The sequence below is a fragment of the Tachyglossus aculeatus genome, chromosome 2 (assembly GCF_015852505.1).
Source record: "Tachyglossus aculeatus isolate mTacAcu1 chromosome 2, mTacAcu1.pri, whole genome shotgun sequence".
NCBI classification, from domain to species: Eukaryota; Metazoa; Chordata; class Mammalia; order Monotremata; family Tachyglossidae; genus Tachyglossus; species Tachyglossus aculeatus.
Genome location: NC_052067.1, coordinates 150818221 through 150890309, shown reverse-complemented (window position 1 = coordinate 150890309; position 72089 = coordinate 150818221).

Below are 72089 nucleotides of genomic sequence, written 5' to 3'. Positions count from 1 at the left end.
TCATGGTGCTCCAGTATGGTATCGACACAATGGTGTGGTCACTTCACCTGTATATAAAAATAATAAATAATAATGGCATTTATTAAGCACTTACTATGTGCAAAGCACTGTTATAAGCACTGGGAAGGTTACAAGGTGATCAGGTTGTCCCATGGGGGATCACAGCCTTAATCCCCATTTTACAGTTGAGGTAACTGAGGCACAGAGAAGTTAAGTGAGTTGCCTAAAGTCACATAGCTGACAATTGGCAGAGCTGGGATTTGAACCCATGACCTCTGACTCCAAAGCCCGTGCTCTTTCCACTAAGCCAGCTGCTTCACGCTGCTTTATGGATATGGATCCTGCACATAAGATCCTTTTGTACTTTACCCATTTATTTATTGGACCACTGGGACAACATAATAATGCAAGTAGTATTGCTTGAACCACTGTTGCTATAATCAATTCCTTCACACAGGTTCTGTACTGAAGTTCACCTGTCATTCTTAATGGGAGACTCCATTCTGAAGCTGATAGTCTTCTTTGTGGATGATCTAGGCTAATTGCTCTTCCTTGTCCCACTTCCAACACAACTTCTGGTTATTTCAGCAAAGGCTAGTAGGATAGGAAGAGGGGATGGAACACAAACCAGTCAATTCTGTTCTTTAATTAAAAGTTTGGTTGGAAAAGAAGTCAAAACCATGAGTTCAAATGGAAGTTTGTGACTATCTGTGCAGTTTTATTCTTCATGCCATCCTCACTCTTGATTAATTAATCAATCAAAGGTATTTATTTATTCATTCATTCAGTCAGTCATATTTATTGAGCACTTACTGTGTGCAGAACACTGTACTAAGTGCTTGGGGAAGTGCAATACAGCAATAAAGAGAGGCAATCCCTACCCACAATGAGCTACCCACAGTGGGGAAAACGGACATCAATACAAGTAAACAGACATCAATAGAAATGAGTAAAATTGCAGATGTATACATAAGTGCTATGGGGCAGGAAGAGGGGGTAAGAGCAGAGGGAACAAGTCAGGTTGATGCAGAAGGGAGTGAGAGATGAGGAAAAGTGGGGCTTAGTCTGGGAAGGCCTCTTGGACGAGATGTATCTTCAGTAAGGCTTTGAAGGCAGGAAGGGAAATTGTCTGGTGGAATCGAGGAGGGAGGGCATTCCAGGCCAGAGGTAGGATGTGGGCCAGGGGTCGGTGGTGAAACCAGCGAGATCGAGGCACAGTGAAAATGTCAATGCCAGAGGAGCGAAGTGTGCCGGCTGGATTTATTGAACACTTGCTATGTGCAGAGCACTGTACTAAGTGCTTGAGAACATGATGCAGTTGATAGAGCAAGGGCCTGGAAGTCAAAAGTCATGGATTTTAATTCCGACTTTGCCACTTGTCTCCTGTGTGACCTTAGGCAAGTCACTTCACTTGCCAGTGCCTTGGTTTCCTCATCTGTAAAATGAGGATTGAGACTGTGAGCCCCACGTGGGACAGGGGCTGTGTCCAACCCAATTTGCTTGTATCCACCCCAGTCCTTAGTACAGTGCCTGGCACATAGTAATAGCTTAACAAATACCATTATTATTATTATTATTATTGTTATTACAACACAAAAGCATTGGTAGACACATTCCTTGCCCACAAAGAGCTTGTAGTCTAGAGGGAGTGATTATAATCTATCATTACCATATACAGTCCCAAATTGATGATATCTTTAAGGATACTGTGACCTTAAGCAGGAAGCCTATAGACCCTAGGAAATATACTAGTGTTTTCCTCTTTTTTGGATGGCAAGTCCTTTAAAGAGGAGCTCCTGAAAGATTCCTCTGATTGGAAAAAGTATCCTAGATAAACACGTAGGAGGCCAAGAATTATAGGACATTCTGTGCCCTTGCAGGATCTCCTTGCAGATGATGAATAGGATAGCATCTGAAATCCAAATTAAAAGTGAACACAAAGTAGGATCTGTCATGTGTAATTAATGAGTCTTGGACAGTTAAAGTGCCAGTGAGGAAAGGAGGTGGAAAGTCAAGAATGAGGCTCAGTTATGCAGTGAGGTTTGGAGAAATGAAGAGTGCAAGCTGGGAAGTAACAGTTGAAGTGAGCCAATATTTAATATGGGCAGAGTAGATGCAGAGCCTTTAAGCAAGTTATGAAGAGTTTTTGCTTGATGTGGAGGTAAACTGGAAACCACTGGAAGCTCTTGAGGAGTGGAAAATTGTGCTGAGCAACATTTCAGGGTGATCTGTGTAGCCATGTGTAGCATAGACTGAAGGGGAGGCAGGATGGAGGCGAAAAGACGGTAAGGAGGCAGATACAGTAGTCTTAAGATTTAACATGAGTTTGGACCCGAGAGGATTTAGCTATGAGGAAGTCAACTAATGACCTTGAAAAGCGTGGTCTCCAGAATGTAGCTGTCAAAAACCTGTTTGGCATCAGTCCAGAAGAGAATTGGCAGAGAGAAAGTGAAGACAGTCTACGTATTTCAGTCAAGGAGTTTGTACAGAAATTGGCATTTGTACAAGAATATGGTCACGGGTTCTAACCCCAGCTCCTCCTCTTGTCTGCTGTATGACCTTGGACAAATCACTTCATTTCTCTGTGCCTCATTATCCTCATCTGTAAAATGACGGTTGAGACTGTGAGCCCCATGTGGGACAGTAAGCTCATCCCTCTAGACTGTAAGCTTGTTGTGGGCAGGGAATGTCACTGTTTATTGATGTATTGTACTTTCCTAAGCACTTAGTACAGTAGTGGTCTACACACAGAAAGTGCTCAATAAATATGATTGAATGAATGAATGAATGAATCACAGGGACTGCATCCAACCTGATTTGCTTGTATCCACTCCAGTACTTACTACAGTACCTGGTGCATAATAAGCACTTAACGAATAACACAGTTATTGTTATTATTATTATTATTATTATTCTGTAAGCTCATTAAAGGCAGCGAACATGTTGATAATTTAGTTGTTTTGTACTCTCCCAAGTGCCTAGTACAGTGCTCAGTACATAGTAAGTGCTCAATAAGTACCATTGATTGATTAATTGATTGAATTGGAGGAGGCAGGTGTGGCAGTAGTTGGAGGGGACTATAGAATCAGGAGAAGGAATTTTAGTAGAGATGAAAATTGAAGACATTTGAATGCAGTGGGGGAGGAACCACCTGAGTGTGATAGATTGAACATAGTGACTGGGGAGAAGAGAGGGAGAGTAAGTGATTTTAAAAGAGGATAAAAATAACTGTTGCATCATGGAATATCAGCACGTTTTGTGAAAATGATAATAAGAGCTGTCAATAAGAAGAATGATATGGGTTGGATTTGAGTTACCAAGATAAGGAGTTGATATCACAGACCTGAGTGAATTTAGATATGAGGATGAAGGAAAGCTATCAGAAATAGGTGTCAGATATTCCTTTTCTGCAAAGATTCTTCCTCTTCTAAACACAGACTTGAGCCGTAGGCTTCAAAATCAGACATTCGCTTATCTCAAGCCTTCCAAATATGCCCAGAAGCATTACTGACCATATAATAACCTTTTGCCTATCTCTAAAACAGAAGCATTATGTCATAATCACCAGTGTATATGTCCCCACCATGTTGGAAGCACAGGGATATAGATAGGAAGCTGAACAATGCCTCTCTAAATGATAGAGGGTGGAATGAAATGACAGAGGAGATTGTTTTTCTTTGTTGTTATTTACGCAATGCAGCACAAGAAAACCTACCACTCTAAAATATTAACGAATGAAACATTAGCACTGTAGAGAAAGGGCCTGCATATGGCATCATTGAGCACTGTTCGATCAGCCAGGGTACAGGTATGACAGCAGCAAAAGTGAAGAAAAGAATTGAAGAAAATCTCAGGTGGGAAGTGAATGTGGTTTCTCTTTCTAAAGCCTTGGACTACTCTAACAATAGTAAAAACAACAACAACAACAACAGCTGTGGTATTTGTTAAGCACTTAATATGAGCCAGGCACTGTACTGAGCTCTGGGGTGGATACAAGCAAACCAGGTTGGACACAGTCCCTGGCCCACAGGGGGCTCACAGTCTCAATCCTCATTTAACAGATGAGGTAACTGAGACCCAGAGAAGTGAAATGACTTGTCCAAGGTCACACACCAGACAGGTGGCAGAGCTGGGATTAGAACCCATGACCTTCTGACTCCCGGGCCCATGCTCCATCGACAGTGCCATGCTGCTTCTCTGTAATAATGGTACTTGTTATGCAATTACTTTGTTCCAAGTACTGTAGAAAGCACTTGGTTAAGATACAAGGTAATCAAGTTGGACTCAATCCTTGTCCCACATGCGGTTCATGTCTCACATGGGATTCACAGTCTATGTAAGAGGGAATAAGATTTACTCCCCGTTTTACAGAAGAGGAAATTCATTCATTCAGTCATATTTATTGAGTGCTTACTATGTGCAGAGCACTGTACTAAGCGCTTGGGAAGTACAAGTCGGCAACAGATTGAGATGGTCCCTACCCAACAACGGGCTCACAGTCTAGAAGGGGGAGACGGACAACAAAACAAAACAAAGGAGGCATCTAAGAGTTAAGTGACTTGCCCAAGGTCACACAGCAGACAAGTGGCAAGAGTCAGGATTAGAACCCAGGTCTTCTGACTCTCAGGTCCTTGCTCCTTCTACTAGGCTATTGTTTTAGAAAGCACATCATTCTTCTTACTGTAGCTGCATCGCTACTGCACCTTTCTTTCTGTGACAAGATCTGATTAGAAGCATTACATGTCTGACAGAACTAGTATTTCTCCATCTCCAGTGAGATGGACTTCATTGTAACATTTTTATACTGCTCTGGAAACTGGTCATAAATGAGAAGGCTTCTGTGTTTGACTAGCTAACTGATCAGGGGAGACAGCAGATATATAACATACTTCTGGTTCCTGGGGCCATAGTAAAATGTGATATATTCAGAGTGTAATTGTTGATACAGCCTTTAAATATTCCTCCTCTCTTACCAACCAGAGTCCCTACACCGTTTGTCCAAGGGATTAGTAAAATGGAATCAATGGTATTTATTGAGCAGTTTATTGAGTGGTATTTATTGAGCAATTTGTATAATTCATTCATTCATTCAGTCGTATTTATTGAGCGCTGAACCAGTCCAAGGAATACCACTGATTACCTATGTGCTTCTAAAATCTGGCTCGTTAGGGGGGCATTCCAGACTAGTGCCATCCTAGAATCTCCCAATTATCCGGGCTCCTGTTGAGCACAGGCAACCCACCAAAGTTACTTGCCTGCTGTGTGACCTTGGTAAAGTTACTTAACTTCTCTGTAACCCAGTTGCCTCATCTGTAAACTGAGAATGAAGACTGTGAGGTCCATATGGGAGATGAACTGTGACCATCCTTTTATCTATCCCAACTAATACAGTGTCTGGCACATCGTAAGTGCTTAACAAATACCATAAAAAATCCTATTTCAGGCTATAGCAGCCCAGACCTCTTGGTTAAGAGCTTTTTTCCTCAAAAATCTCCAGTGGCTACCAATCAATCTGCGCATCAGGCAGAAACTCCTCACCATTGGCTTCAAGGCTGTCCATCACCTCGCCCCCTCCTACCTCACCTCCCTTCTCTCCTTCTACAGCCCACCCCGCACCCTCCACTCCTCTGCCGCTAATCTCCTCACCGTGCCTCGTTCTCGCCTGTCCTGCCATCGACCCCTGGCCCACATCATCCCCCGGGGCCTGGAATGCCCTCCCTCTGCCCATCCACCAAGCTAGCTCTCTTCCTCCCTTCAAGGCCCTACTGAGAGCTCACCTCCTCCAGGAGGCCTTCCCAGACTGAGCCCCTTCCTTCCTCTCCCCCTCGTCCCCCTCTACATCCCGCCATCTTACCTCCTTCCCTTCCCCACAGCACCTGTATATATGTATATATGTTTGTACATATTTATTACTCTGTTTATTTATTTATTTTACTTGTACATATCTATTCTATTTATTTTATTTTGTTAGTATGTTTGGTTTTGTTCTCTGTCTCCCCCTTTTAGACTGTGAGCCCACTGTTGGGTAGGGACTGTCTCTATATGTTGCCAACTTGTACTTCCCAAGCACTTAGTACAGTACTCTGCACACAGTAAGTGCTCAATAAATACGATTGATTGATTGATTGGTTAAGGGGACTTAGAGGACCATTGGCTTATAATAGTAATAATGATGATGGTATTTGTTAAGCGCTTATTATGTGCCAAACATGGTTCTAAGCACTGGGATAGACACAAGGTTTATCAGGTTGTCCCACGTGGCCCTCATAGTCTTAATCCCCATTTTACAGATGAGGTAATAATAATAATAATAATAATTATAATGGTAACAGAGACACAGAGAAGTTAAGGGATTTGCCCAAAGTCACACAGCTGACAAGTGACAGAGCTAGAATTAGAACCTACGACCTCTGGCTCCCAAGCCCGTGCTCTTTTCATTCATTCAATTGTATTTATTGAGCACTTACTGTGTGCAGAGCACTGTACTAAGCGATTGGGAAGTACAAGTTGGCAACATATAGAGACAGTCCCTACCCAACAGCGGGTTCACAGTCTAGAAGGGGGACAACAAAACAAAATATATTAAAATAAAATAAATAGAATAAATATGTACAAGTAAAAGAAATAGAGTAATAAATATGTACAAACATATGTACATATATACAGGTGCTGTGGGGAGGGGAAGGAGGTAAGGCTGGGGGGATGGGGGTTCCACTAAGCCCTGGTGCTTATGGGGAGTTAAGGTCTCTCAATGCTATATCTTTGAACAAAGATGGTCACAGGAACAGCCTGGTTAGGAGAGAGGAATATAGCTTCCCTCATCATCAGTCAGACAACTCTTTTAAATACATAAAATAAATAAATAAAGGCATTTGTTAAGTGCTTACTATGTGTCAGACATTGTTCTAAGCACTGGGTAGATACAAGCAAATCAGGGAGGACACAGGGCTCTGTCCCACATGGGGCTCACAATCTCAATCCCCATTTTACGGATGATGTAACTGAGGCCCAGAGAAGTGAAGTGACTTGCCCAGGGTCACACAGCAGATAAATGGCAAAGCCAGGTTTAGAACCCATGACCTTCTGACACCCAGGCCTGTGCTGTAGCCACTACTGTGAAGTATGAATATTTGCGTGTCTGTGTGTTGGGTGTGTGTGTGTGTGTGGTGTAGGGGGGTCAAGAGAGTGCTGTGAATTAATGTGTGTGTGAGAGAGCATGGTAAATTGAGGAGAGAAAGATGAATTCATCAATCAGTCATATTTATTGAATGCTTACTGTGTGCAGAACATTGCACTAAATTCTTAAGGGGTTGGATACCAATAATCTCTCACCCATGGCTAACGGGAACATTTTTTTCCTTATTTTTTGGCATAGAGGGAATATGAATCTTCATTAGTAAATGGTATATTTGCTAATATGCATGAGTCTGTGAATTTGATTTTAGATGTGTACATATCTATAGCTATATACATAAATATAGATACATATACCAACATTCTTCCAATACCCTCCTGTGTTTCAACACATTTTGGAAATACCTGTTTTCCCCTCCATGTAGATGATAAGCTCCACATGGAATGGCTTGGTTCAGATTGGTCAATATTTTATTTATATCAGTGATTAGCTTGGCACATTGTAAGGGTTTAAGAAATACCAAAATACCAAATTTCAGAAATACCAAAATTATCATTATCATTAGAGAAGCAGCATGGCTCAATGGAAAGAGCAAGGGCTTGGCAGTCAGAGGTCATGGGTTCAAATCCCGGCTCCGCCAATTGTCAGCTGTGTGACTTTGGGCAAGTCACTTAACTTCTCTGGGCCTCAGTTACCTCATCTGTAATATGGGGATGAAGACTGTGAGCCCCACATGGGACAACCTTGTATCCTCCCCAGCGCTTAGAACAGTGCTTTGCACATAGTAAGCGCTTAACAAATTCCATCATTACTTAGTACAGTGCTCTTAACAATAAGCCCTCAGTAAATTCCAGGGATTGATTGACTGATAATACTACATTCTATTATTTTAATTACTTGAAAATCTCAGAAATGCATCTCTTTTAGGAGAAAGTGATGCAAATAATGGGCAGAAAGCATCATATTCTCCAAATTATGTGCAAGTAGCATGCTTCAATTCACCCACGTAGGAATGATCTGTTTTATCCATGAGACCCTAAAGGAATGCACTTTTTCCTTAAAAAAACATTTGAAATTAAGTCTATGGAAATAACAAACTGATTAAATAAGTTTATCTGTTCTGTTTTTCCAGCCAGGCTTAAAGCTAACACAGGTTTTTTTTTTTTGTGGGGGGGGGGTGGGGGCAGGGGGGAAGGAAATATATTCATAGACTTAATACTGCAAATGGTTTATCTCTTTCCAAAGCAATGTATTCATCATGGCTTAAAACAGTTTGAAAGCTGCATTAGCCAGTTTCTGGCCATCAGATTTGTTTGTGTTTGGGTTACAGATCAATTCTTGGCTTCATCCTCACACCAGTAGGGATGAGTTGTTAAATTAGCATGAAATGATATGGCTCATCTTATTTTGTAGATTTCTCTTTACATACTGGTGCTTTTACATACTGCTCCACTCTCTCATGAGCATCAGGACTGGGGTTAAAAATGAATTGGAAATACCTAATACGATTTGGATTCTGGGTTTCTATTGAAGCAACCTGCCAATCCTGCCTAAATGCCACAAACACAAGAAGATCTTGATATTTTGGAAACATCTTTTAAGGTACTTTTTAAAAATAGAATTTTAGGATTAAAAAAAGTCTTAGAAAAGTGACTATTTCTTTTTCATTTCTCCCTTCACTTTTGTGGTTTTTTTTGTGAGTCAGCAGGGGGTAGGAAGGAGGGTTCTAAAACATAAGAATTTTTTTTTTACATGTTACATAGAGATAATAAAGACATAAATTACAGTGAAGTTAACAAACACAGAGTCCCTTTAGCATTTGACACAAGAACCTTTTCCCTTTAATTTGGAATCCTGATAATGCGCTAAATCCCTTCCTTCCAGCGAGTCACCGGCAGATGCTTTATTGTGTCTGTTGTTTCTCCTCTGAGGCTGTGCATTAGGTTAAAATATCACAAATAGCTGCTATTAAAGTGTGAGTCACAGTAGCTATAATTCTTCATGACAGCCAGAGGAAATGTGACATGTTTAGGAAGCCCTGTCATTGATGCTAACACTCAGATCTTCAAGCAAATGTTTAATGACACCCTCAGCTTGCTGTGCAAACTTTGCTATCTACCAAACAAAAGGTGACTCCCAGAGAACTATAAACATTCAGAAATGTCTGAAATGTCAGACAACAGCAGAGAAGGGTTCCTTTCTCTCCCCACTCTGGGGTGGTAAGATACAAATCTCATTTGAAACAAATCAAGTGAATCTTTCCTGTGTACTGTTTGTTTTTTACATGTGCAATTGCTCTCCCTTATTCCTGTGCACATCCATATCTGTGAGCCTGGGGATCTTTAATATTTTCAAACTGATTTAGCATTTGAACATGACTTCTATAAAGACCCTTTTACAGCATTAGTGTAGAATACTAGGGATTTAAAGCATTCATAGCTCACTCAGTGGTCTCAGGTGATTGCAGTTTGCATTTTCATATTAAGATGGACATTCAAATATTAATTTTACACACAAGTAAACTCACATGCACACAAATACACACAGACAAGCAGACTTAAGTGATTTTAAAAAAGGAAAGATACCCCTTCCTATTAATCAATCAGTGGCATTTACTGAATGCTTACTGTGTCCAGAGCACTGTACTAAGTGCTTTTTTGTGGTATGTGTTAGGTGCTTACTTTATATCAAACACTGTTCTAAACGCTGCAAGTCAATTAGGTTAGACATGGTCCCCATCCCACATGTGGCTCACCATCTAAGTAGGAGGGAGAGCAGGGGAACTGAAGCACAGAAAGTTAAGTGACTTGCCCAAGGTCACACAGCAAGCAATTGCCAGAGCCAGGCTTAGAATCCAGGTTCTCTGACTCCTAGTCCTTTGCTCCTTCTAATAGGCCATGCTCGGAGAGTATCAATCAAAGTTTTTACATTGCTGATTCTTCTGTATTTTAACATTTTGGGTTTTTTATAGTATACATTATTTGGATTGATGCCAGTCAATCGATCAGCGGTATTTCTTAAGGGCTTACTGTGTTTAGAATGCACAGTACTAAGCACTTGGAAGAGTACAATAGATGTCTTTTATGTTCCTTTTTTTCCAGGCACTGAGTGATTGGAAGTAGTTCAGGAAAATCTTGAGATGTCATTGTTCTAAGAGTGGCTGTGCTTTTTCTGTTTTTTTTTTTTTTTTTTTTTTTTTATGGTATTGGTATTTGTTAAATGCTTACTATGTCCCAGATACATAGTACTAAGCATTAGGGTAGATATGTGCCTCTAACCATGAGCCCGTTGTTGGGTAGGGATTTTCTCTATCTTGCTGAATTGTACTTTCGACACAGTAAGCACTCAATAAATATGATTGAATGAACAAATGAATATGCTGGTCAGGTTTGATAGAGCCCCTGTCCCACATGGGGCTCACAGTCTTCATCCCCATTTTAGAGATGACGTAACTGAGGCACACAGAAGTGAACTGACTTGCCCAAGGTCACACAGCAGACAGGTGGCGGAGTCAGGATTAGAACCCAGCTCCTGCTGACTCCCAGTCCCGTGCTCTATCCACTAGCTCATGCTTCTTCTCCTTGGCCAGAGAAAAATCAATTTAAAAAATTTACAAATGTAAACCTCTATATAATTGATTCTCAGAAAGAATTAGTCAAGAAAGTGTTGGTTTCCTGGGAATAATGGTGCTAATCTTCTTTGCAAACATGAACAAGTAATTACAATTAGCAGAAGGGTAAAGGAGCTGTAAAACCTGTTCCGAAAAAGTCACTCTCAAGTAGAGCATGGTAATATACATGGGTTCTAGAAGAAATTAACTTCAGACCAAGAAGAATTTGCAAAATACAATCTCCCTAACACTGGTCCTGCCTTCAGAATAATAACATCTCTCTAATACAGTGATACTCAAAGAGAAGAAGACCTCACCTGGGTGGTTTTTGGGTAGTTTGGAGGGGAATGAAAACAGGAAGTTTTGGAGCTCTGTAGAGTTGGTTAATGATAACAATAAGGACTTGTTTCTTTCTTCTCTTCCTCCCTCTACCCACTTCAATCCTCTGCTCCTTTGTCAGCTTTTCTGCTCTATCCTCCCTCTTGACAACAAACACGTTTACTGAATGCCAGCCAAGTGCTCATGACATAAAGCAAGTGAGATCCTCAACTAACTATTTGATTCTCAAATAGTTATTTTCATTCTGGTTGTGGCCTTGGGACCAGGAGAAAGCACTGTTTGAGGGACAAGAGACAGAGCCAAGACCCCAGGCCACCGCACATTCAGGAATTTATGTGGCATAACTGGTGACTTCCAATCAGAAATGTAAAATAAAGCTGCTAGGTTGTTGGCTGCTATGTCCATCCCAGACCCAAACTCGTTGGAATTTGGATATGTGGGGAGGTGACTTTCTTGAGCAATTCTACAATATCCCCAGTTTCCTAGGGAGGATTCCAGCAGTCTCAGTGGCTAATTTCAGATCTAGGGAAGGGGAAATTATGTTAACAGTCAGTGAATGCCCCCTGGGTTCAAGGGCTTGGGAATTACACAATGAAGTGACACATTCCCTGCCCACTTGAAATTTGCATTTTTCCCTCTAAACCCACTTCTCCTACCTATCCTTTCCATCTAAGTCAACAACATCACCATCTTCCCCACAGCCTTGGGGCTGTGAAAGGGGATGAACAAAGGGAGTAAGTAAAAGTGATGCAGAAGGGAGTGAAAGAAGAGGAAAGGAGGGCTCAGTCAGGTAAGACCTCTCAGGGAAGGTGTGTCTTCAGTGAGGCCTTGAAGCGGGGAGAGAGAAATTGTCTGTCAGATAGATTGTGACCCTGTTGTTGGGTAGGGATTGTCTCTATTTGTTGCTGAATTGTACTTTCCAAGGGCTTAGTACAGTGCTTTGCACACAGTAAGTGCTCAATAAATACTATTAAATGAATATGAGGAAGGACATATTTTTGGTTATGCTCTTCCAAGCACTTAGTGCAGTGCTGAGCACTCAGTAGGTACTCACTAGATGACATTGGTTGATTGATTGGAACTTATCTGTTGAAATTGTTGAGTTCCTAGTCTCTCAAGACAAACTGTGTTCTTGTTCACAGTCAACTCAGGGTATTGAACACAAACCACTTCAGTGTCTCCATTTTACCTGCAGAATTTTCACCGGATCATGCTGTCTCCTCTCCCCAAGCACATGTGTCTGGCAAATGAGTTTTTGGGTTTCAATCACACTTAAAATGTTCAAAAACACTACAGTTCTTAAACAATGATTTTCATTCCTGATTGAACACATAAAAACGGTTCCTCCTTCCTCCATAAGTTAACTGTCAATTTTTTTCTAAAGTCACTTTACCCAATATAACATAATCTCAACTAATGGAGACCAATATAGGTAATTGAGTTCATAGGTCCTGAGACAGATAAGGACAGCTAATTGTTAAATGCTTTTGTGTTAATTAAATTATTTACTCATTAAGAACACAGGTTATTTAAACAGGATTATCAGGGTAGGAAAAAAAATTCCTACAAGCACCCAAATCCATCAGAAGCCTAAAAAGATGTGGCATAACACATTAAGCTCTTCTAGAAATGACTTACAAATAATTCTATTTGATTTTATCTTAATGTGGAACATACTTTTTGGAAACAAAAAACAAAAGCAGGGGGAAAAATAGACCAATATTTATTCCTTTATCACCCATTTCTTGGGGGAATTCACTTAACATTACTTTTCTTTTTAGTATGCTTGTTGTAATCCATTTATTTCCTTTTCACTACTTGTCAAACCTTCATTCTGGAATGGCACTCTTTCCATGATTATATTTTCGAATCCTTTGGGATCACAGGCTAAATTGCTTAGAACGTGTGCTGCTCTAAGATTCCTTTGCAATGTCTAAGGAATAAGGAATTCAGTTTTCTCAAATTCACCTTACTACATAAAGTATTTGGTGAGCTACCGATGTCATTTTGTGAATGCTTTTCGCTGAGGTACTGTAATTTAAAAATCGTTGCTGGACATTTGTACTTGTGATTAATAATGGGGATAGTTAAAAAGATAGAGGGTGTGACAAACATTAACAACAACAAAAAATTAAAGGGTGCACCTTAGAGGAAAAGACTAAGGGAAGACAGATTCAGAGAAAGGGAGATGGAGATTGAGAAAGACTTCTTTGTCCTGCTGTATTTGCTTGGCTGTTGTGGCCATTCCCATGGGGCTGCTGCAATTAGAAGCAAACTCTTTGTGTGTCTCACCAGTTTTGACCATTACCCTATGTCTACCCTCAGTGGTTGGGGCAGCAGTGGCAACCAGTTGCCCGGAGGGGGACTCCCGTTCCCCCACAGCAAGGAATATTTCTCCTATTATCACACTTCTCCTGGTGGGATGGTGTACCACTGAAGTTTGGACATGGGACCCAGGAGATGGGTACTCTTTTATTTATCTGTATGTATCCTATGATAAAACATATATGATATATGGATAAGTATATATACACATATGCAGCTAGAGATTAATAAAGCTCTCCCCATCTCCCCATCTTTCCCTGTTCTCATATCCAAGCCTCTCTAACTGGCTTGGAGATAATAATAATGATAATAATAATAATAATAATAATAATAATAATAATGGCATTTATTAAGTGCTTACTATGTGTAAAGCACTGTTCTAAGCACTGGGGAGAATACAAGGTGATCAGGTTGTCCCACGTGGGGCTCACAGTCTTCATCCCATTTTACAGATGACATAACTCAGGCACAGAGAAGTGAAATGACTCATCTAAAGTCACAGAGCTGACAATTGGTGGAGCAGGGATTTGAACCCATGACCTCTGACTCCCAAGCCCGGGCTCTTTCCACTGTGCCACGCTGCTTCTCTGGTACTGGTGAGAGTGCACTGCCCCACTGTCAGTGGAAGTCCTTCTCCATATGTATGAGAGAGATGAGGGAAGCAACAAAGAGAGAGAGAGTGTGTATGTTAGAGGATAAGAGAGGGAAGAGTGAGGTAGAGAGTAGGTGAGAGAAAGAGCAGTAGTGAAATAGGAGAAAGAGTTGAGCGTATGTGTGACAGAGAAAGAGAAAGGGCATGTGTGTGTGTGTGTGTGTGTGTGTGTTTGTAAGAGAGAGATTCATTTAAACGTTTATCTTTGATCTGAGTTAAGTGACTTGCCCAAGGTCACCCACAGCAGGCAAGCAGCAGAGCTAGGATTAGAACTCAGGGCTTCTGACTCTCAGGCCCATGCTCTTTCCAGTGGGTCAGGCCGTGTCCCGTGTTAAAATTGTCCCTCAACTTTTCTTTCAGTTTAATAGCTGGGCCTCCGGTCCTGGCCTTATTTAGCATTTTAGTTGATCTGCTGCCCTTCCTTGTGTGAGATGAGCAAATCCTAATTGCTCCAGATTGCAGGGAGCTGTGGGTGCATTCTGCCTTTGGTTTCAACCTATTGCAATGCAGCCCGCACCCTTCTCTCCTCCAAGGCTACTCATTGTACCTTGATTGCTTTTATATCTGAACTGAACCCTCACCCATGTCCTGCCTCTGGCCTAAAACACCCCCCCTTTTCACATCCAACAGGCGATCACACTCCCCACCTTCAAAGTCTTATTAAAAGTACATCTCTTTCAAGAGGACTTTCCTGACTAAGCCTTCATTTCCTCTTCTCCCCATTGCTTCTGCATTACCGGTGCTCTTGTATTAGCACTCTTTATTCACCCCTCATTCTGGCCCACAGCACTTATTATATGTATCTAGAATTTACTAATATTAATGTCTGTCTTTCCCTCTTGACTTTAAGCTCAATGTGGGCAGGGGATGTGTCTACCACCTCATGTTGTACTCTCTCAAGTGCTTAGTATAGTGCTCTGCACACAGAAAGAGCTCAATCAATCATATTTATTGAGTGCTTATGGTGTGCAGAGCATTGTACTAAGTGCTTGGGAGGGTATAACACAACAATATAGCAGACACATTTCTCACCCACAATGAGTTTACAGTCTAGAGGGCAATCCATTGATTGTTATAGTCAGTTATTTGTGATGTGATGTGATGTGATGTGGCTTGGGAGTCAGAGGTCATGGGTTCTAATCCCAGCTCCGCCGCTTGTCAGCTGTGTGACTTTGGACAAATCACTTAACTTCTCTGTGCCTCAGTTACCTTATCTGTAAAATGGGGATTAAGACTATGAGCCCCTCTTGGGAAAACCTGATCACCTTGTATCCTCTCCAATGCTTAGAACAGTGCTTTGCACATAGTAAGCACTTAACAAATGTCATCATTATTATTATTTTGTGATGGGGATAGTAAGTGAGATAAATAGAGTAAGCAGGAAGGAAGGCGAGGAGAACAAAGGATGAAGAGGAGTGTTTTAAAGGGTTCTCTCTTTGTGTTACTTTCAAAAAATAGGAGAGGAATTTGCTTACATGCCTGGTCTCTTTAATGGTCCCTGCCCATTATCCACCATGCACCACTGTACGTGTCACAGGTTTAATAGGCTCCCAAACTAAATCTTGATCTGTGTTTCTAACTACTGACTCTTAGTGCTTTGTTACATCACAGGGTCTTCTTCCACCCATCTCTGATTGAATCCTCTCTCTTCTTCTCAGTGCTAGTGAGTGCATAGGAAAAACAAGCAAAATCATGCTTGGTGTGCATCTCGGGGAGGAGGCAGGGAAGCAGCTTGGCACAATGGATAGAGCACGGGCTTGGGAGTCAGAAGGTCATGGGTTCCAATCTTGGCTCTGCCAGTTTTCTGCTGTGTGGTCTTGAGCAAGTCACTTCACTTCTCTGTGCTTCAGTTACCTCATCTGCTGTCAAATGGGGATTAAGACTGTGAGTCCCATGCGGGACAGGGATGGTGTCCAACCTGATTTGCTTGTATCCAACCCAGCAGTTAGTACAGCTCCTAGCACATAGTAACTGTTAACAAATGTCACAATTATCAACATTGGCAGGGTGCCTGGGAAGGGAAGACTGTGAGCCCCATGTGGGGCAACCTGATCACCTTGTATCCCCCCAGTGCTTAGAACAGTGCTTTGCACATAGTAAGTGCTTAATAAATGCCATTATTATTATTATTATTATTATTATTATTCAGATTCCTGGTCTGGAAAAGCCACCTTTACTCCCTGTAGCAAACTGAGTGGAAATTCTTATTCCTCTTCTCATATTATTTGTTCAGCAGTACTTGATTCGTGCTACTTGGCTCAGAGACCAACAGTTCCCTCTGCATAATTTGTTTCTTGTAATTGAGGAGACCTCACTGAGGGGGAAATTAATCTGTGAGAATTTGTGAGACTGAGTTGGCCAAGTGGAACCCATGGTCTCAGCCACACTGGGACACAAAAGCCTGTCCTCGGTTGTGTTGCCTTGTTTGATGTTTGCAGCTCACGGCACCATTTCTGCTTTGGCCATTTGCTTACTGATACTGTATAATCACTATGATAATAATGATAATTATGAAGTTCTTTTTCTGTGCTTAATACTGGGGGAAATACAAGATTATTTCCTCAAGACTGTAAGCTCATTCTGTTGTATTGAACTCTCCCGTGTGCTTAGATAAGTGCTCTGCATGTAGTAAGTGCTCGATAAATATGATTGATTGATTGACAATAAGGATGGCATTTATTAAGTGCTTAATATGTGCAAAGCACTATTCTAAGCACTGGGGAGGTTACAAAGTGATCAGGTTGTCCCACGGGGGGCTCACAGTCTTAATCCCCATTTTGCAGATGAGGTAACTGAGGCCCAGAGAAGTGAAGTGACTTGCCCCAAGTCATACAGCTGACAATTGGCAGAGCTGGGCTTTGAACCCATGACCTCTGACTCCAAAGCCCATGCTCTTTCCACTGAGCCACGGTGCTTCTCATTGATTGATTATTAAGATCAGACAAAGACCCTGTCTTACTTGGAGCTCACAATAGGCCAAGGTTTAAGTGTCTCTTCTAGACTGTGATCTCCTCAAAACTATGAGCCCCATGTGGGACAGGGATGTGTCTGATTTGATGAAGTTGTATCTTCCTCAGCACTTGGTACAGTGTTTGGCACATAGTAAGCACTGAATATATACCATAATAAGAAATTATGATCAGAGGTTCAGATAGAAAAGGCTTACATTTTGGGAAATGGGAGTAGAAACGTAATTTCCTGTTCCATCTTTTATTTTTCCCCAGGTAGATTTGGGAATTTTTTGGACTTCATTTATTAGACAAAAGAAAAAAAAAAAGATGTGGATGGCTCCAATCTTTGAAGCCTATCTGCAATTTATTTTAAAATCTGTCTCCCCACTAGACTGTAAGCTACTTGAGGGCAGCAATCCTGTCTACCTAATCTTTTGTATTATACCCTCTCAAGTGCAACACTCAATAAATACCACTGTTTGATCGATTAATCAAGGAGTGCTGTCCGTCAAACAGCTGAACCAATTTAAGAACAAATACATTTTCAGTTCATAAAAATTCCAAAAATAGTATATTTTTGCAACAGTTTGGCTTCTAAATGGACATTTATGTACAATCAGGAGATAATGGAATCGTGCTTAGAAAAATATGTTTTGCAGCATTTTAGATATTTGAGATTACTCTTTTGCTAATTCGTGGTGTAGTGTAATATTTCTCAAATGACACTCAAGAGTCAAAGTCTTGGTTACTGACAAAGTGAGGTAATTGAAGAAAAAATTCATTATTTGTTATTTTGAGGCACCAAAGCAATTCACTTCCTTCCCTCCCTGAGAAGATGGATTTTTTTTTAGCCTATTTAGGTGGGGTAAAGGCAAGGAAAGATCTGATTTATCCACTGTTAAACCAATTCAGACACTTACCAATGAAGTGATATATCACTTAATAGGAAAGAGCGGTGTGATAATGAAGACTGAAAATGGGTGAAAAGAGCCAAGTTAAACAACTTACTGAAATCCATATAACAACTAACTATCTGGGTGTGGTTATATGCCTCATTATGTTTGCATTGCTATTGTCCTTCAGTGTTGAAGGATTCTGCAAATCCTTATATCTCATAAGAGACAATCAATAGGACTGTCCTTTTCTCTTAAGATACTAATGAATGCTTCTAGAAGTCAATAAATAGATGGTCATCCAATAAAAATTATATCAAAACACCATGGAAGTAAATGCCATTTCTAGTGGAAGGACACTGTCAGCAGAGTTTATGCAAACATAGTTTGCTAGACAATATTTAATATGCTATCATTGCCACAATGCCGCGACTACTACACCAATCCAGTATGGAATTTCAGAGGAGCAGCATGGCTTTCTGAAAAAAGCAAGAGCCTGGGAGGTGGGGGACTTGGGTTCAAATCCAGCCTGTGCCCTGTGCCTGCTATGTGACCTTGGGCAAATCTCCTAACTTCTCTGTGTCTCAGTTACTCCATCTGTAAAATGGGAATTCATTACTTCTTCTCACTCCTACTTAGCTAGTGAGGCCTGTTTGGGACAGGGACTGTGTCTGAACTTAATCATCCTGCATCTTCTCCAGAGCTTAATAATAATAATAATAATAATAATAATAATAGTATTTGTTAAGCGCTTACTATGTGCAAAGCACTGTTCTAAGCATTAGGGGGATACAAGGTGATCAGGTTGTCCCATGTGGGGCTCACAGTCTTAATCCCCATTTTACAGATGAGGTAACTGAGGCACAGAGAAGTGAAGTGACTTGCCCAAAGTCACACAGCTGACAAGTGGCGGAGTCAGGATTAGACCTATGACCACTGACTCAAAGGCCTGTGCTCTTTCCACTGAGCTACGCTGCTTCTTCAGCTTAGAAAGGTGCTGGACACAGAAAATGCTTAACAAATTATCATTATTATTATTATTATTATTAATAGTGTTCCAGGGGTTTCTGAGAAATCTGCACCCATCCTGCCACTTACCAGGAAGAGTGGCAGAAAGGTTGGAGTGAGAGCTTATCCAAGGAACTTGGATAAGAAAGGAAACTTGGATAAGAAAGGAACTGAGGGGAGACTGAGGATGTGGGGTGAAATGGACACCCAACATCCAGGCCATCTTTCTGTCTAGCCCCAACTTCTCTTGGCCTTCCTCCTGTCTTTCCTTCTTAACTCCAACCTTTCCCCTTCCACTCTCATGCCAACCATTGCCTGGTCAGTTAAGGGGTTAAGAAAGAAGTTAAAAATTGGTTAAATTTAAAATATGCCTATTTTACCTAAAAAGAGACAAAAGTGATTAAAAATGGAAGAAGAGTTGTAAATTAATCTCACTACAGTTTGGCTTTGCTGAATGAATGAGCTCCTTCAGTTATCAACAGAGAAGGTTCGCAGTTTTAACTTGCCTTATGCATTAGGCAAATGAGAGAGGTGAGGAAGTGTGTGTGTGTGTGTGTGTGTGTGTGTGTGTGTGCATGCACGCATGTACATGCCAATGCATATAGATGGATGAATGGAGAAATCTGAAAACAAAGAAATCAGGCGTGCAAAAACAACTGGGTAAGAGAAGTCCAGAAGTCAGAGAGGTGTGAGACTGGAAGCTCTTTATGGTCAGGGAACATGTCATAATAATAGTAATAATACCTGTGGTACTTGTTAAGCATGTACTCTGTGCTAGGCACTGTACTAGGTGCTGGAGTAGATACAGGCAAATCAGGTTGGACACAGTCTCTTTCCCGTGTGGGGCTCACAGTCTCAGTCCTCACAGGTGAGGTAACTGAGGCACAGAGAAATGAAGTGATTTGCCCAAGGACACACAGGAGACAAGTGATGGAGGCAGAAAAAAACCCATGACCTGCTGACTCCGGGGCTCTATCCACTACGCCATGCTACTTCCCATATGTCTAGTGCTTCTGTTAAATTCCCCAAGCAGTTAGTACAATACATTCATTCATTTATTCATTCATTCAATCGTATTTATTGAGCACTTACTGGGTGCAGAGCACTGTACTAAGCCCTTGGGAAGTACAAGTCGGCAACATATAGAGACAGTCCCTACCCAGCAACGGGCTCACAGGCTAGAAGGGGGAGACAGACAACGAAACAAAACATGTAGACAGGCGTCAAAATCGCTGAGATAGTTGGTAATGATAATAATAATAAGTAGGCACCCAATAAATACTCCCAGGTCTATTAACTCGAGAGTTCTTTCCCAAACACTTAATACAGTGCTCGACTCACAGTAGGTGCTCATTAAATTAAGCTGTGTGACCTAGTGGAAAAGCACTGGCCTGAAGTCAGAAGAACTGGGTTTTAATCCCAGGTCCACCACTTGTCTTCTGTGAGACCTTGGGGAAACTGCTTAACTTTTCTGTGTCTCTAATAATAATACTAATACTACTAATGGCATTTGTTAAGCACTTACTATGTGCCAAGCACTGTTCTAAGCAGTGGGGTAGGTACAAGGTAAGCAGGTTGTCCCACGTGGGGCTCACAGTCTTAATCCCCATTTTACAGATGAGGTAACTGAGGCACAGAGAAGTGAAGAGACTTGCCCAAAGTCACACAGCTGACAAGTGGCAGAGCCGGGATTAGAAGCCAAGAACTCTGACTCCCAAACCCCTGCTCTTTCCACTAAGCCATGCTCATCTACCAAATGGGGACTAAGACTGTGAGCACTATATAAAACAGGGATTGTGTCCCCCCTGATAATCTTGAATCTATCCCAGCCCTTAGTACAATGCTTGGCACACAGTAGGCACTTAACGCATTCTACAATTATCATTCCTGTGATTAATAATGCTACTACTACTGGCAGTAAGACTTCAGATATAGAAAGTAGTAAAAAAAATCCTGAACTAGGTAGAAAGAGCTGAGATGATTTAAGCTTTTTTCAAATTCTCTGTGATTTTAGCTACCCAATACGATATATAAAATTATCTTAGATTTATGGTTCTCATGTGCCTTCTTCTTGAGCAGAGTTTTGACCTTAAATTGACCTAAATGACTACCCACTCCAACATGCTGTTAGTTACATGAACTTTAACAGAACCCAAAAGACACTGGGGATGAAATCTAGAAAAAACTCAACCCAAATGACCTTCCCCAATTTTATTTAAGCCAAAATACTACACTACTTGCTGCGGTTCAGTAAATATTTGTACACCTCAAGGCATTAACTGCAATTACCCATTATAGTGTGAATATTATTTCAACACCTCATTGCAACACTTCTGACAGTTGTTGCTCTTGCTGAGATTCATTCTAAGATCCACTGGGGAGTGAGGCTCAGATTTTCTAAGGACCACATGGAGGCCCCAGGTCCAGAAGGACGATTTCTCTAGCCATGCTTTCTGGGCCTGGTATAAAACAACTTTTAATTTGTGGTCTAACTTTTAGTGGGCCTCATCTGGTGCAGTTAACATGGCCTTTTGGCAAGAGCACAGGCTTGGGGGTCAGAGGTTGTGGGTTCTAATCCCAGCTTCACCACTTATCAGCTGTGTGGCTCTGGACAAGTCATTTAAATTCTCTGTGCATCAGTTACCTCATCTGTAAAATGAGGATTAAGGCTTTGAGTTCCAAGTGGACAACCTGATGACCGCGTATCTACTCCAGTGCTTAGAACAGTGCTTGGCACATAGTAAGTGCTTACGAATACCATCATCATCATTCGGATTTCATGCTCTGCAAATGGAAGGAAAATGAGGATCATCGATGAGTTTGGAGACTTCCCATATTGCCTTGGAGATGTAGATTTTCCTAGACAATGGGCCTTGGAGTCAGAAGGACATGAGTTCTAATCCAGGCTCCATCTCTCATCTGTTGTGTGACCCTGGGCAAGTCACTTAACTTCTCTGTGCCTCGATTACCTCATCTTTTAAAAGGGAATTTAAACTGTGAGCCCCGCGGGGACATGGACAGGGTCCATACCTAATTAACTTGTACCTACACTGGTGCTTAGTACCATGCCTAGCAAATAGAAAGTGCTTAACAAATACTATAAAAAAAGTGGGGTTTGAGATTCAGAAGAGTTTCAGGCACGAGAGTTCATGACAATCCCAGAATTCTGAACTACTGGACTATTCGTTTGGCTTAATCAATCAATTGATCAATAGTATTTATTGAGCATCTTCTATACACCAATCACCTTACTAAGCATCCCCACCCCCAACCCTGAGGCAGCGTGGTTGACGTGAACCCTGCCCTCGAGGAGTTTACAACCTTGCAGGGTGGACAGACACTAAAATAAAATGAATCGCAGATATCTAAATATTTCATGATGGGCTTTAAGTGAACATGACTTAATCAATCAGTCAATTGTATTTATTGAGTGCTAACTGAATGTAGAATACAGTAATAAGCACTTGGGAGAGTACACTATGACAGAGTTAGTAGACACGTTCCCTGACAACAATGAGTTTACAATCTAGAGGGGGAGACAGACATTAATATATATAAATACATTGTAGATATGAACCTAAGTGTTGTGGGGCTGAGGGTTGGGGAGTAAAGGATGCAAATCCAAGTACAAGGGTGATGCAGAAGGGAGTGGGAGTAAGGTAAATGAGGGCTTATTCAGAGAAGACCTCTTGGAGGAGATGTGCTTTTAATAAGGCTTTGATGGAGGTAAGAGTTATCCTCTGTCAGATATGAAGAGGGAGGGCATTCCAGGCCAAAGGCAGGACGAGGGTGAGAGGTTGTTGGTGAGATAAATGAGATCGAGTTGCAGTGATTAGGTTGGCATTAGAGGAGTAAGAGTGAGGGCTGGGTTGTAATAGAAAACCAAGAAGGTAAGATAGCAGGGGGCAAGGTGATTGAGTACCTAAAAGCTTATGGTAAGGAGTTTCTGTTTGATGCAGAGGTGGATGGGCAATCACTAGAGGTTCTGAGGAGTGGGTAAATAGGGACTGAACATTTTTGTAGAAAAATGTTCCAGTCAGTAGAGTGAAGTATGTACTAGAGTGGAGAGAGACAGGAGGTAGGGAGATCAGTGAGGAGAATGATGCAGTAATCAAGGTGGGATAGGATAAGGGCTTGGATCAACATAGTAGCAGTTTGAAGGGAGCAGAAGGGGGCAGATTTTAGTGATGTCGTGAAGGTTTAACTGACATGATTTGCTGATAGATCGAATATGTGGGTCAAATGAAAGAGATGAGTCGAGATTAACATCAAGGTTACAGGCTTGTGAGGCAGGGAGGATGGTGGTCCTGTCTACAGTGATAAGAAAAGACAGGGATGGCAGCATTTGGGTGGGAATATGACGTTCTGGTTTAGACATGCTAAGTTATATGAAAGATATCCCCTCACTTATAGACTTAACCAAAGATACTGAACATTTCAACACTCGTGTTGATATTTTAATGTGGCAAATTTCCTGCAAATCATTTTTTAGTAATCCATAGGCTCACAATAAACTGAGGGATCACCAAAACTTAGCATTCATTTCACCTGTCTTTATCAGTGCCATCTCCTTTCCCTTCTGTTTGCCCCTGTCTCCGGAACAAAATAATATAATTATCTTTCTATAGCAAATACATATGGTATCGTAATAAATCCACCTTCCCCCCCACAGAGCAAATAAAAATGGCCAGCTGAAATGAAATTCTTCAATTCTCATCATCGCGGCTGTAATTCTGGGCATGCTGGACACCACTGGGTGTTTAGTGCTGAGCAATTCATTTTAATCCCCTTCTACATTGCAATGTCTCCAGAGATTTTACCTTTTAGTGGAACATACAATCTGGATAGGTTTTTTTTCCAAAAGAGAAGATCCCTTATTCGCTTTTGGCCTATACGTGAAAATGAAAACAGAGTGGAGTTGGATGTAGGATAACATTAGATTAGAAGAGTGAGCTGGAACATCCCCCAAATATGGTTAATGTGTAGAATGATAACTCTAACGTGTAGGAGAAGCAGTGTGGCCTAGAGGGAGAAGCAGCATGCTTAGTTGTAAAAGCACAGACCTGGGCCTCAGTGGACCTGGGTTCTAATCCTGTATCTTCCACACGTTTGCTGTGTGACCTTGGGCTAATCATTTAACCTCTCTGTGTCTTAGTTATCTCAATTGTAAAATGAGGATAAGACTGTTAGCCCCATGTGGGACATAGACTGTATCCAACCTGATTACCTTGTATCTACCCTAGCACTTAGTACAGCCTGGCATATAGTAAGCGCTTAATAAATTCCACAAAAAACAAACAAACAAAAACTATCATACTGCTGCTCCTCTACTGACGAAGACAGGATTGTTCATATGCTTCCATACCCTGACATGTTAATGTACAACAGAAAGGAGTTGTGATGTGTTGTCTTGGAAATGAATCCAACGCCCAAACCCCAGACCTGTGTTTTAATATCCTCTCTTCCCCTTGTCTGCTGTCTGATCTTGGGCAAGTCATTCACTTCTCTGTGCCTCAGTTACCTTGTCTGTCAAATGGGGATTGAGACTGTGAGCCCAACGTGGGATGGGGACTGTTTTCACGCCTATTTGCTTGTATCCACCCCAGTGCTTAGTACAGTGCCTGGAACATAATAAGTGCTTAACAAATACCATTATTATTATTATTAATAATTATTACATAGTAAGCACTTAAGAAATACCATAAAAAAACCAACAAAAAACAAACAAAAAACACGCTTAAACCTCACTTGGAGGCATAGTTAAAATAAGAAGGGGAAGAGAAATCTTGAATAGGAAATATTCTTTATGGAGATGACATTTCCCAGAAGGCAAGGCTCATTTCTTGCCTCCTAAACAGTCTCCTTCCAAGACGGCCTTGTCCTGAAGGCATTTCCCTGTTTCTGTCTATCCAGGAACTCTGGGAGCTGGATTTTTCAAAGGAAGTGAGTAGTAGGAGTAGTAGAAGTAGCATGTCTGGATCCATCTTCACTCTTCACATGTACCACAGTAGCATGGACAGGAATCACATAACATTTTTTAGTTAAGCATAGACACTTTTGGTTTCATGGTGGTCTGGAATGCCTTAAAGCCTTCCGCTTTGGAACACACCACTTGTCATTTATCTGGCTTGCATGTTGAGATGCATGTTTCACAAACCTCACTCCTGTCTGAGTTTCTTGGGTTTTTTTTTTTTGTTTTATGGTACTTATTAAGCATTTACTTTGTTCCAGGCACTGTACTACGCTCTGGGGTAGACACAAGATAATCAGGTTGGGCACAGTCTTTGCCCAACTTGGGACTCACAGGTGAAGACAGAGGGAGGAGGACTTAATCCCCATTTTACAGATGGGGTGGCTGAGGCCCAGAGCAGTTAAATGACTTGTCCAAGGTCACACAGCAAACCAGTAGCAGAGACAGGATTAGAATTCAGGTCGATTGACTTCCAGACTCATGTTTTTTCTACTAAATCATTCTGCTCCCCATGTTTCTCACATGTTTCATCTTTGTCGCCCGATCCCTTGAAATGCCTGTCCAACAAACTTATTTCCATGGCAAGATGAGGTAGGGCAGACATTAGAAAAACCAAAATAATGAGTCACGATCTAAGTCCCTCCAAATTTCTCCTGCCATAGACTGTCACGCTCTTGCCTGGTCTGTTCTACCCTCATGGGAGCCAGATGCCTCAGGACTGGCAATCAGGATAAGAAGCTAGGTCCTCTAAATCCCAGGTCTGTGCACTTTCCACCAGCTACGCTGCTTCTCTGGGAACACAAACTGTTCATTTGTATGCCACAACTTCTCATAATTTCCCCACCCATACATCATTAGTCCATTCGTCTCAGAGAAAGCAGCTAATAATAACAATGGCATTTGTTAACTGCTTACTTTGTGTGAGGTAACTGAGGCATAGAAAAGTTAAGTGACTTGCCCAAAGTCACACAGCTGACAAGTGGTGGAGTCAGGATTAGAACCCATGACCTCTGACTCCCAAGCCCATGCTCTTTCCACTGAGCCACGCTGCTTCTCTTTTTTTAGTGTCTCAGCTTCAGCTAAGAGACTGGTAGCAGTGTAAACTAGTGGAAAGAGCCTTGGCCAGGGAGTTAGATAACCTGAATTCTAATCCCTGCTCTGCACTACCTGCTGTGTGACCTTGGATGTGCCCAAGCGCTTAGTACAGTGCTCTGCACATAGTAAGCGCTCAATAAATACGATTGATGATGATGTGCCCCTTAACTCCCTCTGTGCTCAGTTTCCTCATCTGAAAAATGGGGATTCAATACCTGTTTTGCCAATAGGCTTGTGAGCCCCATATAGGATAGGAACTATGACGACCTGATTATGGTATATTTTCCCTCTATTGCTTAGCACAGTGCTTGGCACATAGTAAGCACTTAACAAATGCCACAGTTATTAGTGTGGCTTTGGGCAAATCACTTAACTTCTCTGTGCCTCAGTTACCTCATCTGTAAAATGGGAATTATGACTGTGAGCCCCATGTGGGACAACCTGATCACCTTGTACCCCCCCAGCACTTAGACAGTGCTTCACACTTAGTAAGCACTTAACAAATGCCATCATTATTAATATTAGTAGTACTGGCAGCGTGGAAGCAGGTAAGAGATAGGAAGCAGCGTGGCCTAGTGGATTCATTCATTCATTCAATTGTATTTACTGAGCACTTACTGTGTGCAGAGCACTGTACTAAGCGCTTGGAAAGTACAGTTCAGGAACAGATAGAGACAATCCATACCCAACAATGGGCTCACAGTCTATCTCCCAACCTCCTGTCTCTCCCCACTTCAGTCTATACTTCACTCTGCGGCCAGGATTATCTTTCTATAGAAGTGCTCAGGGCATGTAATCCCTCTCCTCAAAAATCCCCAGTGGTTACCTATCAACCTCTGTATCAAGCAAAAACTCCTCACTATTGGCTTCAGAGCTGTCCATCACCTTGCCCCCTCCTACCTCACCTCCCTTCTCTCCTTCTACAGCCCAGCCCACATACTCCACTCCTCTGCAGCTAACCTCCTCACTGGGCCTCATTCTCACCTGTCCTGCCATCAACCCCTGGCCCACATCCTACCTCTGGCCTGGAATACCCTCCCTCCTCACATCCAACAAACTAGCTCTCTTCCCCTCTTCAAAGCCTTACTGAGAGCTCACCTCCTCCAGGAGGCCTTCCCAGACTGAGCCCCCTGCTTTTCCTCTACTCCTCCTCCCCTCCCCATCTCCCGACTCCCTCCCTCTGCTCTACTTCTCTCCCCTCCCCACAGCACTTGTGTATATTGATACGTATTTATTATTCTATTTATTTTATTAATAATTTGTATATATATATATAATTCTATTTATTTATTTTTATGTTATCGATGCCTTTCTACTTGTTTGGTTGTCTGTCTCCCCCTTCTTGACTGTGAGCCCATTATTGGGTAGGGATTGTCTCTATCTTTTGCCAAATTTTATTTTCCAAGTGCTTAGTACAATGCTTTGCACACAGTAAGCACTTAATAAATACAAGTGAATGAATGAATGAATAGAAGGGGGGGAAGACAGGCAACACACTTTGTTCCTCTAAAACTAACCTTCTCATGCTGACCACTCATTCATTCAGTCATTCAATCATATTTATTGAGTGCTTACTGTGTGCAGAGCAGTGTACTAAATGCTTGGAAAGCACAATTCAGCAACAGAGACAATCCCTACCCAATAACGGGCTCATGGTCTAGAAGGGGGGAGACAGACAACAAAACAAAACTAGTAAATAGGCATCAATATAAATAAATAGAATTATAGTTATAAACATATTAGAATAATGAATATGTACATATATACAGAAATATTGTGGAGCAGGGAGGGGGGTAGAGCAGAGGGAGGACATTGGGATGATGGGGAGGGGAGGAGGAGCAGAGGAAAAGGGGGGCTCAATCTGGGAAGGCCTCCTGGAGAAGGTGAACTCTCAGTAGACAGGAGAGACAGGAGGATGGGAGATCAGAAAGGATTCTGATTCAGTAATACAGTCGGGATGTTATGAATGATTGTACTAACAAGGAAGTGGTTTCGATGGAGAGGAAAGGGAGGATCTTGGTGATGTTGTGAAGGTGAGACTGGCATGTTTTGGTGATGGATTGGATGTGTGGGGTGAATGAGCGAGCAGAGTCAAGGATGACACCAAGGTTGTGGGCTTGTGAGACAGGAAGGATGGTAGTGTTGTCCACAGTGAAGGGAAAGTCAGGGAGATGACAGGGTTTGGGAGGGAAGATAAGGAGCTCAGTCTTAGACATGTTGAGTTTTAGGTGGCGGGCAGACATCCAGGTGGAGATGTCCTGAAGGCAGGAGGAAATATGAGCCTGGAGGGAGGGAGAAAGAACAGGGGAGGACATGTAGATTTGGGTATCATCTGGATAAAACAAGGGCCTGGGAGTCAGAAGTACCTGGGTTCATTCATTCATTCATTCAACTGTATTTATTGAGAGCTTACTGTATGCAGAGCACTGTACTAAGTGCTTGGGAAGCACAAGTTGGCAACATATAGAGATGGTCCCTACCCAACAATGGGCTCACAGTCTAGAAGGGGGAGACAGACAACAAAACAAAACATGTGGACAGGTGTCAAGTCATCAGAACAAATAGAATTAAAGCTAAAGGCACATCATTAACAAACTGAATAGAATAGTAAATATGTACAAGTAAAATAAATAGAGTAGACCAGAGCTCCTTATCTTCTCAGCCAAACCCTCTTAGCCCAGTGACTTTCCCATCACTGCAGACAGCACCACCCTCTTTCCTGTCTCACAAGCCTTGGTGTTATCCTAGACTCATCTCTCCCGTTCAGCCCACATATTCAGTGTCACCAAATCCTGTCAGTTCCACTATGACACTGCTAAAATCTGTACTTTCCCCACCATCCAAACTGCTTCGATGTTAATCCAAGCACTTGCCTTGTCCTGCCCTTTTTACTGTATCAGCTGCTTTGCTGACCTCTCTTGACAGTGTATGGAATCTGAAAGCTGAATAGTGAAAACACAGAATAGAAAGAACAAAAATTATTTTGAAATGTGGTGTTGGAGCAGGCTTCTGTGAATTCCATGGACTGCCCGAAAGACAAACAAATGGATTTTAGAGCAAATTGAACCAAAGTGCTCTTTGGAAGGCCAAATGACTTGACTTAGATTAGCATATTTTGGACACATCATCAGGAGGACTAATTCTCTGGAGAAGACACTAATGCTAGGAAAAGTCCAGGGAAAACATGGAAGAGGCAGACCAGTGGCTAGATGGATAGAGGCCATAACAACGATAATGGAAGGACCGTTAGAAAGGTTGCAAATTATGGCAGAGGACAGGATGTTCTGGAGAAACTTTATCCATGGAGTTGCTATGAATCAGAAACTACTCGATGGCATTTAATAATAATAATAAGGACAACAGTAGCAGTTACTATTTCTCCTGTCCACATGGCAAACTAAATAAGTCTCTTTTGATGCCACCTCTTTGTGGAAGTGAAGTTCTAATTTTGCCCCTTCTTGCACCCCATCTCTGCCCCCCTTTCTATTTGTTAAGCCTTTACTGTGTGTCAAGCACTATTCTAAGTGCCAGGGTAGATACAAGATAATATAATAATGATATTTGTTAAGCGCTTACTATGTGCAAAGCACTGTTCTAAGCACTGGGGGGATAAAAGGTGATCAGGTGGTCCCACATGGGGCTCACAGTCTTAATCCCCATTTTACAGACGAGGTAACTGAGGCACAGAGATGTTAAGTGACTTGCCCAAAGTCACACAGCAGACATGTGGCAGAGCTGGGATTAGAACCTATGACCTCTGACTCCCAAGCCCAGACTCTTTCCACTGAGCCACGCTGCTTCTTTGGGTCAGGGGTCATGGGTTCAATTCCCGGCTCTGCCACTTGTCAGCTGTGTGACTTTGGGCAAGTCACTTAACTTCTCTGTGCCTCAGTTACCTCATCTGTAAAATGGGGATTAAGACTGTGAGCCCCACATGGACAACCTGATCACCTTGTATCTCTCCTAGCACTTAGAACAGTGCTTTGCCCATAGTAAGTGCTTAGCAACTGCCATCATTATTATTATTAGGAGGCCTTCCTAGACTGAGCCCCTTCCTTCCTCTCCCCCTCGTCCCCCTCTCCATCCCCCCATCTTACCTCCCTCCCTTCCCCACAGCACCTGTATATATGTATATATGTTTGTACATATTTTTTTTTACTCTATTTATTTATTTAATTTATTTGTACATATCTATTCTATTTATTTTATTTTGTTAGTATGCTTGGTTTTGTTCTCTGTCTCCCCCTTTTAGACTGTGAGCCCACTGTTGGGTAGGGACTGTCTCTATATGTTGCCAATTTGTACTTCCCAAGCGCTTAGTACAGTGCTCTGCACATAGTAAGCGCTCAATAAATACGATTGATGATGATGATGATGATTATGATAATCAGGCCGGGCACAGTCCCTGTCCCACATGGGGCTCACAGTCTTAGTCCCCATTTTACAGATGAGGTAAGTGAGGTCCAGAGAAGCAAAGTGACTTGCCCAAGCTCACCACAGCTCTGAAACCTGCCACATTTAACTCTGCCCCCAAGGCCCGTAAGCTCTGCCACTTGTCTGCTGTGTGACCTTGTGCAAGTCAGTTCACCTCTCTGGGCCTCAGTTCCCTCATCTGTTAAATAAGGATTAAGACAGAGAGCCCTTTGTAGGACTGGGACTGTGCCCAATCCAATTATCTTGAATCTGTCCCAGTGATTTAAAACAGTGCCTGGTGCATAGTAAGCACGTAATGAATATCACAATTATTATCATTATTATTATTATATTAGCAGCATATATTCTGAGCCTACCTGATGTGATGCCTTGCATTTGACCCTTGGGAAGTGCAGAATAAAGAAGTGACATGCTCTCTGCCCATAAGTATCTCCCACTGTAATAAGGGAGACAAAAAGTATTTACAACTAGATTGCTTAAAATGAAGAATTAAATGCAAATGCATGCCGGGGCCACTTGTTCTTCTCTTCCCTTGGTGGCTTGGGTGTGTTGGCTGTAAGCAGTTTCTTTGATTCTGGGCAAGGGCCTGCATGTAGGTATGTAATACCTTTCATCACCTTGCACAATTTGGAGAGAAACTTAGATGAGGAGATAGGGGAACTGGAGCTTTCCCTTTTTTTCCATTCATCTCTCTTCTTCTCTAAATAAATTTCCTGTGTGTGGATGTGTGAGTATCGATCCCTTTTTAAGATGTTTACTGGGACTCTCAAAGCCAAAGCCTGCTGAGATTCACTCTCAGTTCTTCCGAAATATTTGCTAACACTTTAATATCTCTGGTTTTGCCTCAAGGGAGTGAGACTTCTTTCTTATGTTTGTTTTTTTTTGTTTGTTTGTTTTTTCAGGTATTTGTTAAGCACTTAGGATGTGCCAGGCACTGTACTAAATCCTTGGGTAAATATAAGCTAATCAGGTTGGACACAGTCCATGTCCCACTAAGGGTTTACAGTCATAATCCCCACTTTACAGATGAGGGAATTGAGGCACAGAGAAATGAAATAACTTGCCCAAGGTCACACAGCAGACGAGGCAGAGCTGGGATTAGAACTCCGGTCCTTCTGACTCCCATGCCTTTGATCTATCTATTAGGCCTTGCTGCTTCTCTAATAACTCTCGTGTGAGCTGTTATTGCCAGAATGTTTCCCAACAAGTGGATTTCTAAAGTGTTTAGGCATGCATGGGGGAACTCCTGTATTCTGGAGTTGGATAAATGATGACCTCTCTGATAGATAATAGTTTATGTTTGTCTTTTTAAAAAATGGTATTTGTTAAATGCTTACCATGTTCCAGGCACTGTACTAAACACTGGGGTAGATACAAAATAATCAGATTGGACCCAGTCCATGTCCCACATGGGGCCCACAGTCTTATTCCCCGTTTTACAGTTGAGGTAACTGAGTCATTGAGAAATTAGGTGATTTGCCCAAGGTCACACTGCAGACAAGTGGCAGAGCCAGGATTAGAACTCAGGTCTTTCTGACTACCAGGACTGTGCTCTATCCATTAGGCAACACTCTCCCATTGCAGTGTATGCTCCTTGTGGGAAAGGAATATGTCACCTTGTTATTCTTCAAATATCAAGCAACTAGTAGAATACCTTACACCAAGAGTATACTCAATAAATGATACTGCTACTACTACTGAATTTCATAATCTCTTATTCCCACAACACATATGTATATATCTGTCTGTATCTGTAATTTATTTATGTATCTATTTATTTATTTATCTATTTATTTATATTAATTTTGGTCTCCCTCGCTAAACTGTAAGCTTGCTGTGGGCAAGAATGTGTCTGTTGTTAGATTGTACTCTCCCAAGTGCTTAGTACAGTGCTTTGGACACAGTAAAAGCTCAACAAGTTCGATTGAATGAATGAATGAATTATCTCTACCTAAGCAGTTAGTACAATGGTCTGCGCACAGTCAACGCTCGATAAATGTCATTTGTTGATTACACCAAATCGCCGCAGATAAATTATCCCTCTCCTCCCCTTGCCCCCCTTTCTTTCTGCTTGGTTTTCTTGCCTCTCATTGATCACCATGAAGCTCTGTGGCCTAGAGGAAATAGCACAGCCCTGGAAGAAGATCTGATTCTAATCCCAGCTCCAGCATTTGTCTGCTGTGTGACCTAGAGCAAGTCACTTGACCTCTCTGTGCCTCAGTTACATCATTTGAAAAATGGGGATTAAGTCTGTGAGCCCTATGTGGCACAGGGACTGTGTCCAACCTGATAATCTTGTATCTACCCCATTGCTTAGTATAGTGCCTGGCAAATAGCAAGCACCCAGCAAATACCATAAAACAAACAAACTCAACTTTCATTTCTACCATTCTGTACTTTAAACTAGAGACATAAGTAGCACTGCCACAGCATGCTACAATCTTGGCACCAGTAAGTAGGTGAAACAACTATGACTTACTATGTGCGTAGCAGTTTGGAATTGAACTTCAATCAGAAATGGTTTTCAGAAAGCATACACTTCACTTTGGCAGTGTAAAGCTTGTCATGTGTTTCTGTGGGTTGGCTTTCCTTCCACTTAACAAGCTTATCTTCTGTTCAACACCACCAGGAATTAATAACAATAATGATATTTGTTAAGAGCTTGCTATGTGCCAGGCACTGTATTAAGCACTGATTATGGACATACGAACCAGCACTTAGAACAGTGCTTCAGTGCTTAGAATAGTGCTTTGCACATACTAAGTGCTTAATAAATGCCATCATGATTATATTAATTGAAAAGTCTTTGACTGTAAGTCCCTTCCCTAGACTGTAAGCTTGTTAAGGGCAAGGAACATGTCTGCTAATTCTGTTGTATTGTACTCTCTCAAGTGCTTAATACAGGGCTCTGCACATAATAAGCACTCGATAAATACCATTGATTGATTGAAAGGGGTATTTCAATACTGCCAAAACTCAGCCCAAACATTAATTTTTTACCATCTGAGTCCTTGACAGTTTATTTTGTGTAGCTGTGGTGGACTAAGTATGAGTTTTGCCATTGAGTCCCATTTTGTTTCAGTGTGTGTGTGTGTGTGTGTGTGTGTGTGCGCGCGTGCGCGTGTACGCGTGTGTATGTATCTGTGTGTGTGTGCGCGCACGCATGAAAAACCATTCTGTCTCAGGCAATAGAAAAACGGGTGTTCTGAGTAACACCTGCAACATCTTAACTTCCTTGGAGTACATGGGGTTGACAACGGCAAGGAACTGGAAGAAAATAGTGGCACAAAGAGCTCTTCATTACCTCTAACGAAAGCTTTGTTGCCCCACGCTTCCAAATCTTCTCCTGGCCCTTGGCCCAGCATTGTTGCCAGAAGTGATTGCCATGGAAACAGCAGCACATCCCCACCGTGGTGAGACAGAAGAATCTTTAGGAACAGATTTTTGGACGCTGCCGGCTCTTCGATCTCACATCCAAGCTGTCTAGCAGGAAGGTGTTTGTTGACCTGACAGTGCCTGAGGGCCATGGAAGGGTAATACAAACCAGGAGAGTTGGGAGATTTTATCAATTTCACAAAAACCTGAAAAAAAATAACTTGATAGACAGTGTCACAAGTTTTTCCCCAAAGCAGAGAGCTATTTCCCCCATTGTCCTCTACTGCTTAGCTAATGCTGCTGGCAGCTCTCTGGAAAGGAATTGGGGAGATACAGATCACATAGGGAGCTGACATTGTAAAGATAACTTTGCAAAGAAAATGGCTTGCCTATCCGGGCCATCAGTGAGACCACTGCCATAATTACATTGTTCCCCCTCAGGCACCTCAGTGAGGTGTGAGTCTAACAGTGAGCATTTTCTACAGTGGGATTTTTAGTTTTCTCACCTTGAAGTTAAAACAGCTACTAATATTTTGTGGAATGTTAATGATCAGTTTGATTAATTGGCTTAGGGGGTTGATTTTTAAAACACTGACTGAAAAGTAAGGCCCTGTTCTGCATCCAGTGGAAAATGCTAAGTACAGTGCTCTGCACACAGGAGATGCTCTGTAAATGCTATTGATCAATTGATTAAAGAGCACAGTTTTGGGCATTAGAAGTCCTGATATCCGGGGTTTTTTATGGTGTTTGTTAAGCACTCACTGTGTGCCAAGCACTGTACTGAGTGCTGGGGTCTTGTCTTATGCTGTTGAGTCATCTTTGACTCATAACAACCCCATGGACACATCTCTCCCAGAACGCCCCACTCTATCTGCAATCGTTCTGCTGGTGGATCCTTGAACTTTTCTTGGTAAAAATATGGAAATGGTTTACCATTGCTTCCTTCCATGCAGTAAACTTGAGTCTTCACCCTTGATATTCTCCCATGCCGCTGCTGCCCAGCACAGGTGAGTTTGGACTTGTAGAAGATTGCCTTCAACTCGCTAGCCACTGCCCAAGGTAGGAATGGAATGGATATGCCTTTGCCTGACTCTCCTTCCTGTAATAGAGACTGGTAAAGTACTGGGAACTCTCCAGGTGTGACCCCTAAGAGGGGGATTGCTGGGGTAGATACCTGATAATCAGGTTGGACACAGTCCTCATCTCACATGGAGCTCACAGTCCAAGTCAGAGAGAGGAGGATTTGATCCCCATTTTACAGATAAGGTGTCTGTGGCACAGAGAAGTTCAGAGACTGTCCAAAGTTTCAAAGCAGAGAAGTGGCAGAGCCAAGATAGAAGGTAGGACCTCTGACTCCTCTGGCTCTTTCCATTGAGCCACACTGCTTCTTGTTCTGGCTCTGCACTGAGGAAAATGCCTGCTGGGACTAGGCCCTCTAGGGTAAATATTTCTGATCTAAGAACCACGAGGAAGTTCTTTAAGGTGGACAGGAATTCTGAAAAACAGCTAAATAATACACCAAAATCTGGAGGAAAGGGAGAGAGTCAAGGTGACGTGGAAGGGAGGGGGAGCTGAGGAAAATGGGGCTTAGTCTGGGAAGGCCTTTTGGAGGAGGTGTGCCTTCAGTAGGACTTTGAATGAGGGAAGAGTGATTATTTGGTGGATTTGAGGAAGGAGGGAGCTCCAGTCCAGAGGAAGAACATGAGCCAGGGGTCGGTGGTGAGACAGGCGAGATCAAGACACAGTGAGAAGGTTAGCACCAGAGGAGTGGAGTGTGCAGGCTGGGATGTACAAGGAGAGAAGGGAGGTGAGCTAAGGAGGCACAAGGTGATGGAGAGCTTTAAACCCAATAGTGAGGAGGTTTTTTTTGGTATGGAGGTTGATAGGCACCCACTGGAGATTTTTGAGGAGGGGGTGACATGCCGTGAGCGTTTCTATAGGAAGATAATCTGGGTATCAGAGTGAAGTATGGACTGAAGTGTGGAGAGGCAGGAGGTTGGGAGGTCAGAAAGGAGGCTGATGCAGTAATCCAGTTGTGATCAGTTGAGTGACTGTACTAACATGGTGGAGGTTTGGATGGAGAGGAAGGGGCGGATCTTGGCGATGTGAAGGTGAGACCAGCAGCATTTGGTGACAGGTTGGATGTGTTGGGTGAATGAGAGAGCGGAGTCAAGAATGACACCAAGGTTACGGGTTTGTGAGACAGGAAGAATGGTTGTGCTGTTTACAGTGATGGGAACGTTGGGAGAGGACAGGATTTGGGAGGGAAGATAAGGAACTCTGTCTTGGACATGTTGAGTTTGAGGTGTCGGGAGGACATCCAAGTAAAGTTGTCCTGAAGGCAGGAGGAAATGTGAGCCTGGAGTGAAGGAGAGAGAGCAGGGGAGGAGATATAAATCTGGGTGTCATCCGCATAGAGATGATAGTGGAAATGTGGGAGTGAATGAGTTCTCCAAGGGAGTGAGTGTAGATGGGGACCAAGAACTGATCCTTGAGGAACTCCTACAGTTAAGGGTTGGGAGGAGGAGGGGAAACCCGTGAAGGAGACTGAGAACGAATGGCCAGAGAGATAAAAGGAGAACCAGGAGAGGACGGAGTCAGTGAAGCCAAGGTTGGATAACATATTGAGGAGAAGGGAATGGTCCATTGTGTCAAAGGTAGCTGAGAGGTCAAGGAGGATTAAGATGGAGTAGAAGCCACTGGATTTGACAAGAAGGAAGTCACTGGTGACCTTTGAGAGAGAGGTTTCAGTGGAGTGAAAGGGATGGAAACCAGACTGGAGGGGGTCCAGGAGAGAGTTGGAGGAGAGGAAATTGAGGCAGTGAGGGCATACAACTCGCTCAAGGAGTTTAGAGAGGAAGGGGAGGAGGGAGATGGGGTGATAACTGGAGGGAGCTGTGGGGCCACAGGTGGGGTTTTTTAGGATGAGGGAGATGTGGGCATTTTTGAAGACAGTGGGGAAAAAGACTTGGAAAATGAGTGGTAGAAGATGGTAGTTAAGGAGGGAAGGAGGGAAGGGGTGAGAGTTTTTACAAAGTGAGAAGGAATGGGATCTGATGCACATACGGAGGGGGTGGCATTTGAGAGGAGGCAGAATATCTCCTCTGGAAATACTGTTGGGAAGGATGGGAAAGTTGAAAAGGGGGCCGAGAAGAGGGGGGATGGAGGAGGGGAAGTGGTGATTTTGGGAAGCTCAAACATGATGGTATTAATTTTCTTAATGAAATAGGTGGCCAGATCATTGAGTGTGAGGGATGGGGGGTGGGGAGGACAGAGGGCCTGAGGAGGGAGCCAAATGTCTAGAACAACTGGCGAGTTGCTCCACTGTCCCATGTGGGGCTCACAGTCTCCATCCCCATTTTACAGCTGAGGTAACTGAGGCCCAGAAAAGTGAAGTGATTTGCCCAAGGTCACCTGGAAGACAAGTAGTGGAGCCGGGATTAGAACCCCTGACCTTTGGACTCCCAGGCCTGTGCTCTATCCATGACATCATGCTGTTTCTCATGGGGCTCCCAAAAATCTTTCAACTCGACATATTGAGTGACATATTAATGACATGTCTAAGACTGAGCTTCTTATCTTCCCTCCCAAAACAAGACTGTGAGCCCCCCGTGGGACAACCTGATCACCTTGTAACCTCCCCAGTGCTTAGAACAGTGCACATAGTAAGTGCTTAATAAATGCCATCATTATTATTATTATTATTATCAAAACCTGTCCTCTCCCTGACTTTCCCATCACTATGAATGGCACTACCATCCTTCCTGTCTCACAGGCCCGCAACCTTGGTGTCATTCTGGACTCCGCTCTCTCATTCACCCCACACATCCAATCCGTCACCAAAGCCTGCTGGTCTCACTTCCACAACATCGCCAAGATCCGCCCTTTCCTGTCCATCCAAACCGCTACCTTGCTGGTTCAATCTCTCATCCGATCCCGACTGGATTACCGCATCAGCCTCCTCTCTGATCTCCCATCCTCCTGTCTCTTCCTGCTTCAGTCTAAACCTCACTCTGCTGCCCAGATTATCTCTGTACAGAAATGCTCTGGGCATGTCACTCTCCTCCTCAAAAATCTCCTGTGGTTGCCTGTCAACCTACGAATCAAGCAAAAACTCCTCACTCTCATCTTTAAGGCTCTCCATCACCTCGCCCCCTCCTACCTCACCTCCCTTCTCTCCTTCTACAGCCCAGCCTGCACCTTCCACTCCTCTGCCGCTCAGCTCCTCACTGTGTCTCATTCTCACCTGTCCCGCCATCGACCACGTCCCTCCCCTGGCCTGGAATGCCCTCCCTCCACACATCCACCAAACTAGCTCTCTTCCTCCTTTCAAAGCCCTACTGAGAGCTCACCTCCTCCAGGAGGCCTTCCCAGACTGAGCCCCCTTTTTCCTCCCCTCCTCCCCACCCACTTTCCTGTAAGTACATATAACTTTGGTTTCTCTGTTACTGTCCTCTTCTGGTTCTTCTTTGTCACTGGCTGCTCCTTCTTGGTCTCTTTTTGCTGGCTCTTCCATTATTTATTATACTTCTTAATCGTATTTGTTAAGTGTTTTCTAAGAACTGGGGTAGATACGAGATAATTGGGTTGAATATTTTCCCTTCCCCTAGTCTTAATCCCCATTTTACAGATGAGGTACGTGAGGCACAGAGAATGTAAGTGACTAGCCTAAGGCCACACAGAAGACAAATGGCAGAGCTGGGATGACAGAGACTGGAAGCCTGGGGGCGGGGGGAGGGGTGCTGGGGAGGGAGAATGAGGGATAAATCTCTTTCTTTGTCTCCCATTCTCTATCTGTGGACCCCCTCCAGGGCTCAGTTCTGGGTCCCCCTCTATTATGAGTAAGGGGGTCGTGGGTTCTAATTATGGTTACACCATTTATCAGCTGTGTGACTTTGGGCAAGTCACTTAACTTTTCTGTGCCTCAGTTACCTCATCTGTAAAATGGGACGTAAGACTATGAGCCCCACGTGGGACAACCTGATTATCTTGGGTCTATTCTAGTGCTTTGAACAGTGCCTGGCATGTAGTAAGCACTTAATGAATACCATCATTATTATTATTCTAATTATCTTTTGCCTAACATCCTCTCTTGTGGCTTCGACTTCCTTCTAATGGATGCCTCCCTAATCTGCCTCACTACCCCAGCCACTCTCCTTCTCTGCTATCTCCCATCTCCCCCTACACCCAGGACACCTCAACATGGATGTTCTGCTGGCAACTCAGGCTCAACAGATCCAAAATCGAACTCCTCATCTTCCTTCGCAAATCTCCACCTCTTCCTCACTTGGCCATCATTGCTAACAACACCACTATCTTCCCCATCTCTCACGTCTGTAGGGACTGTGTCCCACCTGATTTGCTTGTCTCCATCCCAGTGCTTAGTACAGTGCCTGGCACATAGTAAGCACCTAATAAATACCATTATTATTATCCTTGACCCCTTTCTCCCTTTCGACCCACAAATTCATTCGATCGTCCAATCCTGCTGGTTTGTTCTTCACATCTCCAGTATCCATTTCTTACTCTCCATCCAACCTGCTACCAACCAGTCCAAGCGCTTGTATTATTCTGACATGCTACTGCATCAGCCACATCACAGACCTCCCTGCCTCCACTCTCTCCCTTCTTCAGTCCAGACTTTACTCAGCTGCTGGGTCAATTCTCTAAGACATGGTTTTGCACGTCTCCCCACTTCTCAAAAACCTCTAATGGTTGTTCATTCCTCTCAGCAATAAGTAGAAACACCTGACCATCATCTTTAAAGTAAGCTATCTGCTTCCTACTCATCCTTGATCCTCACCTACTATAATCCAGCCTGCACACTTTCCTCCTCTAATACCAACTTACTCACTGTGCTTCTAGCCCATCTTTCTCATCATCAACCTCTTGTCTATGCTCTTGCTCCTGTGTGAAGTTTCCTCCCCTCCATATGTGGCAAACAACTGCTTTCCCCATCTTTATATCTCTCAAAGTCATCTCTTCCAAAATATCTTTCCTGATTAACTCCCATTTTCCTACTGCCAAATTCATTCATTCCATCATATCTATTGAGCACTTACTGTGTGCAGAGCACTGTACTAAGCGCTTGGGAAGTACAAGTTGGCAACATATAGAGATGGTCCCTACCCAACAACGAACTCACAGTCTAGAATGTCTGCCAAATGTCTCTTCAGCACTTCTGCGTCACCTACACACTTGGATATTCAGTACCTAAGTACTTGGGCATCCCTCCCTGGTTGCATTTAAGTACCTACATATCCGTTGTGTGACTTTGGGCAAGTCACTTCACTTCTCTGTACCTCAGTTACCTCATCTGTAAAATGGGGATTAAGACTGACTGTGAGCACCACGTGGGACAACCTGATAACCTTCTATCTACCCCAGCGCTTAGAACAGTGCTTGGCACATAGTAAGTGCTTAACAAATAACATTATCATCATTAAAAATCTGTTGCTTTCCCCTACCTGTAATTTATTTTAGTGTCTGTGTCCCCTTCTACATCATAACCCCTTCAAGGATAGAGATGATGTCTATTAGCTCTATCGTACTCTCCCAAGTGCTTCTTGAAATGACCGATTGATTTGTGCCCTCTCTCAGGTAGATTTCCTTGTCCACTGAAGTACCCATAACCCATGAGCCTGAATCCATGGATGGGGAGCTATGTTGGATCTGGGGGGAAACATGAGGATGAAAGGGGCAGACTGTTTTGCATTTTCACCATTGGGCTTCCATCCAGATTAAGCTGTTTGATTGCAGCTGATATTTAAAAGGTCACCCATATTTCCCAAAGAATCACCCCTTGTCCAGAGCACATCAAAAAGACAAATGTATAATATTTTGCTCTAGAAATATAAAAAAAACCACAAGAGTTTTTCCCCAATGGCAGGGCTGCTGATAAACCCCATACCTGCTAGTGTTTCCCTGCAGTCTCATTTAAAAATCCATTTATTGATTTTTTTTTTAGCATTTTCAGTGTCAGAATTTACATTTCTCGTGACCTTCCATAGATTATCTGACTGGAGTGGGATGCTACATTTCACAGAGCCCAGCTTGAACTCGACAGGGTAGTGTATGATTAGAAATATGCTATCTCTATAAGCCATACAGTCAATGATATGAAAGCCCTTAAAATAGCCCTTTCTTCAGGAAGCTCTGCTTCTGTGGGTTTTTTTTAATCTTTAACCTCATCAGTCAGGAGCGAGTACTGGTGCCATCCCTAGAGAGGCTTCTGTGAACTCCATTCAGATGTCCACAACCTGTTGGATGCCTTTATGAAAGGCTTCTATTTAGCTGACATCTGGAGACATGTGATATAGGAAAGTGCACCTTCTAATTTAAGGAAGGCAAAGATCTCTTGGTTCCTAGTTGGCTGTGGACCTTATTGACCAGCTCAGCTACCAGGGTTTTCAAAGGATTCAGGTTGTTCTGAAACTTACAAACGTCTCTTTGTGAAACTCACAAGCTTCCATGGATATCGCTCTATTGAAAGTGTCTGAAAGCTTTGGTATGAGGAGAAATAGCCAGTGAGGGTTACATGTTTGAAAAGCAGTATTTATTAGCTGGTATTGTGTCTTTCCCTTTCAATTCTACTCCTTTTACAAAGTAGATCTATGCCTATTACAACCTTTCCCGCTTGCCTTTTGACCAACAACACAGAATCCTGAGCCTTTTTGTCTTCCAGAGGAGGATGACCTTGTTGTTGATGGCATTGCTCTGTTATTTTTTCACTATTTCTGTGAGCATTCCATTATGCTTTAGGTTTTCTCATCTTCAAACTAAAGTTTGGTTTGGTAAATGCAATTAAAAATATCCAAGGCCTCTCAAAGTTTAACATCAAAAAGTGGTTCAGGGGAGACTTTAACAACTGCCACCCAGTGTCTGAAGCCACGATGGTCTTTCGAGGAATGAAGCACATAAATACTTTAATAGCATTGTTCTGCTATGCAAATTGCCATTTATCTAGGCGAAATTGAAAAGAAATAAGGTAGAGAGCCTAAAAGAAACTAGGCCTAAAAGAAATTTAATAAACTTGATCTCTCTTTTCTATTACATTTTAAAAAGTACTAGATTCTACTAGTATTCTCTTCTATAGGGAAGCAGCTTGGCTCAGTGGAAAGAGCAGGGGCTTTAGAGTCAAAAGTCATGGGTTCAAATCCTGACTGCCAATTGTCAGCTGTGTGACTTTGGACAAGTCACTTAACTTCTCTGTGCCTCAGTTCCCTCATCTGTAAAATGGGGATTAAGACTGTGAGCCCCACGTGGGACAACCTGATCACCTTGTATCCCCCCCAGCGCTTAGAACAGTGCTTTGCACATAGTAAGCGCTTAACAAATACTATCATTATTATTACTAGATTTTTTATCTTAGTTTTTACTGATTGACTGAGACCAAAATGAAGACAGTTCATGTGGTATGTTTCTGTCAAGGGCAATGGCTATTCCAAAACACAACCATCGCACTCTTCCTCCAAACACTGAGAAGTGGCATGGCCTAGTTGAGAGAGTGTGGGCCTGGGAGACAGGGGACCTGGGTTCTAATCCCAGCCCAGGTCTGCCATTTGTCCACTGTGTGACCTAGGGCAAGTCATTTAATTTATCTATGCCTCAGTGTCTTCATCTGCAAAATGAGGATTGAAACCGTGAGCCCCATGTGAGACATGGACTGTGTTCATACTGAATAGCTTGTATCTACCCCGGGGCTTAGCACAGTGCCTGGAACATACTAAGTGGGGACCATCTCTATATGTTGCCAATTTGTACTTCCCAAGCGCTTAGTACAGTGCTCTGCACACAGTAAGTGCTCAATAAATACGATTGAATGAATGAATGAATGAATGAACAAACACCACTGGAAGCAAAAAAAAGTCCATTGGTGCTACTCTCAAAAACAGGTTAGAGGGTTTGGATGGGCCTCTGATCTGCGTGGCTCAGTGGAAAAGAGCCCAGGCTTTGGAGTCAGAGGTCATGGGTTCAAATCCCAGCTCCGCCAATTATCAGCTGTGTGACTTTGGGCAAGTCACTTCACTTCTCTGTGCCTCAGTTACCTCATCTGTAAAATGGGGATTGACTGTGAGCTCCCCGTGGGACAACCTGATCACCTTGTAACCTCCCCAGCACTTAGAACAGTGCTTTGCACATAATAAGCGCTTAATAAATGCCATCATTATTTATCTACTAGGTTATATATTGTATGCTGTTTTCATAGTTGTTGTGTTTGTGTGATTGCTTTGTGGTCAGAGAGCAAGCCTCGTGCTTCAGTTGGAGCTTCACATGCACATAATACAGTGCACTGCATTCATTCATTCAATCATGTTCATTGAGCACTTACTGTGTACAGAGCACTGTACTAAGCGCTGGGGAGAGTACAAGAAGCAGCTTGGTGTAGTGGATAGAACACAGGCCTGGAAGTCAGAAGATCACGGGTTCTGATCCCAGCTCCACCACTTGTCTGCTGTGTGACCTTGGGTAAGTCACTTAACTTTGGAGAAGCAGTGTGGCTCAGTGGAAAGAGCCTGGGCTTTGTAGTCAAAGGTCATGGGTTCAAATCCTGGTTCTGCCAATTGTCAGCTGTGTGACTTTGGGCAAGTCACTTCACTTCTCTGGGCCTCAGTTCCCTCATCTGTAAAATGGGGATGAAGCCTGTGAGCCCCCCATGGGACAACCCCTTGTACCCCGCAGCACTTAGAACAGTGCTTAGCATATAGTAAGCGCTTAATAAATGCCATCATTATTCTTATTATTCTTATTCTTTGTGCCTCAGTTACCTCATCTGTAAAATGGGGGTTAAAACTGTGAGCCCCACGTGGGACAACCTGATTACCTTGTATCTACCCCAGCACTTAGAACAGTGCTTGGCACATAATAAGTGCCTAACGAATACCATAATAATAATTATTATTACAATACAACATTAAACATACACATTCCCTGCCCACAACGAGCTTACAGTCTAGAGGTGGGGAGGCAGACATGAATACAAATAAATAAATTACCGACATGTACTTAAGTGCTGTGGGGCTGGGAGTGGGGAAGAACAAACGGAGCAAGTCAGGGTGACACAGAAGGGATTGGGAGGAGGGAGGGTGCTTAGTGTGGGAAGGGCTCTTGGAAGAGACGTGACTTCAATAAGGCTTTGAAGGGGGAGAGAGTAAATCTCTGTTGGATTTGAGGAGGGAGGGTGTTCCATGCCAGAGACAGGATGACGGGGAGGGGTCGGTGGTGAGATAGGTGAGAAGGTTACCATTAGAGGAGTGAAGTGTATGGGCTGGGTTGTAGAAGGAGAGAAGCGAGGTGAGGTAGAAGGGGGAAAAAGGGTGGAGTGCTTTAAAGCCAATGGTGAGAAGTTTTTGTTTGATACAGAGGTGGATGGGCAACCACTGGAGTTTTTTGAGGATTGGGGTGATGTGTCCTGAACATTTTTCTAGAAAAATGATCCAGGCAGCAGAGTGAAGTATAGCCTGGAATGGGGAGAGACAGGAGGCTGGGAGGTCAGCAAGGAAGCTGATGCAGTAATCCAGGCAGGATAGGGTGAGTGATTGTATTAACATGGTAGCAGTTTGGATGGAGAGGAAAGGGGTGGATTTTAGTGATGTGAAGGTGGGGTCAACAGGATTTAGTGATGGATAGAATATGTGGATTGAAAGAGAGAGGGGAGCCAAGGATAAAGCCAAGATTATGGCTTGTGAGACAGGAAGGATGGTGGTGCCATCTACAATGCTGAGAAAGACAGGGGGAGGACAGGGTTTGGATGGGAAGATAAGGAGTTCTGTTTTGGACATGTAAAGCTTGAGGTGACAGGAGGACATCCAAGTAGAGATGTCTTGAAAGAAAGAATAAATGCAAGACTGCAAAAAGGAAGAGAGATCAGGACTGGAGATGTAGATTTGGGTATCATCCACATAGAGGTGGTAGTTGAAGACATGGGAGCTAATGAGTTCTCCAAGGGAGTGGGTGTAGATGAAAAATAGAAAGGTACCCAGAACTGAACCTTGAGGGACTCCCACAGTTGGGGAGTAGGAGGCAGAGGAGGAGCCTGTGAAGGAGACTGAGAATGAATGGCCAGAGAGATAAGAGGAGAACCAGAAGAGGACAGAGTCAGTGCAGCAAAGGTTGGATAATGTTTCCAGGAGAATGGGGTTGTCCATAATGTCGAAGGTAGCTGAGAGGTGGAGGAGGATTAGGATGGAGTAGAGACCATTGGATTTGGCAAGAAGGAGATCATTGGTGACTTTGGAGAGGGTGGTTTCTGTGGAGTGAAGGGGATGGAAGCCAGATTGGAGGGGGTCAAAGAGAGAATTGGAGGAGAGGAATTTGAGACAGCAGGTTTAGACACCTTAGTCAAGGAGTATGGAGAAAAATGGTGATAAATGAGGGAGCAGTGGGGTCAAGGGAGGATTTTTTTAGGATGGGGAGACATGGGCATATTTGAAAGCAGTGGGAAGGAAGTCATTGGAGAGTGAACAATTGAAGATGGCAGTTAAGAAGAAGGGAGGGGGTGATAGTTTTGATAAGTTGCGAAGGAATGGGATCGGATGCGCAGGTGGGGGGGGGGGGGGAGTGGCTTTTGAGAGGGAGCAGGAGACCTCTTCAAGAGATACTGCTGGGAAGGAGTATTGTACTCACTAGGGGCTCAATAAATACCATTACCACTATTTACTGAATCAGCATGGCCTACTGGAAAGAGCACAGGTCTGGAAATCAGAGGACCTGAGTTCTAATCCCGGCTCTGCCACTTATGAACTGTTTGACTTCAGTTGGAAAAGTCACTTAACTTCCCTTTCCCTCTAAACTGTAAGCTTGTTATGGGCAGGGAGCGTGCCTGCTAATTCTGTTGTATTTTACTCTACAAAGCACTTACTACAGTGCTCTGCAAAGAGTAGGTACTCAGTCAATGCCATTGATTGATTGAGCCTCAGTTTCCTCATCTGTTAAATGGGGATTCAAAACCTTGTCTCCTCCTACTTAGCCTGTGAGCCCAATGAGGGACAGGGACTGAGTCTGACCTGATTATTTTGTATCTACCCAAGTGCTTAGAAACAAGGCCTACCTAAAATAAATTTAATAAACTTGATCTCTGCTTGAAACAGTGTATGTGCTTAACAAATACCACCATTATTATTTTTATTATTGGTCTTTCCACATAATAGCAAATACTGGGTATGGTTAGAAGTAGCAATATTAGCCCATGTGGATAGGACAAAAGCAATTTCTGCAGCATGAGTGATGTTTGACTTTCTGGGATCTGCAAAACTGCAGTTTTCTAATTTGAAAACACTACAGGAAATTGTTCTAATAAGGAGTCAACTCCTCTGGATTAATTAAAAGAGCAATCTGGGAGATTTGCTCTCTTAGGGGCAACAAGATTTAAACAAGAAATGTTATCTCTGAAGATCCCTTAGGGAGGCATATTGAAATTCTGAAAGGATATCTGTCCTGTAAGGCACAGAACACTGCTTATCTTGGGAGAAAAACTTCAGTTGACCTCTGTGTTTGAAGATGCTACCCCTAACGGCAAGATTTTATCCATGTTTGTGACTGTGGTTGAAAAGACTGTCTTTTTGCACTTTGTGCACATATAGAGAACAATTACTATTATTCCTATGACTAGCATTATTTGGTATTTAAAGTATGACAAGCACTGTGTTAAGCATTGGAGATTTTACAATGGAACGCACAGAAAATCCAGCCCCTCCATTCCTTAGGGACTGTTATGTGTGGGACTGTTATGTGGTATGGAGGAGGACTGATATAGGTAACGAAAGAACACAATTCAAACACAATGGAATCATAAGAGAGTCAATGATAAAAACATAGGAACCTAGTATTTTGCTGTGTGCTGATTATTTTTCAGGATTCTTACCAGACTTGTCCATTCTGGTAGACCCTAGATGTTTCTTGGATCAGAAATCATGGCCTAGTGGAGAGCACATGGGCCTGGGAATCAGAGGACCTGAGTTCTAATCCTGCCTTCTCCATTTGACTGCTGTGTGACCTTGGGCAAGTCAACTTCTCTATGCCTCTGTTTCCTATTCTGTAAAAATGTGGATTCAATCAATACTGATTTCCCCATCCTTAGACTATGAGCCCCAAGTGGGCCAGGGACTGTGTCCATGCTGATTGTACAGCATTGATCCCAGTACTTTTGCAGGGCTTGGCAATCAATCAATAAATCTTTGCTATTTATTGAGGGCTTACTATGTATAGAGCACTGTACTAAGTGCTTGGGAGCGTACAATACAACAGAGTTGGGAGACAAGTTCCCTGCCTGCAACTAGCTTATTACCTAGAGGGGTGACAGCATTAATGGAAATAAATACTTTATAACACAAAATTTGTAGATATGTACATAAGTGCTGTGGGGTTGAAAATGGGGCACATTCCAGTCAGTCATTCTGTCAATCTCTTTACTGAGAATTTGCCTGTGTGCAGAGCACTGTATGAGCCCTTGGGAGAGTACAATGCAACAATATAACAGACACATTCCCTGCTGATGAGTTTACAGTTTAGAGGACCACCAAATCCCAAATGGCCAAAGCTCAAAGATCCAAGTGCAAAGACTTGGAACATAGTAAATGCTTCACAGATAAAACTATTATCATTAGTACACTTTTGCTACTGATGACCTAGCCCCAGCATACATTCCACTACTCATAGAGCCAGAAGCGTAGGTCTCCTGACTTCTGGAGATGAACTAATAATAATCATAATAATAATGATTTCCCCACAGCACCTGTATATATGTCTATATGTTTGTACGTATTTATTACCCTATTTATTTATTTATTTATTTTACTTGTACATATATATTCTATTTATTTTATTCTGTTAATATGTTTTGTTTTGTTGTCTGTCTCCTCCTTCTAGACTGTGAGCCCACTGTTGGGTAGGGACCGTCTCTATATGTTGCCAACTTGTACTTCCCAAATGCTTAGCACAGTGCTCTGCACACAGTAAGCTCTCAATAAATATGATTGAATGAATGAATAATTATGGTACTTGTTAAGTGCTTACTATGTACCAAGCACTGTTCTTGGCACTGGGGTAGATACAAGTTAATCAGGTTGGAAACAGTTCCTGTCCCACATTGGGCTCACACTCTTAATCTCCATTTTACAGATTGGTAATTGAGGCCCAGAGAAGTTAAGTGACTTGCCCAAGGTCATGCAGATTTAGAACCCAGGTCCTTCTGATTTCTGGGCCCATGCTCTATCCACTAAGCTATGCTGCTCCTCACTAAACCACACTGCTCCTCCTTTGGACTGGTAATCAGTGTACTGTACTCATTTATGTTCCATGAAATCCATTACTACTATTTTCTGCAAGGAAAACTTGTTCTTACTAGTTTAACAGGAAGTTCTGGGTATGGTTACAACAATAATAATAATGATAATAATAATGATAATGGTATTTGTTAAGCACTTATTATGTGTCAAGCACTGTTCTAAGTGCTGGGGTAGTTACAAGCTAATCAGGTTGGACACAGTCCTTGTCCCACATGGGGCTGACATTCTTAATCTTCATTTTACAGATGAGGAAACTGAGGCACACGGAAGTCGTGACTTGCCCAAGGTCATACAGCAGGCACATGGCAGAGCCAGGATTAGAACCCAGGTCCTTCTGAATCCCAGGACCGTGCTCTATCCACTCAGCCACTCTGCTTCCCAAAGCAGCAATATTAGCACATGTTGGTGCAACCAGGGTTTGGAGACTTTTCATTTCATTTTGCCACCGTCTGCTAATAATTGTGAAATATTTGAGGCTGTGATGGATTGAAATCCTGAAGGGGCCAACTGGTGCCTGTGTTCACTCATCTTTGTCCAGTGACAAGCTGCCCCATAGTAGTGGGGTGGGATTGCCTGATTCAATTGCAGTGCAATTCCCAAGTGCCCCCACAGTGTTCTGGATTAATAGATAACCTCATGAAAAAAAAAAAGTTCAATAATAAGAGTGAACATAGAATTTGTTTTCGTCTTTCACTCATCTGACAAGGTTGAAGATGTGTTTCGATACCATTATTTCTGGAGTCCCATGACACATGACTCTGATAATTAAAAGAGATATCTACTCCTCAGCCTAATTTTCAAGTGAGTGTGTGAACATGAAACATTACCCTATTGTTAAGTCCAGCTATTGACTATTTAGGTCTGAACGGGCTCTGATATAATTTTATTTTTGCTGTAGAATAGACAAATATGTTCACCTGGAACCAAGGAGGAACACCAGTTTTAAGTTTTTTCTTTCATAGTTCAGAGATTAATTTTCACAGTGCTGGGCAAATGACTTGTGATGCTGTTAAACGTTTGTTTCTTTTTCTCCCTCTCCACTAGTCACAACACACAATACTTCTATTCTTAATTTGTTGGAGGTAAGAGTGGTGGCTGGTTTGGTAAAGGAAACACATGTTTTGGAGAATAAAGAGACCTTGTGCATTTTTTATTAAAAATGCTTTTTACAACTGAAACGTAATCTACAGATGGAGCAGCTGATATGGCTATTTTGCTGGTTGTTAAAGAGTTTATACTACATTAAATTGTCTCCCAAGGGCTTAATTTTTCAGTGCTGTTACAACCACCAACCTTTCTTATTGAGAAGGTCAATAGGCATGATATGAAGTCCTGTAAATCATCAGCTCACTCTTTTCATAATATCGAATGTGACCCAGTTCACATACCTTAAAAAATTATAAACCACAGCACATACTGTCTATCAAACAAATAAATCAGTGGCTATAAATATAGTCTTTCTTTTGGCACTGGACAGATTCATTCTACTGCTTTTCACATGTTTTAAATGGCTTTTAGCTTGATAGGCAAGATCTCCTTTGGCATTAAGAAACCAGAGACCTGAATTTACTGTATTTAAAATGCCTTACGTGTCCAAAGTGACCCTAAAGCATGAAAAATAAACTCCCTAAAAGAATATAAAATAAATTTAGTGATTGGCTAACAACCAAGACAGCTGATGGAATGCATTAAAAATTACAATTTAGTCTTGGGAAAAGAGAATAGAAGAACTACCAGAAAAGGTGATTTAATTCCTTATTTCATCTTTCAGGTAAAAAGTTTTACAAAATATAAATTCCTCTCAAGTGGCTAGACAGTAGTACCCACAGCCAGGCTTTTTATGTGGGGAGGGTTAAGGAATTACCCGTTTCTCCTCCCCATTTGTTAAGACCGGCTGCTCCTACGTACAAATCTTCAGAACAAATCAGTAAAACTCCAGACCAGAGAAGGGATCTTGGGCATTCCATCATTCACTGGAAATCCTCACTTTTTTGTGTTTGAGCATTACTCAGAGCTGTGCGATGGAACTGTGGTGTTCCAGGAGCTGTTCGTTTGGCAGCCAAGCCCCACTTAGGGGGTTGGAAGAGGATGAAACACCCCTGTTGAGTTTCTCCTTTAATAATAATGATGGCATTTATTAAGTGCTTACTATGTGCAAAGCACTGTTCTAAGCACTGGGGAGGATACAAGGTGATCAGATTGTCCCACGGGGGGCTCACAGTCTTAACCCCCATTTTACAGATGAGGGAACTGAGGCACAGAGAAGTTAAGTGACTTGCCCAAAGTCACACAGCTGACAATTGGAGGATCTGGGATTTGAACCTGTGACCTCTGACTCCAAAGCCCGTGCTCTTTCCACTGAGCCATGCTGCTTCTCTAGCAGCTTAATGCCTTTAGGCATTACGGTGTCCTGCTGCCAACCCCTACAGGACAGCAGTTAAAAGAAAAAGCAGAATAACAATTCCTGGCATTTGTTAACCACTTCCTACATGCCAAGCACTCGGGTAAACACAAGATAATAATATTAGATGCAGTGTCCCTGTCTCACATAAGACTAACAATGTAAGCAGGAGGGAAGGTAGGTATTTTGTCCCCATTTTACAGATGTGGAAACTGGAGCACAGAGAAGTTAAATCACTTGCCCAAGGTCCTTCAACAGGAGAGTGGCAGAGCCAGGATTAGAATCCAGGTCTTCTGGCTTTCAGGCCCATGCTCTTTCCACTAGATCAAACTACTTCTCCAGTGGAAAGTGGGAAGTGAATTAGAGGGGGGCTTCCAATGCCTGTGCCCAGCCCCCACCTCGTTGTGGGCAGGGAATGTATCTGTTTATTCTCATATTGTACTCACCCAAGTGCTTAGTACAGTTCTCTGCACACAAGAAGTGCTCAATAAAAATGACTGAATCCAGTGCCCAGCCTCCAGTTTCTCCAGTAGCTTAACCCCAAAGAAGACTGTCACAAGGGTACCAATGCTGAGGTCAGCCAGGCACCCAAGGCACAGCTCGTAGGCTTCTTCAAACCTGTTTCACTGTGTTCCAGGAAACACCCAATCATATTTATTGAGTGCTTACTGTGTGCAGAGCACTATACTAAGTGCTTGGGAGAGTATGATTTAACAAAAAAACAGATACATTCCCTGCCCACAATGACCTTAAAATCTACAGGGGGAGACAAGGCTCTCCATCACCTCGCCCCCTCCTACCTCCTCTCCATCTACAGCCCATCCCACACCCTCCGCTCCTCTGCCGCTTATCTCCTCACCGTACCTCGTTCTCGCCTGTCCCGCCATCAACCCCCGGCCCACGTCATCCCCCAGGCCTGGAATGCCCTCCCTCTGCCCATCCACCAAGCTAGCTCTCTTCCTCCCTTCAAGGCCCTACTGAGAGCTCACCTCCTCCAGGAGGCCTTCCCAGACTGAGCCCCTTCCTTCCTCTCCCCCTCGTCCCCCTCTCCATCCCCCCATCTTACCTCCTTCCCTTCCCCACAGCACCTGTATATATGTGTATATGTTTGTACATATTTATTACTCTATTTATTTATTTATTTTACTTGTACATATCTGTTCTATTTATTTTATTTTGTTAGTATGTTTGATTTTGTTCTCTGTCTCCCCCTTTTAGACTGTGAGCCCACTGTTGGGTAGGGACTGTCTCCATATGTTGCCAACTTATACTTCCCAAGCACTTAGTACAGTGCTCTGCACACAGTAAGCGCTCAATAAATGCAATTGATTGATTGATTGATTGAGACAGACATTAATATAAATAAATATATTACAGAGAGGTACATAAGTGCTGTGGGGCTGGGAGGAGCGATGAATGAAAGGAGCAAGTCAAGGTGATTCAGGAGGGAGTGGGAGAAGAGAAAAGGAGGGCTTAGTCAGGGAAATGTACTTTTAGTAAGGATTTGAAAGTGGGGAGAGTAATTGTGTGTACAAGCTTTGAAGACATCATTCAATCAATCAGTGGTATTTATTGAGCACTTACTCTGTGCAGAGCTCTGTACTAAGCAGTTGGGAAAGTACACTACAACAGAGTTCGTAGATATGATCTCTGCCCACAAATACCTTATGGGGGAGACAAACATTAAAAAGATGAAAATTGAGACTCCTGGGGTTTTATGCTAGTTTTTCAAATTTTGTTTATTCTCCTCTATTTGCTTGTTTATTTTTTACAGGAAAGTCCTAAATGGTTGACCTCAAAAAGCAAGTGTGATTGATAGACCTGAATGAGGGAAGATTATGCAAAAACATTAGTCCCTGAAAATGGAAAGTGGGCTGATGACAGAATTGCTTTTAAAATATTTTCTTCTGCAACTTAGTTTCCTCCAGCCTAGATGAGTCATGCTGCGACTGTTGACTTTTATTGAGCGCCATTTTTCATTTTCGCATTAATAGAAAGAGGAAGCTCCATTTCACTGTGTGAATGCCGGGAAAAATCCCTGTACCAGTGAGTAATTGTCCAGTGAGCAATTGTCCCTGTTGTGCTATGACAACATGCTGGTGATTAGAATGTGATTCTTATCATATGAATTTCGCTTTAGGCATCAAATGTAATCTTTTCTTATGGATAAGAACACACCTTGTATTCTAGAATTGGGTTTGACAGGAGGTCCAAATTCTGGCCTTTTCTACCACCATGAATATCTACACTTTCCTAATTACTGTCTTTATAGATTTGTTCAATATTAGTTTTGGGTCTGCAAGGTTGGAGATATGCTAAGAGATGAGTCATCTTTTTTTATTTTATTGTATTTTATGGTATTCGTTAAGAGCTTACTATATGTTGGGGATAAATAGTAGAGTGCCTTCCGGGGCCTGAGCCCAGCTCCCAGTTCGTCTAGTTCCCAGCCTCCAGTTTTCCTAGTAGCTTATCCCCAGAGAAGACTGTCACATGGTAGCAATATTGAGATCAGACAGACACCAAAGTCACAGCTTGTAAGTCAGGTTCCGGAAGCTTCTATAAACCTGTTTTATTGTGTTCCAGAAAGCAGCCTTTAAAGGGCAGGAATTCTCAGGTAGGATTTTTTTTTTTTAACTAAAAAAGTGCTGGTAAGATAGGAGAACAGAAGGAGAATTAGGGTTGGGTTGCCTAGAGGGCACAACATGCCAGGCATTCTACTCAGTGCTGGGGTAGATACAAATGAATGAGGTTGGAAATATGTCAAATGAGGTAACATTACACTTTACAGATGAAGTAACTGAATAGAGAATAATAATAATTATGGTACTTGTCAAGTGCTTAGTATGTGCCAAGAACTGTTCCAAACACTGGGGTACATAGAAGCCAATCATATTGGACACAGTTCCTGTCCCACATGGGGCTCACAATCTCAATCCCCCTTTCACAGATGAGACAATGGAGGCACAGAGAAGCTAAGTGACTTGCCCAAGGTCACACAGCAAGCATGTAGTGGAGCTAGGTCCTTCTGACCCCCAGGCCCATGCTTTATCCACTAGGCCACATTGCTTCTCTTGTTTTACTCCCACCTTGTACTTCCCAAGCACTTAGTACAGTGCTCTGCACACAGTAAGCGCTCAATAAATACGATTGATTGATTGATTGATACTTATTGAGTGGTTACTGTGTACAGAGCACTGTGCTAAGCACTTGAGAGAGCACAATACAACAAGAGTGGGTTTACGCATTCTCTGCCCACGAAGAGCTTACAGTCTAGAGGGGGAAATGGGAGAGTATAAGGATATTTAGTCAGATTACTTGGTTTGTTTTGTTGTCTGTCTCCCCCTTCTAGACTGTGATCCCGCTGTTGGGTAGGAACAGTCTCTATATGTTGCCGATTTGTATTTCCCAAGCACTTAGTACAGTGCTCTGCACACAGTAAGCACTCATTAAATATGATTGAATGAATGAATAAGCGCCACTTTTCCTCATCTCCCACTCCCTTCCTCATCACCCTGACTCATTCCCTTGCTCCCTCCCTGCCCCACAGCACTTCTTATATCTGTAATGTTTTAAATTTATATTGATGTCTGTGTATTTGTATTGATATCTGTCTCCCTCCCTCTAGACTGTGAGCTTGTTGTGGGCAGGGCCCGTCTCTATTGCTGTTGTACTTTCCCAAGCACTCAGTGCAGTGCTCTGCACACAATAAGTGTTCAATAAATATTAAAGAAGTGTTGTGGGTTGGAGTGAATATCAATGCCACGCTGGTGGGGTTCACATCATTTTATAATCAGCGTGGCTCAGTGGAAAGAGCATGGGCTTTGGAATCAGAGGTCGTGGGTTCAAATCTCGGCTCCGCCACTTGTCAGCTGTGTGACTTTGGGCAAGTCACGTAACTTCTCTATGCCTCAGTTACCTCATCTGGAAAATGGGGATTAAGACTGTGAGCCCCACGTGGGACAACCTGATCACCTTGTATCCTCCCCCAGCACTTAGAACTGTACTTTGCACATAGTAAGCACTTAATAAATGCCATTATTATTATTATTATTATCAAAATAGTTGCCATAGGTGGGTTAATTGTTCAGATTAAACAATAACCCCAATTTTTTTGACTTTCCATTCTCATCCTCTAATAGAAAATAATGCCAAAAGTAGAAATGAGCCTGTTAGCATGAAACAATTCAGGGGTGGAATTCAGTATAAAGTCCCTTGAGCTCCTGTATGAAAGCTATTGAGTTTGGCCCTAAATGAATAAAGAACATTCAGAAAAATTATCTTTCCACTCTCACTGGAAAGCCTTGATCAAGGATATTAGACAGGAATGCATCTCTGCTGATCTGTTGCCTAAATAACATATGTAAAATAAACATTACATTACTTTACACTTAAAAAATATCTTATAATGTTTTCTGAAAGGAATGTGATTACTTGTTTTACTCTCTTCCTTATTATTTAGCAGCTCTTTTGGTACTCATCTTTTCTCAGCTAAATCAACATTTGCACAGTTTTGTGGGAGTCTATTGAGTCAATCTGATTGCTTCTTTGAATTGTTGTGAGCTAGATCAATTAGTCCAATAATATGACACGATACATTTAATCTCCACTTTATTTTACTGACATCCCTTAAAGCCTTAGAAAATTTTTGAAATGTGATATTTTTATTCTGAAATATAGAATTCTTTTCAGTAATCACCAACTTCATGGCTACCACCCAGTGGTAAAAGTATATTTTTACTTTTACTGGTATGTGATCCGTTAATCATATCCAACTACCAATTTGTACTTCCCAAGTGCTTAGTACAGTGCTCTGCACATAGTAAGCGCTCACTAAATACGATTGATGATGATGATGATTAATCAATCAATCAGTTGTACTTGTTGAATTCTTAATGTATGAAGAGCACTGTACTAGGTGCTTAGGAGAGTAAAATGCAATAGAGTTGTATTGTGTTGGGAAACCACATAGCCTAGTGGAAAGAACATAGGCCTAAAAAGCAAGGACATGGATTCTAATATCTGCTCTGCCACTTGTCTGTTATGTGACCTCGGGTAAGTCATTTAACTCCACTGTACCTCAGGTTCCTCAGCTGTAAAATAGGGATTCAATACTTGCTTTCTCTTCTACTTAGACCATGAGACCCATGGGTCAGGGACTGTGTCTGACCCGCTTAACTTAATTTGTAGCTACCCCAGAGCTTAGAACAGTGCCCGACTCATAGCAAGCATTTAACAAATACCATTAAATAGACAGAGTTGGTAGACATGATCCCTGACCACAAAGAGCTTACAGTCTAGAGGGAGAGACATGCAATTACATTAGGAGTGGATCTACTACCAGAACGATTGCAGATGGAGGTGGGGCATTCTGGGAGAGATGTGTCCATGGCGTCACTGTGGGTCGAAGATGACTCGATGACATAAGGCAAGATATGAGGGGAAATTGATATGTACAAAAGTGCTGTGGGCCTGAAGGTGGGTGTGTAAGTGCTCAAGGGTACATATCCAATTACTTAATCAAATGGAGAAATGAGAACTTAATTAGAGAATGAACTTTGAAGGAGTCTTGGGGAAAATTGGGTTGGGATTGGAAAATGAGGAGTTCTGTTTTGGATATGTTAAGTTTGAGGTGTCAGCAGAACATCCAAGTAGAAATGTTCTGAAGTCAGGAGGAAATATGAGACTGCAGAGAAGGAGAAATACGAGGGCTGGAAAAGTAGATTTGGCAATCATCTGTATAGAGATGGTAGTAGAAGCCAGAGGAGTGAATGAGATCTCCAAGGGAGTGGATGCAGATGTAGAATAGAAGGGGACCCAGAATTGAGCCCTGAGTGTGGAAGGCAGAGGAGAAGCTCATGAAGGAGATTGAGAATGAGCAGCCAGAGAGTTAGGAGGAGAACCAGTAGAGGACAGAGTGAGTGAAGGCAAGGTTGGATAATGTCTCCGACCTGAGAAGGGGGTGGTCAACAGTGTTGAAGGTAGCTGTGAGGTCGGGATGGACTAGAAAGGAGTAAACCCTTAATAAATAATAATAATGGCATTTATTAAGCACTTACTATGTGCAAACCACTGTTCTAAGTGCTGGGGAGGTTACAAGATGATCAGGTTGTCCCACATGGGACTCACAGTCTTAATCCTCGTTTTACAGATGAGGTACCTGAGGCCCAGAGAAGTGAAGTGACTTGCCCAAAGTCACACAGCTGACAATTGGCCGAGCTGGGATTTGAACCCATGACCTCTGACTCAAAAGCCAAGGCCCGTTCCACTGAGCCACACTGCTTCTCCTCCTCCTCCTCCTACTACATGGATCAGAATCCTGGGAAATTAATTGGGGAAAGGTTGTTGAAGGAGATAGGATTTTTTGAGGGAGTTAAGTGTGTAGGGACCTGTGGTCTGTTTTAAGACAGGGGAGCAGTGTGGAGGTGGTAATTGAAACCATAGGGATGAATGAGTTCTCCAAGGGAGTGAGTGTAGGTGGAGAACAAAAGGGAACCCACAACTGAACCCTGATGGATTCCTACAGTTGTGGGGGGGCTGGAGCAGAAGAGAAGCTGATTAATGAGATTGAGAAGGAGTGGCCAGAGAGATAGGAGGAGGATGGTGTCAGTAAAGTCAAGGTTTGATCATGTTTCTAGGAGAAAGTGGTGGTACACAGTGTTGGAGGCAGCTGAAAGGTTCAGGAGGATTAGAATTGAGTAGAGACCATTGATTCTGTCAAGGAGGACGTCATTGGTTGCCTTAGAGAGAGCTGTTTCTATGAAGTGGAGGGGCAGAAGCCAGACTGCAGGGGATCAAGGAGAGAACTGGAGTAGAGAAGTAGAGGCAACGAGTGTTAGTCAAACAATTGTATTTATTGAACCCTTACCCTTTGCAGAGCACTGTACTAAGTGCTTGGAAGGGTACAATACAACTATACACAAATACATTCCCTGCCCACAACACGCATAAAGTTTAGAGGGGGAGACAGACATTAGTATAAATAAATTACAGATACGTACGTAAGTACTGTGGGGCTGGGAAGGGAGATGAATAAAAGGAGAAAGTCAGGGTGATGCAGAAAGGAGTGGGAGAAAAGGAAAAGAGGTTTAGTCATGGAAGGCCTCTTGGAGGAGATTTGTCTTTAATAAGGCTTTGAAGGTAGGGAGAGTAATTGTTGGATATGAGGAGGGAGGGTATTGCAGGCCAGAGACAGGATGTGGGCGAGAGGTCAGCAGCCAGATAGATGAGATCGAGGTGCAGTGAGAAGGTTAGCATTAGATGAGCTAGATTTGCAGGCTGGGATGAGAGTAGCGAGGTGCGATGGGGGGGAGAAGGTGATTGAGTGCTTTAAAGCCAATGGTGAGGAGTTTTTGTTTGATGCAGAGGTGGGTGGGCAACCACTGGAGCTTCTTGAGGAGTGGGGAAACAAGTCCTGAATATTTTTGTAGAACAATAATCTGGGCAGCAAAATGAAGTATGGACTGGAGTGGAGAGGGACAGGAGGCAGGGATGTCAGCAAAGAGGCTGAGGCAGTAAAATAACTCAATCTAGAAGTTTGGAATGGAATGGTAGGAGGGAGATGGGGCTATAACTAGAGAGTGTGTGAGGTAAAGAGAGGGTTTTTTAAAAATTAGGGGATACACGGGCAGGTTTGCATGCAGTGGATAAAGAGCCATTGGAAAGTGAGTGATTAAAGAAGGTGGTCAGGGAGGGAATAAGGGAGGGGTCAAGGGTGAAGCACCTGTGGTCCAAAGCACAGATGGAGGGGTGAATTTTAATGAGGTGGGAGAGCTCCTCTTGCATTTTGCTAGGAAGGATGGGAGAGTTGAAGAGGAGGCAGGATGAGAGTGGTATTGGAGTGGAACAGGGGAGATTTTAGGGAGATAAGTGACGGTTTCAATTTTATTCAGTGAAAAAGGTGACAAGTTTATTAGGGGCAAGATAGGGGAGGTTGAGGAACAGGACATTTGAGGAGGAAGCAAAAAGTCTGAAACAGCTGGCATGGAAAATGGGCGTGGGAGTTGATAAAGATGGGGAAGTATTCTTTCTGAGCAGAAGAGGGGCAGAGTTAAAGCAGGTGACAATGATTTTGAAATGGACAAGGTCTGCCTGATGTCTGTAATTCCACAGCTTGAGTCCCAGAGCCGAGGATGCATATTGTGGGCATGCAGGGCTGTAGGTTGGTGATGCCAGATCAATGTGGGGTCGGGGGAGCGAGGTTGTTGAGTTCAGTGGAAAGCATGGAGTTAAGGCTCTGGATTTGTGCATTGAGAGAAGTTAGGTTGGATTTGGAGACCAAGTGGGGGGTGAAGATGTCCTGTGCTTTTGTCCACAAGAATGCTGTCTTCTCTCAATTCTAAAACATTTTATCCAGGTGGCAGGGGCTGAACTCTTCCTTTTTTTCCAAACCTTTGCCCTCCCCTCTAGGTCAGAATTAAGTTTGGCTCAGTGTGTGAGCTGGCAAACCTCATGGCAGACCTGTGAAAGTGGAAGGTAGAACATTCAAAATGAAAACCAGACTCAAATAATCAGAATATTCAGATTTGTTCAGTGCTATTTGCTAAGCATTGTAGAAGGCATTGGGTTAGATACAAGATAATTAAATTGGACTCAGTCCCTCAAGGGACTGAGTCTAAGACACTAATTCTAAGACCTTCAGTCTAAGTTGAGGGGAGAACAGGTAGTGAATCCCCATTTTATATATAAGAAAACTGAGGAACAGAAAAGTTAAATGACTGGTCCAAAGTGATACAGCAGGTAGGCAGTGAAGCTGGGATTAGGACCCAATTTTCTGACCCCTAAGCCCATACTCTTTCCATTAGGTCATCTGCTTCTCTGCTTCTCAGAAACATGTTTGTTCCAAATAATTCATAACGGTACAGTGTACTGACCCATTGTTTTATCAGTACTGGTAAGAATGGACCAGAACAGGGTCTTCACCACTTTAACAACTTCAAGGATAAATTCCCTCTTCAGGCACTGAGGAAATAAAAATATTGTCCATGTAGGCTTTCTTAGTTAGCCCCATAAATTTTATGGAATTATTGCCTTTCTTCTCAGAAAATCAATTGCAACCACTATCCCATTTCACTTATTTCCAATTAATTTTATATCTTTAAAAAGAATGGTACTTAGGTTGAGAAGTGAACTGTAGGAAGACATTGTTCAGGTCTATACAAGGCAAACATTGTCCAACAATATGTTGCTCTTTTCCAAAATATTATTTTCTCCGCTCCTTCCATATGATTTATTTATATTGACCAAAGAGGAAATAGAAAACTTATCTCAGTATAGATCAACCCACCTGCCTGAAACAAATGCCTTTATGAAAGTCTCCAAGGCAGTAGCGATTCCCAGGTTAAAAAACAGACACCATTCTCATTCTCATTCCCACTCAATTTGTTAATTCCTTCCTAAAAGGTGCATTTGTTCATTCATTCATCCATTCAATCATATTTATTGAGTGTTTACTGTGTGCAGCGCACTGCACTAAGTGCTTGGGAAGTACAAGTTCAGAGTCAAAGAACATCCTTTCAACTTAACCTGCAGTTTGGACACTGAACCTAAGCTCTAGAAAACAGGTATATGGATTATAGGTTTTCTGTATAGCATCCATTCAAGGCTTTTCCTGGGCGACGGAGAATTGAGGTAGTAAAGATTAAACTCATAATAGCTGAGAGAAGAGGAATTTGGTGGGTACTTTTATAATATGAATAATGCCCCTAATCTGGCATTCAAAGAACTGCAATTTATTTTACAGACTCAGCTGTTCAGAGGCTTTTGTATCCTCTGGAATAGAGCCATGCAGAGCTGGCTGAACCCTGAGTTCCCCCAAAAGGTCAGGGCAATATCACTGCCAAGTTGGCAAGAGGTCCTCTTTCTGTTCTCTGGGTTTCAGCAATCCAAAATATAGTCTCTTCCTTCAGGGCTGGTCAGATTGAGAGGAAATTACCGGCATTCAGTCAGCGAGCATGAGGGGCTCCCCCAAACCCAGCACACAGCTGCCTCCTTTCCCACTAAAGCTGTTCAACCTCAAGCCAAGTTGGTTCACATTCACTATGGAATTGGAAAACCTAGTCATTGGATCTGGAAACCTGCAAACCAAGACTCTAGAGCCAGAGAGCTCCATTTTAGGTGAAATAGATGATTGATTAAGGTTTAGTGGTTCTGATGATGCGTTGCTTACTGTACATTTGTGTGTGTGTGTATATGTATGTGCATGTGAGTGTGTGACCACCACATCAAACAGAAACTCCTCACCATTTGGCTTTTAAAACATTCAATCCTCTTGCCCCCTCCAACCTCACCTCACTACTCTCCAACTACTACCCAGCCCACAGACTTCACTCATCTAATGCTCATCTTCTCACTGTACCTCAATCTCGTCTATCTCACCACTGACCTCTCTCCCACATCCTGCCTCTGTCCCGGAACACCCTCCCTCCTCATTTCTGACAGACAAGTACTCTCCCTGCTTTCAAAGCCTCAATGAAGGCACATCTTCTCCAAGAAGTCTTCCCTGACTAAGCCCTCTTTTCCTTTTCTTCCACTCCCTTCTCCGTTGCCCTGACTTGCTCCCTTTATTCAGCCCCCATCCCAGCCCCAGATCACTTAAGTTTATATCTGCAATTTATTTATTCTAATGTCTGCCTTCCCCTCTATAGTAATAATAATAATGGCATTTGTTAAGCGCTTACTATGGGCAAAGCACTGTTCAAAGCGCTGGGGGTATACAAGGTGATCAGGTTGTCCCATGTGGGGCTCCCCACTTTACAGATGAGGTAACTGAGGCTCAGAGAAGTTAAGTGGCTTGCCCAAGGTCACACAGCAGACATGTGGCGAAGCCAGGATTAGAACCCATGACCTCTGACTCCCAAGCCCGCACTCTTTCCACTGAGCCACGCTGCTTCTCTGAACTGTAAGTTCATTGTGAGCAGGAAATGTTTCTGTTATATTGTTATATTGTACTCTCCCGGCGCCTAGTACTGTGTTCTACACACAGTAGGCACTCAATAAAAACAATTAACTCTGTGTGTGTGTGTGTGTGTGTGTGTGTGTGTGTGTGTGTGTGTGTGTGTGTGTGTTTGGTTCTAATCCTGGCTCTGCCGCTTGCCGATGTAGGACCCAAGGAAAGTCACTTAACTTGTCTGTGCCTCAATCTACTCATCTGTAAAATGGAGATTCGATACCTGTTCACCCTGCTACTAAGAATGTGAGCCCTATGTGGGACAGAAACTGTGTCTAACCTGTTTGTTTTGCATTTACTGCAGCACTTAATACTGTGCTTAGCACATAATAAGTGTTGAACAAATATGACAAATATTTTATTATTTGGAGTGGTAAAGGGTGCTTTTTCTACTTTGCTACCTGAGGGCAATAATCACTGCCAACCTCCAAAGACTACTCTATATTCTAGTATTCTGATTTTATGACAGCCTAAAATATGACTCTTTATATTGTAGGCAGCAGAAGGAAAAATTAGTCTTTCCTGGGTATTTTTTTTTACCCCTGGGGCATACACCCCTGGTCTTCGCACCCCTTCTAGGAGTAGGAGTCAATCAATCAATCAATCAGTGGCATTTTCTGAGGCTTAAAGGGTGCAAACCACTTTCTAAGCACTTGATAGTACAACACAGTATAGTTGGTAGACACAATTCCCTGCCTACATGAAGTTTGAGTACGCATCAAGCTAAAATTCCTCACTCTCGGCTTCAAAGCTCTCCATCACCTCACCAGCTCCTACCTCACCTCCCTTCTCTCCTTCTACAGACAAGGTCGCACCCTCCACTCCTCTGCCACTAACCTCCTCAATGTACCTCGTTCTCACCTGTCCCGCCGTAGATCTCTGGCCCACGTCCTCCCCCTGGCCTGGAATACCCTCCCTCCGCACATCTGCCAAGCTAGCTCACTTCCTCCCTTCAAAGCCCTACTGAGAGCTCACCTCCTCCAGGAGGCCTGCCCAGACTGAGCCCCCTTTTTCCTCTCCTCCTCACCATCCCCCCGCCCTACCTCCTTCCCTCCCCACAACACCTGTATATATGTTTGTACAGATTTATTACTCTATTTTACTTGTACATATTTACTATTCTATTCATTTTGTTAATGTTGTGTATTTAGTTTTATTTTTATTTATTCTGGTGACTTGACACCTGTCCACATGTTTTGTTTTGTTGTCTGTCTCCCCCTTCTAGACTGTGAGCCCGTTGTTGGGTAGGGACCATCTCTGTATGTTGCCAACTTGTACTTCCCAAGTGCTTAGTACAGTGCGTTGCACACAGTAAGCGCTCAATAAATATGATTGAATGAATGAATGAATGAATGAATCTCTAGGAAATTTTTTCCTCTGTAGTTCAAAACAGGCAGCCTCAATTCCCTGATTCTGGTTCCCAGTGCCTATAATTGTGCAAAACAGTAGTAGGGCCTTGAATTACTCCAAACACAGGGCTTCTTTGAGAACCCCAAGTGGCTCCTTCCCTATTTCCCTATTAGTAACTGAGGCATGGGAGGAGTTCTAGTTAGTTCACGTCTCCAATGAATCCTCTGTTATCCAACAACAAAGGACATTGGTTGTGTGCACAGAGCTGAGTTTATTGTATTTATTCTTTTATGGTATTTCTTAAGTGCTGTACTAAGCACTGGGGTAGATACAAGCTAATCATGTTGGACACAGTCCACGTCCCACATGGGGCTCACAGTCTTAATCTCCACTTCACAGATGAGGTAACTGAGCCACAGAGAATGGGAAATGACTTGTCCAAGGTCACAGGGAAGGCAAGCATTGGAGCCAGCATTAGAACCCAGGTCCTTCTGATTTCCAGGCCCATGCTCTATCCACTATATCACTGAATCCCCTAGCAGACTTCTGTCCTACACGCTGGCTCACATTTTTATTGTCATCACCTTATGTGAGCTGCCTAGAGGAAATAGATAGGGAACGCATCTTCTAATTCTTGGGTAAGTCACTTCACTTCTCTGTGCCTCAGTTTCCTCACCTGTAAAATGGGGCTTAAGACTGTGAGACCCATGTGGGACAAGGACTGTATCCAACCCTATTTGCTCATATCTGCCCCAGCACTTAGTACAGTGCATGGCACAGGGTAAGTGCTTTATAAATACCATAATTATTATCATCATTATTATCATTATTATTATAGTACTCTCCTGAGCACTTAGTAGAGTGCTCTGCACAGATTAAGCTCTCAGTAAACACCGTTGATTGATCGATTTATTATTCACTTCCCTTCCCAGCTACACAGTCTACTGTGCAACTGATTAGATTCTATAGGAAACCATGAGCACCAGAGACCTATTCAGGCTGGTCATGGAACTTCTCTATACTATTTTATTAGTGTAGGTATTGGGGATGGACTCGAATCAATGAAAAGAAGCCCTTTCTAATTGATTGGAACTCATCTGTTATTGGATATGGACCTTGGCCAATTGGCAAGGGTCCCTCCCAATTGAGTTCCACTTTTAATACTTAAATTTTCAGTCTAATTAAAGAAAGGCTCTGATTGGATGGCTGGAAGAAATGAAGGCATTGATCTAGGGACTTATTGATTGAAGCATGGGGCAGATCTGTCAAGAACTGAGCCTTCATCAGGCTGATTTCAGTTTTTGACTTCATCTACTAATAGAATTTGTCATCCAATACCTTCCCTTTTTATTGATAAGTTCGTCAGCATTTAAAGTTCTCTGCCAGAGCCAAAGGGTATATAGTTTAATTGTGATAAACTGACACGACCATTGAAATGAGCCTCTTGATACATAAAAATCAACATCTTTGCCACTGCAATGTTCAGTCATGGTGAGGCTTCAGGTCAGCTGATAGGAGGCCAATCCTATCCACATCTCAGTGGAGAACCACTTCAGTTTTCAACTGGCTCCAGAGAGTCACTCTCTGCATTGTCTCAAGGCATTCTTAGTGCTTTATACACAATCTCCTTTACTGTCTTTCATCTTGGGGATCTGGTTTCGGGTAGGCCTCCTGCATTAGGTAAACCTCCCCTGTAGACTGGAAGCTCATTGTGGGCAAGGAATATGCTCGTTTATGGTTATGGTGTACTCTCCGAAGTGTTAGTGCAGTGTCTGCACAGAGTCAGCACTCCATAAATTTGATTGAATGATTAAGGGCATGGTAATTAAGTCTTTCCTTCCTCAATAGGGATGCCCCAGCCAAATCATTCCGCATGGTCACTCTGCGATACTATGGACACCCCTGTCATTACCATCACAAAAAGGTAAACTAAGATATTTTTGAGGCATCAAAATTTCTCATCAGGCAAAAAAAAAGTATTGTAGGTAATTGGATCTTTCAAGATGGGATGGGAATGCAGACCTGGCTTCAGTTCCTAGCTCCAGTCATTTAACCTATGTGGCTTAATTTCTCTTTCTATAAAATAGGGATATTACCTTTCTTCTTATCGGAACACTTGGAGGATAAATTAAGACAATGAATGTGACAAAGCTTTCTAATCATCAAAAGTGCCCTATAAATGCAAGTTGTGATTGTTACTTTTACATGTCTGTCACCCCCTGTAGACTCTAAGATCCTTGTGAGCAGGGATCACACATTCAATCTGTCACCAAATCCTGTTCTATCTTCACAACGTTGCTGAAATCTGCCTTTCCTCACAGTCCAAACTGCTACCACGGTGGTCCAAGCACTTATTCTATCCCTTTTTGAGTACTACACTTACCTTCCTGCCTCCTGTTTCTCTCCTCTCCAGTCTATACTTATCTTTGCTGCCCGGATCATTTTTTTATGGAAAAAAAGAAAAACAACAAAAAACAAACAAAAAAGACCAAACAAAAAATACAAAACAAAATCATTCAGTTTTCCTACTTCACTTTGCTGCCCAGATCATTTTTCTGAAAAAAAACAAAACCAAAAAACAAAAAAAAAAAGACATTCAGTGTCCATACTTCACTTTGCTGTCCGGATCATTTTTCTGAAAAAACATTCAGTCCGTGTCTCCCCACTCCTCAAGAACCTCCACAGTTTGCCCATCCACCACTGCACCAAACAGAAATTCCTCATCTTGGCTTTGAAGCATTCAATCATCTCACCTCCTCCTATCTCACCTCACTGATCTACTACAGCCCAGCCCACACATTTCACACCTTTAGTAGCAGCTTATTCACTGTATTCCAATCTCATCTACCTCCCTGCTGACCCCTTTCCCATGTCCTCCCACTAGTCTGGAACTCTCTCCTCCTCCATATAGGCCACACCACTACTCTCCCCACCTTCAAAACATTATTAAAGTCACATCTCCTCCAAGGGTCCTTTCCTGACTGAGCCCTCACTTTCCTGGCTCTCTCTCTCTCTTCTGTATCATTTTTGCACTTGGATTTGTTACCTATGGCCATTTGATATTTGCCCCACTCTCAACCCCACGGCACTTAAGTACATATCTATAAATTATTTATTATAGAACATTAATTCATATTATTATATGTTTCCCCCTCTAGATCATAAGCTCGTTGTGGGCAGGGATCACGTCTACCAACTCTCTTGTGTTGTACTCTCCCAAATGTTTAGTATAGTACTCCACATATAGTAAGCACTCAGTAAATACCAGTCATTGTTTAACTGGTTAGTTGATCACATCTATGAACCCCATTTTATTATACTTTCCCAAGTGCTTAGTCCAGTGCTCTGCACACAGTAAGCACCCAATAAATACCATTGATTGATTGATACGAAGAATAATGTAGCTGTACTTTTCTACAAATCCAGTGGTACATACGTACTGACATCCAGAACCCCCAACTTATACAAAATGAAAGTTGCACCAATAACTTTCACTGGAAGAGTAATAAGCATTTTTCAAACAACTCATTACCTTAACAATATTCTCAGAGGATTTTATTATGTGGAAACATGGAAAATTGTGGTAGATTGAGAGAACACCTTATAAAATGCCTCCAAATTTGATCATGAGCAATGATAGAATCAGAAACAAATACTGGCCTCTACCCAATTCAGTTAATTTAGTCAGTTCATCACAATTAATCTATATACCCTTTGGCTCTGGCAGAGAACTTTAAATGCTGAGTAACTTATCAACAAAAACGGAAGGTATTGGATGACAGATTCTATTAGTTGAGAGAGTCAAAAATTGAAATCAGCCTGCTAAAGGCTCAGTTCTTGACAAATCACCCCCAAGCTTCAATCAATAAGTCCCTGGATCAGTGCGTCCATCTCTTCCAGCCATCCAATCAAAGCCCCTCTTCAATTAGTCTGAAAATTTAAGTATTAAAAGTGGAACTCATTCGAGAGGGACCCTTGCCAATTGGCCAAGGTCCATGTCCAATAACAGATGAGTTCCAATCAATCAGAAAGGGTTTCTTTTCATTGATTCTAGTCCATCCCCAATACCTACACTAATAGAATAGTACAGAGTTCCATGACCATCCTGAATTGGTCTCCGGTGCTTGCGGTTTCATATAGAACCTGATCGATTGAGGTCTTCACCTGATTTTTGTCCTGCATTTGATTTCCAAGGATGGAGACAGACTTTAATAGGATAGAGGCTCCATGATTTAGATGTTTCCTGTTAGCCTCCAGCCTCATCTTCCTCTTCGGAGAAGGAGTGGGCTGGTCTGATTTACTCTGGATTGATACTTTTTCTATCATACAGTTGATAGGTTTGTGAAATGATTTTGATAGTAATAATAATGATCACATTTGTTAGGCGCTATTTGCCAAGCACTGTATCAAGTAGTGAGGTAATAATAATAATAATAATAATAATAATAATAATAATGATGGCATTTATTAAGTGCTTACTATGTGCAAAGCACTGTTCTAAGCACTGGGGAGGTTACAAGGTGATCAGGTTGTCCCACGCGGGGCTCGCAATCTTAATCCCCATTTTACAGATGAGGTCACTGAGGCCCAGAGAAGTTAAGTGACTTGCCCAAAGTCACACAGCTGACAAGTGGTGGAGCCGGGATTTGAACCCACGACCTCTGACTCCAAAGTCCAGGCTCTTTTCCACTGAGCCACGCTGCTTCTAGATACAAGGTAATCATTCATTCATTCATTCAATCATATTTATTGAGCACTTACTGTGTGCAGAGCACTGTACTATGCGCTTGGGAAGTACAAGTCGGCAACATATGAAGACGGTCCTTACCTAACAACGGGCTCACAGCCTAAAAGGGGGAGACAGACAACAAAACAAAACATGTAGACAGGTGTCAAAACTGTCAGAACAAATAGAATTAAAGCTATATGCACATCATTAACAAAATAAATAGTAAATATGTACAAGTAAAATAGAGTAATAAATCTGTACAAATATATATATATATATACAGGTGCTGCGGGGAGGGGAAGGAGGTAGGGCGGGGGGATGGGGAGGAGGAGAGGAAAAAGGGGACTCAGTCTGGGAAGGCCTCCTGGAGGAGGTGAGCTCTCATCAGACACAGTTCTGATCTCATATAGAGCTCACTGTGGGGGGGAGAGTAGGTTTCTTTTCCTCATTTTACAAATAAGGGGAACAGAGGCAGAGAGAAATTGAATGATTTGTCTGAGGTCACACAACAGACAAGGGGAAGAGCTAGGGCTAAATCAAACACCATGAATTCCAATCAATTAAAACCAAATCATCAACATTCTATGGCCAGAGATTATTTGGTTTTAATGGATTGGAACTTATGGTGTTTGACTATGTTTTGTTTTGGACATTGTATTTTAGAACAACAAATACTGCACCTACATTAGCAAATCCCCATAATGACATTGTCAAGAAGAAGGGAAATCCAAGACTCTGAACCAATATAAGTGACTGCGTTTATTAAGCACATATTGTGGGCAGGATGCTATACTAAGCACTTGGGAATAAACATCAGAAGTAAAAGAAATGATTCCTGCTCTCAATAATAATTATGGTATTTGTTAAGCGCTTACTATGTCCTAAATGCTTTATTAAGCGCTGGGGTGGATACAAGCTAATTGGGTTGGACACAGTCCCTGTCCCATGTGGGGCTTACAGTCTCAATCTCCATTTTACAGATGAGGTAAGTGAGGCACAGAGAAGTGAAATGATTTGCCCAAGGTCACACAGGAGACACAAGGCAGAGCCAGGATTAGAACCCATGATCTTCTGATTCCTAGGCCCGTGCTCTGCCCACTGTGCCATGCTGCTTTTCAAGGATTTTATAGTCCAATGAATTTAAGACTTTTTCTTTCTAAGTGGTGTGACCTAGTGAAAAGACCATGGGCCTGGAAGTTAGAGGACCTGGGTTCTGCTGTGTGACCTTGAGCAAGTCACTTAACTTTCTGGGCTTGAGTTACATCATCTCCAAAATGGGGATTCATCATCATCATCAATCGTATTTATTGAGCTCTTACTATGTGCAGAGCACTGTACTAAGCGCTTGGGAAGTACAAATTGGCAACATATAGAGACAGTCCCTACCCAACAGTGGGCTCACAGTCTAAAAGGGGGAGACAGAGAACAAAACCAAACATACTAACAAAATAAAATAAATAGAATAGATATGTACAAATAAAATAAATAAATAAATAGAGTAAAAAAAATATGTACAAACATATATACATATATACAGGTGCTGTGGGGCAGGGAAGGAGGTAAGATGGAGGGGATGGAGAGGGGGACGAGGGAAAAGGAAGGAAGGGGCTCAGTCTGGGAAGGCCTCCTGGAGGAGGTGAGCTCTCAGCAGGGCCTTGAAGGGAGGAAGAGAGCATTCAATACCTATTCTCCCTCCTACTTAGACTGCGAGCCCTATGTGGGACCTGATTGTCTTATATCTACCCCACACTTAATACAGTGCTTGGCACATAGTAAGCATTTAATAAATAACCACAATTATCATTGAAGTTCAATTCTTTTAGGATAGGACTTTCACCCTCTGATTCTCGAAAATCAGTCCTAACTTCAAGAACAAGAAGGATTCCACTCAGGGCAATATATGTTACAGAATATATGCATTCATAATAAACATACAATCTTAGCTCTCATGTCTCTGGCCATTCATTCTCAGTCTCCTTCACTGGCTCCTCCTCCCCCTCCCATCCCCTAACTGTACAGGTTCCTCAATGGTCAGTTCTTGATCCCCTTCTAGTCTCCATCTACACTCACTCCCTTGGTGAACTCATTCTTTCCCACGGCTTCCACTATCATCTCTACGCGGATGATAACCAAATCTACTTCTCCTCCTCTATTCTCTCTCCCTCCCTCCAGGCTCACATGTCCTCCTGCCTTCAGGACATCTCTGCTTGGATGGCCTCCTGCCACCTTAAACTCAACATGTCCAAGACAGAGCTCCTTATCTTCCCACCCAAACCCTGTCCTCTCCCTGACTTTTCTGTCACTGTGGACAGCACTACCATCCTTCCCTTCGCACAAGCTTGCAACCTTGGTGTCATCCTTAACTCCAGTCTCTCATTCACCCCACATAACCAATCTGTCAACAAAGTCTGCTGGTCTCACATTTACAACATTGCCAAGATCTGCCCTTACCTCTCCATCCAAACCACTACCATGTTAATACAATCACTCATCCTATCTTGACTGGATTACTGCATCAGCATCCTATCTGACCTCCCAACCTCGTGTCTCTCCCCGCTTCAGTCTATACTTCACTCTTCAGCCTGGATTATCTTTGTACAGAAACACTCTGGGCACGTCACTCTCTTCCTCAAAAACCTCCAGTTGTTGCCTATCAACCTTCACATGAAGTAAAAACTCCTCAGTATTGGCTTCAAAGCTCTCCATCACCTCGCCCCCTCCTACCTCACCTCTCTTCTCTCCTTCTCCAGCCCAGCCCACACCCTCCGCTCCTCTGCTACTCACCTCCTCACTGTGCCTCATTCTCGCCTGTCCCACTGTTGACCCTTGGCCCATGTCCTACCCCTGGCCTGGAATGCCCTCCCTCCTCAAATCTGCCAATCACACTTCCCCTCTTCAAAGCCCTACTGAAGGCTCACCTCCTCCAAGAGGCCTTCCCAGTCTAAGCCCTCCTTTCCCTCACCTCCTCCTCCCCTCCCCACCGCCCCGACTCACTCCCTTTGCTCTTCCCCCCTCCCCGCCCCACAACACTTGTGTATATATATGTGTATATATATATATATATAATTATATAGATATAGATATATATCTATAATTATATTTATTTATATTAATGCCTGTTTACTTGTTTTGATGTGTATATATCTATAATTCTATTTATTCATATTGATGCTATTGTTGCCTGTTTACTTGTTTTGGTGTCTGCCCCCCTAGTCTAGAAGACTATAAGCTCATTGTGGGTAGGGATTGTCTCTCTTGATTGCTGAATGTACTTTCCAAGTGCTTGGTACAGTGAAATGCATGTATTAAGTGCTCAATAAATATGACTGAATGAATATAAATATGAACATACTAGATTGCAAGCTCCTTAAGAGCAGGAAGTTCATCTATTGTACATTTCCAAGCACTTAGTATAGTGCTCTGCACAGCCTAAGTGTTCAGTAAGTACTACTATTAATCAAAATCTTCCTATCATCCAAACCCAGCTTAGTTTGGATAATAAAAAACAATTTCTGAATAATCAGACAAAATACAGTGTGCACCTTTCTGGTATTTGCATTATTATTACCATTATCATTTAGGCCTATTTTGTTCAGTTATCATAGGGTTCGATTATCTGAATTCGAACATTTTCTTTCTCCTATATTCTCTATTTAATGATCAAGAATAAGCTTCACTGAAGATGACAAAATGTATTTTAATCTTGCATTTAAAGAGAGGGGTCCTAAATGGGTTATCATATGTTTCTATGGAATAGAACACCAATAAAAAAAAAAGAATGGGATAAATGATAGGTCAATAATTGGGGTAACCCAGCTAAAGGGCTGTGTTTGGGGTATTTTTATAAATCAGAAGTTTGGAAATTGTCCTCAGTTATAAGGGTGATTTCTTTCTAACCAAAAGTTTTAAAATTGTGTATATCTTTAGGATTTTTGGAAAAAAAAAGCTTGGTGGTTTTTCCATAGGAGAGGAGAGGAAGACACCATGCTGCTACTATATAATTGTGTAATTTTCAATGAAGGTCAGTATGTGTATTAACATGCCCCCCCCCCGATCTCTGTTTCAAAGGCTGGTGTTCACGAAGAGGAGCTTGCTGGCTTCAGCAATGCCATATTGATTGAACATAATAGTCTATGGGGAAATTTATCTGATATTTAATCAAAATGGCAGCTCCCCAGAGGCCTGGAAAATACCTTGCATAGCTTCCTATAGGGCAGGGAGAGATCATCTTGCTACACCTCTTAAGGATTCAGATACTGATCTTTATGAAGTGTTCTTCAAGGTGCTCCTGGAAAATGTTACTGAGCTAGTTATACCTACATCCGTGTTTTATATCTAACTAAAAGTTTCTTGTGCATGTGATAGGATGTTTGTTAATGTTAATTCTGGTCTGGGATGTTTTCAGCTGAGGGAAATTAGCTTTCCTCCCACACCTCCTCTTGTTTCACAGCTGGGTAAATATGGAGCCTGGAAGATGGATAAATAAATTTCCTTCTCCCATAAACATTTATAAGTGAAGTCTACCTCCAAGGAACTTGCATTCTCCAGCCTTGATCTTCCTGCTACTCTAAACACTGCTTCATTGAATGTT